The sequence below is a fragment of the Felis catus genome, chromosome C1, assembly GCF_018350175.1.
Source record: "Felis catus isolate Fca126 chromosome C1, F.catus_Fca126_mat1.0, whole genome shotgun sequence".
NCBI lineage: Eukaryota > Metazoa > Chordata > Mammalia > Carnivora > Felidae > Felis > Felis catus.
Window position 1 is genome coordinate 154786555 of NC_058375.1, and position 72089 is coordinate 154858643.

Sequence of the window (72089 nt, forward strand, 5' to 3'; positions counted from 1 at the left end):
TTAGTTTTCCCATTCAATCTTATTTTCTTAGAAATAACAGTTCCCTATATTTTCGGATGGTGTACACAGTATTTATAATTAAACGGCCTATCAACAGTAAGGCCAATTCTCTGGCAATCTAGTGTCTTAAAAATCCATCATTATTGATTGTAGTAATAGGCAAGTTTAGTATATTGCTTATTTTCTCTCGTGGCTAGTCACATCCAGTTGTAAGTCAGCCCACCCAACAGGTTAACCCTGGCAGGTTTGGCAGTATAGAGTTCTTGGGACTTGGTCCTCTGGAAAAAAGGCAGCATGCCAGGTTTTGTAAAGCAACTATACCATTTGCCATGGTCACTTGAAACTGAACCAAAGGTCCACAATTTCACACTTGTGTATATTCAAATCTCTCAGGTAGATGGCAACCAGACTCCATAAATAAATGCTTGTTACCACTGTTTCCAAACTGAGACTTTTAAAAGCAACTACCTCTATCTTGAAGGGTAAATCCCTAATGAAATTAGTTATGTGACACCTGAACAACAGTCTAAGGCTTCCAAATTAGGTAAGAAGGACTCTCCTTTGATGCATTTAATAGAGCCACAATAAAATCAACTAAATAGATTTTGGGTGAGTCTTGACATGACAACACATGACTAATACACAGAGTGCACTCAGATTTTTTTTTTTTTTAATTTCAGATTTGTTTTGTGAGATATAACAAAATAAGAGCAGTATTTCTTACTCTAGAATAACAAATTGAGAAATTGTGCATTTAAGTGGGCATCAGCGTGTATTTCACAACACATATTAGTTGTATTTAGCTACAGTAATAAAAATACCTTTACTTTTTAAAGAAATATCAGATATGAATGGCAAGCTGTCACATCATGAAATATAAGTAACAATGTCACCATGCTATTTCAAAATTATTTGTCTGTCTTTCTGCTCCACAAGATCTAAGCTTAAAGGCAACATAAGACTCATTCTGCCTACCTTAACTTTGGGTACAAAGTTAGATACATGATAAATATTAGTTGAATTGAAATATAAGTTGCCATTGTAATACATTAAAGAATGCAGGTCTTTTAATGTAAGTTCAAAGTTACAATGAGGTGATGGGACCAATAATTTTAAAACATTTTCTTTTGTACAATTGAGGCTCAGTAAGGCTTAAAATACGCAGCCAATCATACTTTACTTCTTAAATAAGAACATAGGAGATCTCTATATAAAATGACTGAAAGGGAAAAAAAAAGTGTTAAATCTCCTAAGCAGGCATCACATTTTTTTTTTAAATTACTCTATCAGATGCTCAAGGAAAGTTATCAGAAATTAGTACAAAATGTTCGAAATATCTAACATAGAATCTTCTCCGTTCCCCATTTTTTATACGATTACCATGAAATATTTGAGTATTCCTTAAAAATATCTGATGGCTCTACGATAGGTAATTAGAAATTAAATATACAAAATTCATGCCCTTCCCCATCCAATATGAATTATATATTTTATCCAAAAGAGGAAAGAAATTTAAATCAAATAATTACAACAGTGATAAGGATTCATTTTATTGTGTTTTCCATATAGACAGAGGTTTTTTTGATGAAGAAAAATCTTTACAAAGATCATCTATAATTGAATCAGCACCAAATAAAATTTAGCTTTTAAATGAGTCAGGTATTCTACATTTGGAATTCAATTTCACAAACATTCAAGGTTAGTGACTTTTGGTAAGAAAAAAAGACTAGCAGAAAGGAAAAAGACACCTTTTCAACAGATAGTAGCATAGTTTTTTTTTTTAATTGCTCTGGGAAAACACAGTATAGTTATTTAAGAAATGTCTTTTAAGCAATATTTAAGTGCTTCAAGTCAAGAGGTCTTCAGACTAAAAAATATTTTAAAATTTGCCAAGATACTGCAGCATCAAAAATATTCTCCTTATTCACTTAATTTCATGTTGAAGGAAACATTTGACAGATAAGTAAACAAAAGGCAAAAAAGTTTACCTGCATTTTTATATAATAAATTTTAGATCTATAAAAATTTCCTGGTTTGTACACAAAGGCCAATGCTTGACCTTCATTGATCCATTTCTATGTAGTTAAAAAAATACAGTATCAAATCTTTCTCCCTCCCCCCAAAAAACTAGAAGAAATATTTTAAATTGTGAGTGTGTGAATGTAGCTATGCATATCTTTAAGTGCACAAAATACACAAATATCACTTTACTTGGAAAATTATTTTCATCATACTGTAAACATCTCTTTCCCTAAATCTGGACATTTCAAAATAGTCTTTGGTATTCTTAGCTATTGTGCTTTGAAATGGAAACTTAAAAGATTTCTGTAGCAGTGCTACATAGACATTTTAAGATATAAATAAGAAAAATGCACTTGGAATAAGTTATAATTAGCTGCTTTTGCATAATTTTCAACAACTACAGTGTATGCTTAGTCACAGTTTTATGAGAAAGAATATCTTCTTTTTCAACTCCTTAATTTTAAGGAACACTTAATCATTTTGGCTAAAAATCCATTTTTGCAGTGGATCTGACGGATTGCATGACACTAAGCTTGGATGCTCTCCATTTGCTGAAAGGCACATTTTTAAGAATGGATTATATAGAAGTTGATCCTACAATAAAAGGAAACACAATAGGCATTAAATTTCAAGACTCATAGCTAACTGATAAATATGGAAACTACATTATGGTCTCATGGAAGCTAAAGGGAGACTCACATACCAAATGTACATTGTTCTTAACTTTTAATCTTCCTCAGATCAACTATGTCATAAAATCTTGTTGGTTTTTGGCATTTTGGCATTTATGCCACTACTGTTCAATTCACAGAAGGTATTACATAAATGAAGAGATGTAGACAGAGTGAGGGCTGAATCAAGTTTTCAACCAAGAAACATTCCATTGGGATATCCGTAAGTGACAAACTCTTTTAAAATATTATGTTATAAAAATCAGTCTCTTATAGTGTTCTGGTAGGGCACAAAACACTTTTTAGGTAAGAACTGCTATGTTCTAGCTAAGCCTTAAAACAAAAACAGAGGGGCACCTGGGTGGCTTAGTCGGTTGAGCATCTGACTTCGGCTCAGATCATGATCTCACAGTTTGTGAGTTCAAGCCCTGCATCAGGCTCTGTGCTGACAGCTCAGAGCCTAGAGGCAGGAGCCTGCTTCGGATTCTGTGTCTCCCTCTCTCTCTGCCCCTCCCCCACTTGTGCTCTGTCTCTCTGCCTCTCAGAAATAAAAATTAAAAAAAAAACAAAACAGAAAAACAGGAAAGATATTTTATATATTCTTTCAATTCTAAATTCATAAAAAAGTTCTAAAACAGGTGAAAAGAATTAATTACTGTAGGTGAGGAAAATATAATGATTTTTTTTCTTTCTGTCAGGATAAAAAAAAATGTGGCTGTTGTCAGAAGCCTTATAAGAAACTCTTAAAAAGACAGATATGGGCAACTATTATTAATAATTCACAAAAGTGTTGATCTGTATAAATCATGCTTTCACTAAGCAACTTTACTATTATTTTGCTTCTAAGAGTATTTAATTCCTAGATATATTCTCTTTATCACATTGGTAGATATACACAATAACAAAGTTAACAAAGAGAAATTCTGATAGATAACATTAATATGCTATGTTTCATTCATTTTCTCAGATAAGCAATTAGAGCTAATCAAAATAATTACTTGGAGAGGTGAATTAATTGCACTCAGTTACCTTTTGGATCTCCCATATCTGTTCTCCACTGGCCACTGTCTTGTGACCTTTGTAGGCACATGCCCTCAGCTGAACAAGACCTTGAGCAGCATGAAGACATAATTCCTTCTGGATGTTATGGCGAATTTCACGTTGAGCCGAGTATTCAAAATACTGTGAAAAGAAGAATGCTATTACTGACTTGTATCCTCAGTTGCAAAATAATGGTCCAATAGTAATAATAATAATAATAATCACTGAATAATGAAGTCATGTGTACTGAACAAAATAATACAATAAAAGTAGGCATTAGAAACATAAGCTGAGCTTTTATGACAGAAGATGCTAAATGCTTTTCCAGCGTATCAGCAATAGGTAGTTACTTAAGAATGTATTGTCTTCCTCTCATGTCAGAAATAGGAGGTTATCAGGTGGGATGGAGGCTAGCTAGGACAGGTACAGCATGGAAAAGGATCTGGAAACTTCTAGCAAGCATATTAATTGCCTCTTCCTCTCTGCAAAGTGTTCCTTTTCTCTTATTCCTCTCAATTAATGGCATTTTCATTTACATTAGGAACAATTCTCCATGTCTCAGTTTCCTTGCCTGTAAAATGGGTAATTTATTTATATTTTTTCTTTTTTCGTTTTGAGAGAGAGAGAGAGAGAGAGAGAGAGAGAGAGAGAGAGAGAGAGAGAGAGAGAGAATCCCAAGCAGGCTTCACACTCAGCATGGAGCCTGACACAGGGCTCAATCTCACGATTCTGAGATCATCACCTGAACCCAAATCAAGAGTCGGACGCCTAGCTGACTGAGCCACCCAGGCACCCCTAAAATGGGTAATTTAATAGTTCCTACCCTACAGTGTTATGAGGATAAAAGGGATAATAAGTGTAAAACACTCAGAACAATAACTGGTACATGGTAAGCTTTTAATTCATTTTAGCTATTGATGTTTCTCTCTCCCCATATGTCCAGTTACATAGCTTCTTAGCTTTACCAAATTTCCTTCTCAGACGTCACCATCCCACTTTCCTTGGTACATCACTTCTCTTATTCAGGCACTCAAAATCTTTACTGTAATACCTCCAGAGACCTGCAGTCTCTGCCCCCATAATCCAATTCACCCTGCTGCCAGTCTTTCATAAGACTGATTCAATCTCCTACCTCCCTTACTTGAGTGAGTCACTAATGCTGCTAAGAGAAGTCTACACTCCTTAACTGGTACGTGAATTCTTCCGTTTTCAATCTTATGTCAACCAATGCCTAAACTGTATGCTATATTCTTTCCGCACAATTCTACCAACACAGAGCATATGCATCCATAACTCTAAGACTGCTTTACTGTGCTGTGCCTGAAATATCCTTCTGGATCCTTCTCTGCCTAGCTAATTCCTTTTTAGCCTCAAAAAGCCAATTCAGATGTTACTTTGCTTCTTTAGTTTCCCTGAACTTGTCCTACTGAACAAAATTACACCCGTTTCAGGGTTCCCGTGGCATATCAGAAATAACTTTTATTGCACGCTATCGGAATTGTGTGTGTAGCTAGCTGGCTTCACAGACCAAAGTCAGGCAGTGTATCTAATAATAACATCCATTACAAATCAAATATTTCACAATGTTGACATTCCAAAGATAAAATAAGTGAACATAATGGATTTTTAATAATGAAGTGATTAGTCTTAGCACTAATATTTATTGAGCCTTTATTATGTGCTAAGCAGGGGCTGTTTTAAACCCTTTATGTGTATTAGACTAGGCACTTCACAAACATTAGCTGAATTAACCTTGAGTTCCCCTGATCTTGGCCTCATGCTTAATTTAGCTCCTTCCATAAATATATCCATCATTTTTATAACTGATAGTTCTTCAGATGGAGACACTGAAAGAATAGGAGTATAGATCATGAAAATAGTACTTTGGCTAACATTCCTCAAGAAAGATTAATCTTAGAATTTCAAAGATGGTGTGAAAAGTTGGTCCAGTATCTTAGTTTACCCATGTTATATATTTTTTAATCATTAAAAGGTACTTATAAAGAATAGGAAAGAGTTGAAGATACTTAAGCAACCAAAAGAATGTATAATTAGCTAGCTGGGGATAGTGGAGAGACATAACCTGGAACCAGGACAAATGCCCTGGAGTAGACAGTAGCAGCAGCAAAGCATTATGTGTTACAAAGCCATAATGACTTACACGGCATTATTGCACCAGTATATTTGATCAATATAGTCACATTATCAAATTACTTATTTAAAAAAATTTTTTTTGAATGTTTATTTATTTTTGAGAGAGAGAGAGACAGAGCATGAGTGGAACAGGGGCAGAGAGAGAGGGAGACACAGAATCCTTAGCAGGCTCCAGGCTCTGAGCTGTCAGCACAGAATCCAACGTGGGGCTTGAACCCACGAGCTGTAAGATCATGACCTGAGCCAAAGTTGGACGCTCAACCGACTGAGCTACCCAATCGCCCCTCAAACTACTTATTTTTACTTGGCATACACAAATACTGTTATAATGGAGTTTTTATGTTATAAAATTGTCATTATCTGGTCAAAATAGTAGAAGGGAGCATGAAGAAATGATTAAGTTGGATGACAGATCAAAAACACTTAGCACTAAAGGAACTAAAATTTGCAATGTAGTTTAAATGCAATGCTTGACTTAAAATAAAATTTAAAGGAAAGAAACCAAAATAAAATCGACCATGGTGTTACAGTGCTAGAAATCAGAGTCATCTTCTTTATATTTAAACCAGGACCCACACCTGGGTGGCTCAGCCGGTTGAGCATCCAACTTTGGCTCAGGTCATGATCTCACAGTTTGTGAGCTCATGAGGCTCACTGCTGTCAGCACAGAGCCAGGTTAGATCCTCTGTCCCCCTCTTTGCCCCTCCCCCACTTGCATGTTTTTCTCTCTCTCTCTCTCTCTCTCTCTCTCACACACACACACACACAAATAAACATTTAAGAAAATGAAACCAGGAAATATTATTCTCCTTCTCAAAACTCTCAGATGGCCTCTGTCATATTCAGAACTAAATCCAAGTTCCTAGGGGAGGTCTGCAAAACCTTCAATGACCAGGCCCTTTATCGATGTCTCTGACCTCATTTCCTACCCTGTCTTCCTGGACCACTCTGCTGCAGCCACACTGACTTGCTGAACGCTCCATTTACCTGCCACTGGCTTCTAGCCTTGCACCCCTTCTGCCAGGATGCCCCCTTCCTGGAACACGGTTCCTCTCCAATTCCTTTAGGCCTCTGCTCCAACATCACCTTTTCAAAGAGGTCTTCCTGAACCTCTGAAAACAAATCCCCCCTCCACCCTGCTCCTCACATTCAAATCACCCATCTACCTCACTTCATTTTTCTTTATGCCCAAAATTACGTATGTTTATTTCTTCTCCTTCAAGAACACAAGATCCACAAGGTAGGATTTTTCAATACAACAGTGCTAGTTACATTACAGGCTCTAAACAAACATTTATTGAAAGAACATGTGAACTACTTCTCCATCCCCCAAGTTTTATTATTTTTTTAATTTATTTTTATTTTGTTAAGATTATTTATTTTGAGAGACAGAGACAGTATGAGTGGGGGAGGGGCAGAGAGAGGGACAGAGAGAAACCCAAATAGGCTCTGTGCTGCCAGTGCAGAGCCCAATGTGAGGCTCAACTTGGGAAACTGTGAGATCATGGCCAAGAGTCTTATGCTTAACCAACTGAGCCACCCAGGCACCATGCCTTCCATCTACATTTTTAAAATACATCTATACTGTATTTATAATTTACAAGTTATTTCAGAGAAAAGACTATAAAAACATCTTTATGGCAAGGACAAGAGAAAAACAGATAAACAATGTATAAGATATTTTCAACTCTTATGATAAAATAAATGTAATGGTAGAGGAAGCTTAGGAAAATTTGTAAGTATTTACATTTAGTGATAAGGTTTTTACAAATGACTAAATACTTATTGTCCAAAAACTTAATTTTAACTAGCATGGTCCAGTATTATTTCCAAAAAAAAAATACAATTATTTATTTTTCTTCTAATATATAGAAGGCAATGTTATTTTAAAATGTGTGTGTATGTGTATTATATATATATATATATATATATATATATATATATATGCATGCACATATGTAGATATATGTGTGTATAGGTATATATGCATGTGTCTATACCTGTGTATATGTGTGTATGTGAATCTCCATCACATTCTATAATTATACCTCAATCACTAGCTATGGCTTCTGGGCTTCTGTGTTCTCTACCCTCAGTAGATTAGTTGGTTTGATGAGAAGGGATTAGAACTAGAGTAAGCTGAGGTTAATGACTAGGAAGAAACATGGAAGAGGATGGACCAGGAGATAAACTGATACTTTCTTAAAGCTGACATCACCAAAGTTCCATCCGCTTAAAATAAGACATCGTGAGTATTTAATAGTACGAAAATCCTCCACACACATCTTAAACTCTACACCAAAATACCTGCAATTCACAGAAGAAAGACATACCAGCTCTCCTCCTTAGAACCCCCCTTCACATTCCTCCCATCCTGTTCTCACTCCCACCAGCCATCTCATAACTCCTATGTACCTTTCAAAAAATGTTTTCAAATGTCATCTTTCCAAGGAAAATGTATGGGCACCCAGTCTAATTCATTCAGATGCCCTCCCCCATACTCTGGAAGCACTCTGAATGCTTTATCCCAGACCTTATCATGCTGACGTAACCATTGGTTTTGAAATATAGATTTCTTGAGGGAGACAGAATCTAAATTTCTTGAACCCAGCAGAATACCTGGCATGGAGGGGTCACTCAGTGAATTTGTTGAATGAACAAATGAGAAGAGTTCAATGCTTCCAGGAGTTAACTTGTAAAAGGCAAGGCAAAGAAGCTAAATGCTAAAATTGTATGTTAATAAGTTCTCTACCCATAGTAGGCCAAACAGTGACACTTGACATTTGTCTTAATTGCTAAAACAGTCAAAGCGTGGTAACAAGCAGATAAATCATCAGTCAAGGATAATCAAGAACATGCCTTTTTTTATTTAAAAAAAAATTTTTTTTTAATGTTTTTTTGTAATTTATTTTTGAAGGAGAGAGAGACAGAGCATGAGCAGGGGAGGAGCAGAGAGAGAGGGAGACAAAGAATTTGAAGCAGGCTCCAGGCTCTAAGCTGTCAGCACAGAGCCCGATGTGGGGTTTGAACTCACGAACTGTGAGATCATGCCCTGAGCCGAAGTCGGACGCTTAACCGACTGAGCCACCCAGGTGCCCCATAACATACCTTTTTGTAAAGAACATATTGAAATAATATCACGATCCACAAAAATAACTTATAATACTGCTCTTCTGGTATCACATTTAATTTGCTATCAAATGCAGTTAAATATAGCCTTTATGTATAATTTTGCAAAAGCACCTTGCCAATAGTCCCAAAACATCAAAGACCCACATACAAGATCCTGGTTTTTTTTTGTTTTTTTTAATTTCAGATGGCATGACTCTATTATTTTCTCATTTGCCTTTCTACTGAATGGGTAGGCAACTTCAAATTGTTTTCCGAGTCAGGATGAAAGTCAAAACAAAGTATGCAGCAACTTTAATATTAATTGCCAAACATTATTAACCTAAAAGCATTTTAAATACCAATTTATACCAAAATATAAAGTTGATTTGGGACTTCTGACAACTTATTTGTAAGAGCCAGCAAAAAGGGAGGATTTTTAGCGCAGTGCTCACCTGGTTTCCCCCAAGTCCATGGCATGTATACAAAATTAATGGTTTGCCTCCTTGATTATTTTCTCCAACATCCAGACACAAAGGCTGACCAATGCTTTTAATCTAAAGGGAAATTTTCAAGTTATAAGAATTTTTTTTAATCTATGTGGTTTATATATTTTTTCAGTTAATTCCAGGAAGTAGTATTAATAAATAGTAATGTAAAATCTCAAAAGCAATAAACCGGGAAGTATTTCAGCAATTTTCACTGAACCACATAAATGTTTGTGGCAAGGCATAAACCAAGTAAAAAGGAGGAGGAAAACACTCACATATCCAGATATAACAGGATTAAGGTCTGGCACATATGCTTCTGGATAAATAGTGTTCAGATACCACGTAAAATTTTTACATTGAAGGCGGTGCTTTATTTCAAATCTTTTTGAAAGATCACCAAATGATTTCTGGAGAAAGAGAAGAAGTAAAAAGAATGCTTAATCAAAACAGCACTGATAAAGTAGTTTAAATGCTACTATTTGTGTTTACATTTGGATCTTAAAGAAAAAAATGCTGGGCCAAAATGCAAGATGCAATTTAAAGTATCCACCATTTATTCAGGCAACAAGTATGCCTGCCTGCTTGTCTCTGCCTTCAAAGAGAGTCACGTTACCACTGTGGTGCTGACGTAATACTATTTTATTCTTTCTTTGTGGTACCAGACGTCCCCCATGGGCAAAAGGTCTCTAGAGAAATGCTGTGGGCCAAGAAATGGTAGTGGGGGCATCCAAAATGGATCTTAATTTTATGCCCAAAAATGATCTGTAAAGTGAGGTGTGAGGAAGCAGGTATAAAGAAACAGTTGCCAATACAATGTAATTTATATCTCTTCTCTAGTCAAGACTACAAAAAACAACACAGTTGGGAATATATTTTTTTTCTAGTTTTAAATGGGTTACTTACTCCTAACAAAATCTTAAACATAATAATGTATTAGTAGAAAAAGGCAAGTTTTTAATAACTGCATTTTATTTTCCTTTATCGTGAAAGGACTAGGAAAAGAATTTTAAAGAACACTATTAAACTGAAAAGGTATTTGGTCTATAGGCAAAATTTTAAAGGAAAATTATATTTGGTACCTATTATATAGAAAGTTTAAATACTCAAGCTTATCATTTCAGTTAAGAAAATATTTTCTCTGCCAACTTTAATGTCTTGACCAGGGATTTTAGCAAAAAATATAAACTCTAAAGGACTTCTGACTAGCTTATTCATTTTATCACGAGATCTGTTTGCCTTGTGGTAAAAATAGGGGTTTACTGGCTCCCCTGCCCTACTGTGGGAGATAAGCAGTTAGCACCCACTTGCCTGCTTAGCCAAGTACACAATCTGCCCAATCTGTCCTGGTGGCCTTAGATAAAAAGATAGCCATCTAACCCAGTAGTGCTCTGACTTTGCATGCCACTGGCATGTTACAGGAAGTTACTGGAGACCACAGAAAAGCTGGAAAGAGGTAACCAGACCTTTCTTTATGACAGTCAAAATGTTGACGCCCTTTAATCTCAGTATACAACCTCTGCAAATCAGCACTGTTTCTTAAAAAGGGGGTTGGATGCCATTCACTGAAGCGTGTTCGTAAAATGTTGAGCTTGTGAACCACGCCCAATATTGAACCTGTTGGAGCTCGGTTCTAATGTCTTAAGCATTACAATTCTGCACAGCTTTTACTATGACGGGTCAGTAACAATAGTGCCATACATTTGTGAGCACTTACTTCTTTATTTCATAGCTACTCTGGGAGACAAAAAAGTGTTTCATCTCTGAAAACAGGGAAGCAGAGAGAAGCTTGGCTGAGCACACACCTCATGTTGGGCCAACTCTCAACCACCTTATGAAGTGTCATCCCATTTTACAGACTCAGAAGGCCTTTGCAAAGGTAACCCCTCCAGTGAGCAGTGGAACCAGAATTTGAAATAAAAAAGCCTTGATACTTCTGGTTTATTCTCCTACCACACTCTGACATTGTCTCCATCTCCAGTTCAAAGAGCCACTTAGCACCTTTATTTAGGTGTCAATCACATCACCTAAAACCAGTTAAAAGTGGTTCCACTTAACCATATTCTTTGGGTAAAATACTACACCAAAGCAGTTACAAAAACTAAATACCTTCCATACTTAAAGAGTAACATCAAGTGGAATGCCTAAATTTTTAAAAAGGCATTTTACTTGATTTTTCCTCAAGAAAAAAAAACATTGGCATCAATCAGTTATGTGTGTGTGTATACACACACACATACACACAAATATATATAATATATATAAATATTATATATAAATATAAATTATTAATAATATATATATTTAATAAATATATAATATTTAATAAATATAATATATTATATTATAATATATAAATAAATATTATAATAATATTAAATAATATTAAATAAATAAATATTATAAATAAATATAATATTTAATAAATAAATAATAAATATATAATATTTATATATAATATTTACATATAATATTTATATATTTAATAAATATTTAATAAATATATATAATATTTATATATAATATATAATATATGTATATAATATATATAGTATAAGATACTAATATATATATATATTAGTATATATATATATATAGTATAAGATACTAATATAGTACTAAGTACTATAAGTACTATAAGCACTATAAGTACTATAAGTACTATAAGCACTATAAGCACTATAAGTACTATAAGTACTATACGTACTATACGTACTATAAGTACTATACGTACTATACGTACTATAAGTACTATAAGTACTATACGTACTATAAATACTATAAGTACTATAAGTACTATAAGTACTATTAGTACTATAGTGCTAAGTACTAAGTACTAATATAGTACTAAGATACTAATATATATATATAATATATATAATAATAATATATATTATATATTATATATTATATATTATATATTATATATTATATATTATATATATAATAATATATAATATATAATATATAATGTGTAATATATAATATATAATATATATATAATATATATATAATATATATATTATATATATATATTTGAGAGAAAGAGCACGTGCGTGTGCACACGAGGGAAAGGGGCAGAGGGAGAGAGATGACCTGAGCCAAAATCAAGAGTCAGACACTCAACTGACTGAGCCACCAGGTGCTCCAATAAGTTATATATTCTGAGTTAAAAAACTCAATTTCAAAATTAACTTTTAAAAATGTTTTGCACTTGAACTGACACAAATAAGTAAAAGAATATGTGAACTTGATGTGGATTTTTATTGTAATTTAATGATTTAGCTCTAACTTACTTGTTTAACAATTTTTGCTGCATCTGTGTTTCTCCTATAAAATATTTCCTTGTATTCATCCATCCAGACTTCTGCAAGGCGAACTTGGTTGCGAGCAATCACCTGAGTGCCTTTTGGAAAGGTATGAGGGCTTTTGCTGCGAAAGACATGTCCAACAACAGAGCAAGGCATAATCTCCAACTGCCCACCACATTGCCATACCTGATAATTAATGATATTTGTTTAAATTCACAGTATTTTTAAAATATAAAAGTGTTGCTTTTAAATTCACCTTTAAGATACTAATAAAAACGAAACAGAAAAGATTTATAATAACTTCACAAATAGTCTCTGTCCTCTGCCAGTTCAACTTAAATTCTTAAATATAAAAAAACAACTTTATGAAATAGTACAAATACTAAAGACAACATAAGTATACTTTCAGGAAATATTTCAACAAAATAGTGATTTCAGATCTCTCATAAAAATAAAGCCCCACATTTTTTTTTTTTGCAAACAATTATGCAAGCTCTTTAATATATACAAAAGACCAAAGACTCTTCTGTATTTGAATTCTATCTTCTTATACAAGTTATATGGCCACTTCACTTGAACCAGATTCTCTCTTCTCTGGCATGAACTAGCAGTCTTGGAGTAAGTGGACCCAGACTCTATTTACTCCTTGCATATTCAATTTTCTAATTTAGAAAACAATTCCAGATAATACCAAAGTACAATCTTTTAAGCTTGTGAAGTAGTTGGTCATTATTAAAGACTCATACCTATTTAGAGATAGAGGGACAAAAAAACTTATTTGCATTATCTCTAAATAAAATGAAAAATTATTAAATCAATACTTGCTCATTTAAAAATCTTAGCAATCAGTTCTGCCATAAACAGTCACTAAGCAAAAAAAAAAAAAACAGTCACTAAGCAAGAAAATGAAGACATGCTTAATAATCTGTGCTACCATTAGGGCAAGAGATCATATTCTCTCTCTCTCTCTCTTTTGTTTTTAAACAAATGAGAAAACTCGGTGGTATTTTTAATTCAACAAATTGTGCCTGAGATCTAACACGAGCTAGGGGTTGGGAATACTTAAATGGATATAATAAGACCCCTCCCTTGAGCAGTTCAAATTTGGCTAAGATCATCATTGCCATTATGTAATGGAGCCAGAGCTAAAACTTAAATCTTCTAACTACTAGTTCAGTTCTTTTCCCAGTACCTTCCAGTCTAAAGGATGAAAGATGAATGATAGAGTCATTGCAGAAAATGAATCATGAAATGAAATAAGTGTATGTGGAGACCATCCAAAGTTTTTGTTTTGTTTCTCATATTAACTTTTAATATGTATAGGGGGAAAAAAAAGGTCATTTAATCCAAAGAGTTAAGGTCTTTTTAAAATTATACATAAATGTTTTTCCATTCTGACTCCCTTGATAATCAACTCATTTCCTGAAGCACTAGACTGAATTATATTTATCTTGGCTGGAATTCAGTTGCTACAAGTGCATTAATTGGTGCTATTGGCTGGACACAGGAGTTTAACTGATTCCTCTTGTTACACTGGCCGCAACGAGTAAATATATTAAGTTAACATTTTGAAAAGAAATACCCGTATTCTAAAAGTTCTAGCAATTGAATTTTAGAAGCACAAAAAGTAGAGACCGCACACATCTAGGATAATCATATCAGCCAATTAGAACAAAATGTGTATTTTATTGTCTAATATGCGTTATATTTATAAACTTACTCTGAAAGACATTTCTATATTTTCACCTCCCCAGATTTCCATTTCTTCATCATAAGTTCCAATATATTCAAAATATTCTTTTGATATGGAAAAAAGGCCTCCTGCAAAAGTGGGTGTTCTGAAAAATAATCCATTGTCAAATTTTGTTATAAAAATAAAATAAGGAAAAACAAGTTATTTAAAGAGTGACTAAATCAAATCACAAACAAATTAGATCACAATTTCAAGAAGTTTTATATTGGTTAATAGAAACTAAAAATGCTACCTTCAGAGTCAAGTTTTATGGGGAAGCGGGGAGGGAAGTACTTTGGGGAAGCGGGGAGGGAAGTACTTTAAATATATTTTCCCAGAGAAACAAAATTACTAAGTGTCTTCTAACCAACTCTAAAGATTCTTTACTAATGATTATGAGAAGACAAAAGGCCTCACTGATTCTACTTCCTATTCGGTAACATCATGTGTAAGTATATACATAAATGGCTTCTCTATTCCCAACATAGGATGTGTGTGTGTTTCTTTATTTCATTAGTGTGAATTACCTTGGAGGCAAAAACTGTAAAAAGCAAAGTGTGAATACATATTCAAATAACTGAAACTGCATATAAGACTTTGGGAGCAATCGTCTTACTTAATTGGGTAGGTTTCATCTTTCCTTCTTTGCCTCTCGTGATCAGGAAGCGATTCCCAGCCAAAGGAAAGGCTCCAGTCAAAGTTTCCACGGTTGTGATTGCTTCCATAAGGAGAGGGTTTGTTGAATTCAAATGTGTTCAGATCTATGGATGCAATATCCGGACTCACCACGGCAGTGTAATTCTCAGCTATCCTGGCCAACAAAGGTTCTAACCAACCATAGAAACACTCACCTGGAAGGGAACACAATTCTAATTAACCCAACGAAAACACTGAGGGTTTTCTCTTTTGTGGTTTGAAGATGATTTAGAGAAACAAGAATAACAGCCATTCGTGTTTTGAACACTTACATAGGGGAGATTTCTTAAAGGTTTCTGGTGATAAGATGAGGGTTGGATGAAAAAGGTAAGGCACAATTCAGCATAGTTAGGAAAATTTATCTACAGAGGATGATTTTTTTTTTTTTTAACGTTAGAGAGGAAATAAAATGATACTGGTGTATTTAAATTTCAGATGATGTGTTTTCCTCTAAAATGGCCTTGGATCAAAGGTAAGTTTTTGCTGATCCATGCCACCTAGCCCCAAAAGTGTTCTGATTTATATAAACTTGTCTCCCTCAGTAAGGTATAGTAACAAAATCTTCATTTCTCTGAGTCTTAGGAGAAAATAAGCCAACGAGTCAGAATAGTCTGATGTCAGCAGTTGGAGAAGGACCAGCCCTAATGGAAAGTGGGGGCAAAGGAATGCCATACAAAGTCTGGGTCCTGGCTGGGGGCCAGGCTCACTTAATACACAGAGTTCAGGAGACTCAGTCCTACCCACGTCTCCCCATCAGGCAGAATTTGGCAGTTATTAGGAGGACCACTTGGCATCAAGGAGGATCATCAGATACATTTGCCTCAGAGGAAGAATGCCCAGTGTGACATAATTGGAATTTTGGACCAGGAGAGGAAATATTGGAGAATGAACCATTTCCTTTTCAAAACACTTCCCTTGGATTACCTATAGACCTCTCTTCATTTGAGGGCCAGGTATTAAGGGAGTACTGGATATGAAAACTCTAAAGAGACTCAAACAAATCCAAAAGTCCTCCTAGAAAAATTAGCATATGACCAAAACCATTTGCTGGGTCAAACATAATCTAAGGGTTAGTCAGTTCAATTCAAAACAAAACAGTCATACAAAGAGTATAATCCACTAAATCTAAAACTGAAGGACTAAGGGACATTTTGGTGATCCCTAACATGCCCATTAAAATTTACTCTATGGGGCGCCTGGGTGGCGCAGTCGGTTAAGCGTCCGACTTCAGCCAGAGCACGATCTCGCGGTTCGTGAGTTCGAGCCCCGCGTCAGGCTCTGGGCTGATGGCTCGGAGCCTGGAGCCTGTTTCTGATTCTGTGACTCCCTCTCTCTCTGCCCCTCCCCCGTTCATGCTCTGTCTCTCTCTGTCCCAAAAATAAATAAACGTTGAAAAAAAAATTAAAAAAAAAATAAAATAAAATTTACTCTAAAAATACTTTCTAAATACTTTAAAATCATTGACACTAGAGAACAAGACCATTAAAAATAAAGGGCAAAAAAAAAAAAAAAAAAAGACAGTAGCAACAAAAACAAAAATTGATACAATTCGTAGAAAAGATACCAGAAAAAGTTGGAAGGGGACACCTCTAACTTAGCACAAGAGGAGTGTGCAAATCTTTGAAAAAAGAATGGAAATATAGAAATTGAAAAATATCAGTACCAGGACAAAGTTTAAAGATAAAATTGCTTACACTTAAAACTTTCATTCATTTTAAACTATAAGAATCAATAATAATAAGGAAAAACATTTGGGGGGGGGGGGTGGACACAATGAGTATCTGAAAAAAATCCCAAGCAAGGATAACTCGCTGGGAAAGCTGGTCGCTGAAGGAAAGATACTGAAGTTAAGGAGCCTAACTCCATGTAAGTGAAAGGAGGCTCCTACCCAGAGGTACAACCTGCTTAGGCTTTCATTGCTATAAGCATCAGCTGAAAATGATGTTAGAGAAAATACAATTAGTTATTTAAAGAAAAGCCTTCTTCACTTTTTAAGTTAGAGGGAAGCAGAGGGGAAAATGTTACAACTACGTCTATACATATATACTTACAGTGAGCATCTAAAAATGTGAGGGTTTCAGCTGTTGCAACTGTTGCTCCTAGCAACCTGGCAGTGATCAGACCTTTTCTCTCTCTTTGTCTAACTATTTTTACTATAGAAAATTGTTTTATATATTCCTCTAGTTTATCATGTAAGTACTCTGTAAGAAAAAAAAAATATCAGGATTAACTCTTCCTAAATTTATTTTCATATATGAACACATGAAAGCAAATGAAGAAACCACAGGGCAATGATATCTCCACATTCGTCATCTTAACAGTTGCACACATCCTTCCATTAAGATGAAATTGTATCTTTAACTCTTTAAAGAAAAACAATAGCTATATATGCAAGTCTTAACTTCTGAACAACTATAACACATACTGTGGTAACACTAACTTATCCTGTACATGCAATATCAATAAATATATTTTGTGGGGAAGGGAGAGACTTCAAATGGAGTAGACCCAGGAGTTAAGAAGGCTCATTTAGGGGTCTGAGAAAACTAGCTAACGGAGTGAAGGAAACTGAATTTGGCCAAAAAGATATTTGACACATTTTAAAATTGGAATTTAAGTCTGGAAATTCAAAGAAAAATGCCAAGTATCAAAAGGATTCTCTGATACTTAGGCAGTGATCATAATAATTTAAAACAAAAATGATGAGGAAAATGGCAAATAGGAAAGCCCAAGGCTACAGCAGTTTAGGAATATTTTTACAAACAGTCAGCATAAAATTTTTGAAAGCTTTGGAGTCTGCTGACACAGAATTTTTTCCAGTAAAAATATGAAAGAAGAAAGGAGCATGTAGGTCAGGAATGGAGCTAAAAACAGGCTAAATTTTATTAATGGGTATATAATTTAAGATATTCAACATTCCAATTTAGATGAGACATGATAAGCAAGAGTTAAAACAGTAGGTAAAAGAAAACACATTAATCATGTCAGTCAAGTATTGCTCATATTTTGAAACAACTTCTTAAGTCTGCTTTTTTCACCAATAAATTCTTGATTCTTTGTTGAGTATACAATGTGTTTCCTCAGGTGGCCTTCTTGGCCCATAGCACAGCCTCAAAAAGATCTGGGAATGCTGAGAACATCAGTAAATGTCCTAGGGTAGATGTTTGCTTCTGCCTGATTCCAGAAGCAAACATAGATGACTTTATCTATGATTGTATATATTTTTTCAGTTCTCCAGTGGTACAGATAAAAGAGTTGCTTATTCAAAGTTTAAACATTCATAAAGGAAGTGAGAGTTCAGGAACAACTTCTGTGGACAATAAATCTAAGCATTGCTGCCTCAAAATAATAGGCTAACTTTTTCATACCTTCTAAGAACCTCAGAATTCTCTGAAAGACAAGCAGGATTGTAACTTGTCTTAAAATATAAATCATGGATATTTCTGCCTTAATCGTAGATTTATAAAATAGAAACTTGTATAAAAACATTTCAAAGGCTTTAATGGGGATTGAATCTTTTTTAATGGAGTCACTATAGATTCCTTCAATAAACTGTCCCCTGTTTGAGTCATTAAAGAATTTTTTATTGACCCACAACTTCCAAACTTCCTATAAATTTTTATCTGCCCCTTAAATTCAAGCCCCATCCATACCTGTATTTTTGCAAGGTTAAGGGCACAAAGCCGTGAAATCAGACCTCTTGGGTTTATTTATTTATAGCACCATTACTTTCAGCTGAGTGACTTTTGGTAAGTTATTTTATTTTACTTGGACCTCAGTGCATCTATAAGATGGGGATAACAGCATGTACCCTTACAAGGGATTGCTGAGAGTATAAAAATGAAAGATTGCTGTGCATTTAAGACAAGGCTTACCACATGGCCCATGCTCTGAAAACGTTGACTGTCTTGTTTTGCTGTCACTAGGACTTAACTATCTCTTTGTCACTTGATTATCCACATATTATGCTGCTCTTTCCTAAACCAATTGAAACCAGGGACTATAGTTTCTACATCACATGCTCCTTGACAACAACTAGGAACACGTTTTCTATAGCGGGTACTCATTAAATCTTTGATTCAATAAGACAAATTAATTACATTAGGATGCAAAAAGATTCCTCACCAAGAAAACTGTTGCAAATTCATTGCCAATGCTATAAAGAATTAAAATATTCAGACCCTTTGACCAAGCAGTCTAACTTACCCAAAGATACAATTCAAAAGAATGGATATTCATTACAGTGTGATATATACTAACAGGGTGGGGTGAGTGAAGGGGAATGGTAAAATAAGTAAAATGCATCTAGTCCATCATGGTCATTAAAAATAAAGTTTTGAAGGTAAAAGAAATGGGCTAATAATAATACTATATGAAAATGTCAGATTTCAAAATTGGATTTCTGACATGGATGTAACTAGGTAAACATTCTATGTTTATTTAGACAGCGATCAAGAGGGAAAAAGCGAAATTATAATTAAATAGGAAGATTATGATTGGATATCACTTTTCTTTCTGATTTTCTTTAATTCTATTAATTTTGTTTGAGCAATAATAGAAGTTACCTTCAACTGAAGGCTTATTACAAGTAGCCTTACTGTGACCCTAATTTCTCACTGCTTGAAAAATCAAACAAATAAAAACCATCTGAGAAGGAAGCTCAAAAAACCAAAGAGGGATTATTTTTTTCTTTTCTTTTTACAATATAACATATGAAAGGCATGCAGAACTTAATCAAATGTCACTTAAAACTCTATGGATGCAGGGGTGCCTGGGTGATTCGCTCAGTTAAGCGTCCCACTCTTGATCTCAGCTGAGTTCATGATCTCATCATTCATGAGATTGAGCCCTGCATCGGGCTCTCTGCTGCCAGTGCAGAGCCTGCATGGGATTCTCTTTCTCTCTCGTTTTCTGTCTGCCCCTCTCTTGCTTGTGTTCTCTCTCTCTCTCTCTCTCTCTCTCTCTCAAAACAAATACATAAACATGGGGGGGGGGAACACACCTCTATGGACTACAGACCAAGAATTTAAAAAAAAAAATAAATCATAACATTTCAAATCATAACATCAGTTGGTTACAATTAAGTGGTGTTATAACCTGGGTAAGAGGACCGGAGATTCAAATCTCTGATCCAGCACTGTGTACCCATATGCAGGGAACTTGAATTATAAAACTTCCCCATTTAGTGAATACATTTCACATCCATGTCAAACATCTCTGGAGATAAGCAAACTTATTCCACCTAGATGATACTTAACTTGAAAACAATCTCAATTCACTCATGATATTTTATTTTGAAGTTAAAGACATGTTTAGGATTGTATGTAGAAAATTAAATAAGCCAGGTTAGTAATTTTATGCTTTATTCACTTATTATCATTTCTTAAGTCTGGATACATCTTGTTATTGATGACATGTCACTTAATAAGCAGTATTTTTTTCCTTTTTCATAGCACATAAAGTAATGGTTTATCTTAAAACAGATGTTGCTTTTGGATAGATGAAAGAGTATCACTATCCCCATTTTACAGATGAGGAAACAGCTAGTGAGTATTGGAGTGAGAATTTGACCTTAAAGAATCAGGCTCCAAACTCAACTAATTCAGGAATACATTTTGTGATCATTGAAATAATCTATATCTGTTTGGTATTTAAAATACTCGTAATGTTTGAAAACTTAGCAAATTAGGGCATTTGTCTGATTAGCCTTGCAATTCCAATTTAAAATGTACAATTTAGTAACTGACCGTTGATTTGTAATTTTAAGTAGAAATTCATTAAAGAATTCAGCTAACTTTGTAAACAATATTGAAATACTTAGCAGCCAAAATAAAACAGGATGTAGTGACTTTGTAATAATTTTTAACTACTCATTTATATTATTAATTAATGTATTATTTATATTAACTCATCTAATCTTCAAAACAATCCTAGGAGTTATGTATCATTTATGTATTTCCTCAATTCTAAGCTGCACCATTAGATACTTATTATAATCAATGGCATCTTAGTGTAATTGGTTGTGAGGGTTTTTTATTCTAGCAGTATATAAACTAATGATGAAAAAAAGATAAAAATTAAAAAAATAAACCAATGATGTATTGTGCAATAAATTCGATGAAATATGGCATTTTCCCCATTTTACAGATAAAGAAACTGAGGCATAAAAAGGTTAAGTAATTTGTCCAAGTTACACAGCTGGATAGGACCAGAACTGGGATTCAAACCAAGGCGGCCTGACTCAAGGCTCAAGTCTGTGTTCTTAACCACTATGCCTTACAATAAAAGTCTCACATTGAGGACCACAAAGTTAGAAGTCATGGTACTTCAAACATTTCTGATCTTTAAAATATTTAAATATAGACACCTTTGAATTCTACTCTCATCCATCATACCCATCATCCAAGGTATTATATTCAAGCTGGGGGGGCGGGGGAGGGGTGCATACAGAGAGTACAATACAATCAAATAGACTTTGGACAATATCACATGGATTTACTTGGAAAACAACCTAATTTGCATGTGCTTTCTTACCATCTACACTAGCATCATCCACCAAAATGATTTCCTTCAGCAGTATGGCAGGGGAAGAATAAAGCACACTGTGGACAGTTCTAAGCAGCGTGGACCAGGCTTCATTATGAAAAACTATTATGACACTGGTGGTAGGCAGGGGAGGACAGCGCTTAAATTTTTGTTCAATACATCTAGAAGAAGTCAAAGAAGTAGAACAATTATGAATTTTATTACTTTATTTCAGAGCTATGCCATTACTAAAATTATTATTTAACCATTATCACCATAGAAACAATAGCAGACAATTTTTTTCTATGTAAGTTGATCTTAATGCTATGCAAATGCAAATCAAAACAAAATTTTTTACACAGAGATCATGTCCACTGATACAGATTCCAGGTCAAGGATTAAAACGTGCTATTGTAAGTTTTCTCAACAATATAATTTCAAATACAAATAGCATTTTAAATAGAAAATATAACCTACAAGCAAGATAACCTATAACAATGGCAAACACTTGTAATCGCTCAAATAAAAACCAATTTTTCTCCCCCCCCTTGTAGAAATCATCCATTTTTCTTATTACCTCCAATTTTTTTTAACAGTGCAACTTCAGGGGCACCTGGGTGGCTCAGTCAGTTAAGTGTCCAACTCTTGCTTTCAGCTCATGATCTCGTGGTTTGTGGGATCAAGCTCCGCATTAGGCTCCATGCTGACAGCATGGAACCAGCTTGGGATTCTCTCTCTCCCACTCTCTCTGCCACTCTCTGTGCATGTGTGCACGCACACACTGTAGCTCTCAAAAATAAATAAACTTTAAACAGTGCAACTTTATTAAATGAATATTCATCTTCGTAGAGATTCTTACTTTCCTAAGTATGTAATATTTTTCAAGTTTTTAAATCAATTTATTTAATCTCTACTTGAACCAAAAGGGAAAAAAATGGCTTACTATAAAATCTATTTTTTTATGATGCTCACAATTCAGCAAGACTTACTAAGTTGCTACCATATACCAACCATGCTGTGTTAAAGATTTTGCTCCAGTAACCTGATCTATAGTTTAATTAAATAAGACCTAGCATTTTAAAATACTAAACTTAAAAATTTTACATAAAATCCTAAATCCCTGTTAAAAGTCATGTGATCTTTTTGCCATATGAAACATTGATAGGCACAAGGAGATAGACCCTAAGTCGTTTTTGGCTGATTAATGGTACTAACCATTAGCTAAACACATTAGTTACAAATTGATCTTGAATTTATTTTTATAATAATATCTTCCTCAATGAAAATAATCTTCATAAGAAGCTGTTGGGTATGAGTGGATCTGTACAGTCCCCAGCCTTTGAGACTGAAGCTGACCACAGTCCCTTACCTACTGAGTTGAGGTGAGGATCCAAAGATATAACAGAGTAGAGGGTTTCAAAACACTGTAAAATCAGAGTAACCCTGGGACATAAAATATGTGTGGTCTATGGTAAAAATAAATAATCTTTAAGTTCACTTAAAAATCATAAATGGTTATACAATTTTAGACAGCAGAATATAAAATCCTCCCACTCAAAAGGCACTATAAATACAGCGTGTGAACAATCAAACAGTGCTGTTCAAACCCAAAGATAGGAAGTAAATCATTCACTTATGGAGATAAGAAACTAACACACTTTAAATGCTCTGTGAGGGAAACAGAGCCCCCAGTATGACCCTAGAGGCCTGGGAAAGCCACCCAAAGAAAGATATCCTGTATGTTCTCATTATTCACTTTTATAGCCATACCTCAGTTTGAATGTTTCAGATACTATTCTGAGAGGCTGTCTTTAGGGTGGAATATTAGTAGGGATAAACAAGGAATTAGGTTGAGGATAAAGTATTGATAGAGTGTGTCAACACTGTTGAGTAAGAAAAGGAAGCAAAGGTTATGAGTGAAAGTGATTTTGCTCTCTTTGTGCCTTCATGATTTCAAATATACATGCATAGTCAGAAGCAAATAATGACATTCATCCTCACTGACAGATGAAAGCAAATGATATATTTTAAAGTGAATTTTGGATAAACTACCAATTAGAAGTAAGGTCCAAACACAAACTACCTATTCACAATTAGTCTTGACTCACAATTACACAGAAATGTATGACTAAATATAAGCTTGTATTTTTAAGACATAAAGGTTTGCAAACCAACATAAATTAAAAGTAAAAATTATTTAAAAACTCCATGCTGTTTTTCTTAAAAACAAAACAAAACAAAACCAAAAACCTTATGATTTATTGTCTTAGAAACATTTGTATGGGGTGTTGGGATTAAAAAAAAAAAAAAAAAAAAAACCTCACATACATCTACTTGTCATGTGACTAATATTAATAATTACAAAAAGTTTCAAAATTTTAAATTCAAAAATTCACAAAAATTCACATTAATGAAATGTGATCACTTTAATCTTACAAAGCTTTCCTTAGTTCAAGCTAGGATTTCTTTGCTTAACTGATAACTGCTAACATCAAGTAAAGGTGTCATGTTATAGCATTAATGCAAGTGATACAATTTCACAGTATGATTTCATAAACCTCATTTATTCTGAAACGATAAAAAAAATTAAACTTAGGCTTTAGATATTGTTTTACATGTCACTTAAAGTAGTGAAATTAAATAACTTGCCAAACTGACTGCTTATACTCAAACCATTTGTAAAATTTGGCATATAGATATGTACTTAAATTATCAATCACATGACCATCTGACTTGGAGAGACACTGGATCTGTATTTTCAATGAGCATGGAAATGACCAGCAATTCTTCAGAAAATGTGTTCCTTGCTGATTTAAGTTAAATTTAAAGTAAGAAAGTGTTAAATCTTCACCAATTCTTCACAGTTCTAGGTATCCAATTCTTATCCAAAAAAGGTTCTTTACTTTAAGTACCTCGTTGTTTTTCACTTACAATGATTTCATTATTGAATATTATTGTAGCTCCTCAATGCTATATTGGGGGAAAAAAAAACTTGTCTTGAGCTGACATTGACTGTCATGTCAAAGAATAAAAATTCTGCTTCTTGATTTGTGATGTGGATTGCTTTTCAGTCAAGACCTCTCCCCAAATCAGTCAAATGCAATACTGCATTTTAACTATTAACATAAGAAAAGAACTATTCTGTGCCTTGTTATAAAGGTAGAATATTTTATAGACATTCATTTGTTTCTTCACACATTCACTTAAAAATGATTAGCACCTTAATCTTGAATCACACAGATTACAATAGAGAGACAGAAATCTAATCTACCCAACTTCAATATTAAGGGACTCTTAGTTAGAGCAAGTATTCATGATCATACATCTAGAAAAATAGGAGTGAAGCCATCGACCTAAGTCTATCAAAGTTCTTTTCTTCAGATGCATTTCCAAATGTAAATCTATTATAACCAGGAAGCAAAATATGTAGGCATGGCTTGCTTACGGTTTATCTCATACTTTCAACAAATCAACAAATGGTTTGAAAACTGCTGGAATTTATTTTAGTTATTTGAATTCAAATAGAACACTTGAACACTACCTCAAAGATAACAATGGACAGAGCATAGTTGGAACTGGAGGGAAACTAGAATAAAAATACTGTGTACTTGAGATACCATGTAAACAAAGGGACATAAAAGGCAATGTTGGCCTCTTAGAAGCTAAAGAGAGACAATTCTATACATATGATAACTTATTCAACAAAACTCTAGAAAAAAAAATCATAATTGAATGAGCAATTTAACAATATTGTTCTTTAAAAGAAAGATTACAAAAGGTTACAAGGCATTCTGAAATACAATTACAGTACTGAAAGTAGCCACAAAGTCTGTGACTTAGTTCATAGAAAATTCTTATCTAACAGCTCCAAAATCTCGGCACTTTTTAAACATTTTTATTCTATAGCAACACACAGAGGAACAGAAACAGCTCCTCTGCCTCCCACATCTCCCATAAAATTGCCCAATATTCCCTTCTTAATAAATTAGAAAACTAAAGCATCTAAGAATTAAGAATTTCCTTGTGGTTCTACAGAAATCAGATCTAAAATTTAGTCTCCTAATTTGTAAGGTAACAGCCTTCTACATCTGCAATGCCTCACCAAGCATAGATATGGAAAGCCTCAATAACAATAAGCAAACATAATTAAATTAAACAGCGATTGCTGACATTTTGCTTCAGAGAGTGACTACAGAACAAGCAAATTCCTTAGCTAATGCCCCTCCCCTGCAAACTCTAATGTTAAACAGTAAACAATGAATATTCTTTAACATACTCAGGAGGTCGAGTGTCTGGTCCAAGATCTCGGTGTAGAGAAATCCTGTCACTTGCAAAAGCATTAAAACAGTGTTTTGCTTCTCCACGTTCTTTTTCCTTCTGCTCTTCAATACTTAAATTGGTTGTCTTGAATGCTTTACCAGAAGCACCAGGTGCATTAGAATCCTGAGGTGGGCGGTCAAGAACAGGTTTCAATTCTGCTGCTGTATAATATCCTTGCAAACAGGGTCTCTCACCAGCATCAATGTTTTGCCTGACCGGTGCTCCTATTTGCATTTTTGGCATTGCATCTTTAATATTGTTTACAGCTTCTATCATTAAATCAAACATCTTGTTTTTGTTTTTTATGTTTCTTTCCATCCGTGATTCCTCTTTGGAATATTGAACACTTACTTCTCTTTGCATTAAAATCAAAAATATTATAAAGAAAAAAATTACTGCCCCAAGTTTCCAGAACTTTTTATGATAATGTCTTTTAAGATGTAATTTTACTAGTCGTTTTAGGTGAGCCATTCTGACATTAAAAGCTTCCCACTTGACAAATAACAGTTATAGTTTCCTCTGTTACTTATATTTTTTATCATAGATTTGCTGGCAAGAAGGTTTCATTAAATGGTAATACCTATAAACGGAAATGATAAATGGCATTAGTAGCTAATCATTCCTATAGGCATGGTTCAATTGATTCATTCAACCAACAACACAAGCTACAAATAATTGTACTCTTATGGTTAAGAAAAATATAAAGATATCTTGCCCTCAAGAAATTTACACTTTTGGAAGAACACATTTACTATAATTAGCTATAATCTATTGAGGATATACTAGAGATTTCTCTCCAATAAAAAATACCTTGTAAACTGTGGCTAATATTTATTATATGATATGCATACAATTATTTTTATAAACATATTTAGAGTTTCTTTTAAAAAAAAAAAAAAGGTACCTTAACTCAATGACCAAGGGGCCAAAGGACTTCATTGCATTGATTATAAAGAAAGGGGGAAATCCGTAAGAAAGCGTAGGTATACCGATAGGTACTGTTAGGCATACATCTAAAATAGTGGCTTTTATTTTATGGAGTTTGTCCTCAACTTATGCACCTCTATTCCAACTAAACCAGTTAAGATTATAAGTAGTTTTAACAAGTAAACTGGCACACCCTCAAATTTATTCACCTGATAATACTTGTGAATCCTGACAGAACCACTGAAGAGTAGAAAATTAAGAGTGTCTAAGGTGTTGTTATACCACAGCTATTTTCTATAGTTCACACACATAATAAAATCTAATAACAAAAAGAAGATGGCACTAAGCTTTTTACCTGAAGTGACTCTAAAGAGGCAACAGTGTCTACCCTAAGAACAGACAACATGTTTACTAAACTCTAATATGGGCCACCAGAAGCAAAGGAAAGGAAAAGGAAAAAAGAGAACATCGATGACAGCCTGATTTTCTTCACGATGTTTTAAAAAATATAATATGAAGGGGTTTCAGTATATAATTACATACCATGCACCATTATACTCAAATTTGCAGGCACAAAGGGGAAGGAGAATGCCTATTCTCCCTACATTCTAAACATATTTTAAGGAAAATTTAATTTATAGATGTGAAAACTAACTTTGACACTTTATTCAGTTTTTCTTCCAAAGATACCGCTAAATTTAAAATTAAAAAGCCAAGTTTTAAGATGGATTCTCTGGCCTTTAGTAAAAAATTTTAAGCTAAATAAACAGAAGAGGCAGAATTTGAATAGTTAGTTCTGTATACTACTTCTAATTGGAAAGATACGTATGTATGTATGGAATAGGCACTTTGGTTTCAAAAGATAATTCAATTATAATGTATACTGCCCAGAAAAATGAGATTCTAATACATCTGAGTTTTGGTTGCTTTCAGAGCCTCATGTAAGGATTAAAATGACCTCGTAAACTTTTTACATTATTTGAAGACACAATGTAGTTTCAGAACCATACAATTCTTGCTGTGTATGCATGTAAGCTAGATTAGGCATTTGACAAGGAATGTGCTGGTCTCCTTAGGATGTTTTAATACAACATAAAACAAGAAAGGGTCCAGGGAAAGCATACAGTAAAGGGAGATGACAAAACTAAATATTTCCATAGCAGTGATGGTTTTCCCAAGATACTATATGCCCAAAATCATATTAGAGGGTAGGCTGGGGAATGAGAAAGAAGAATGGAATTCTTCACCAATAGGGCAATAATCCTATCATTGTGTGTGTGTCTATCTGAAGAAGTCACTCAGTTAGCAGGTTTTAGTTTAGGATGTCTCTAATGAGGGAGTCAAAGGAAGCTTATGAAGGACACAAATGACGTCTCCCTTCCTCCTGGTTGTTTTTCTGGCACTCACGATGTCGGTGACCCAGTGAGCACCCAATAAATTTTTTTACCAGGAAAAGGAAAGAAGGACCAAGATTTAATTTATTAGAAATAATAAAATAATAATTTACTTTTGTTAAATACTGATTAGGTCCCCGATACCTTAATATTACACAGGTTCTCATGTAGTCTTCCAATAATCTTGAGAAGTCATTCCCATTTTGCCCACAAACACTGAGCGTCAAATAGATTCAGTGGCTTGGCCAACATGATTCAGTTTAAGTGGAAAAGCAGTACTCTCCCAAATGTGTTCAAACTCAGGTCTGATCTAAAATATTAAGCTTTTTGGGGCGCCTGGGTGGCTCAGTCGGTTGAGCGACCGACTTCGGCTCAGGTCATAATCTCACAGTTTGTGAGTTTGAGCCCCGTGTCGGGCTCTGTGGTGACAGCTCAGAGCCTGGAGCCTGCTTCTGATTCTGTGTCTCCCTCTCTCTCTGCCCTTCCCCCACTCATGCTCTGTCTCTGTCTCAGAAATAAACATTAAAAAAATTTTTTTTTAAATATTAAGTTTTTTACTCCTGAAACCAATATTGCACTGTATGTTAGCTAACTAAAATTTACGTTGAAAACAATACTAAGCTTTTAGTTGAAGTTATCTGAAATAAGATCTTCAAGGGTCAAGAAATGACGCTCTAAATGTAAGGAGATAAGGGGAAACCCTAAGGAAAGAACTACAAATAGCTTCATACCACATAAGGTTTTCTGGACAAATGAGTCAAATAAACACACACACACACACACACACTGGAGCACTGGGGTGGCTCAGTCAATTGAGGGTCCAACTCAATTTTGGCTCAGGTCATGATTCCAGGATCCTGGAATCAAGCCCCATGCCATGCTCCTCACCGAGAATGGAACCTGCTTGAGATTTTCTCTCTCTCTTTCTCTCTCTCTCTCTCTCTCTCTCTCTCTCTCTCTCTCTCTCTCTCCCTCCCTCCCTCCCTCCCTCCCTCCCTCTGCCCCTCTACCCCACTTGTGTGTGCTTTCTCTCTATATAAAATGAAAATAAAAATAAAAAAATAAAAATAAAAACCACACAACTGTTTTCAGAACGTGTTTTTGGAAATAAGGCTGAGGATGAGATTGTAGATTTTAACAATGGAGGATTAAGAGATTGAGACCTTTTAGTGGCAGAGTTTACTAGAGTAGGAACATGACGCTTTGCTCTTTTCAGATTATTTCAGAAGGGAATAGTCTTCTTTTATCAATTGCTGATCACTTGAAGATTCTGAAATGAATCTCCCAGGGATTTTTATATGACTTTTCTGTCCTTTGCTGCTAATGTGCAATATTAGGCTTCCATTAATGATAAATTACACTCAACATTAAGCATCTCTATTAGCGGTCTTCAACTCTGGATACACTTAGCAGAAAGCTCTTTAAAAAGAGTGCTTTAGGCCTCCCCTCTAGAGAGTTTGATATAATTGTTTTAGGGCCAGGGCCCAGGTCCTGCTTTTGTTGTTATTTTAGGCTCTCCAGATAATTCTAAAGGGCGGCAAGGGTTAAGAATCACTGGTGTAGGTCACGACACTTTAGGCAAATCAAAACTAGCACTTGATAGGGAAATGACTGCACCTAACCAAAAGCAATTTGGTTACTCCAAAGACAGGTTTTTCAAAATAGAATGCTGATATAAAATGAGCAAAAGTTATTTTGACATGGAGAGATAAGATGAAATCCAAAGCAAGAATCACCCAAAGTTTCCTGAAAAGGCTCAGAGATTAATGCTGATATAAATGACACACTGGGGTTTTACTACAAATTATGGCGTTGTAAAATTACTTTTAAAATATGTTATTCCCATCACAAAGATGGAAAAACTCAGATTCTGTGCAATAAAATACATAATCCAAAAGCCACACAATAAATGAATGAGTTAAACAAAACCAGGATTCTTAACTCCTATTCCTGGAAATAACATCACGTTCCTAAGCCTCACTACTTACCAAATGTCAAGACCTATGTGAAAACAGCCAATGAAACAGAACAAATTTCTCTTAATTTCAACTTCCAATTAAACTCAGAAGTTTCAAAAATGAAAAAAAAAAAACCAGCACGACAGCAAATTCAGGATATAAAAATGATTAGCAGGTAGAGGTCTTATTGTACTTTCTAAAACCTTTAAACACACCTATCTAAAATGTCATTTGCTAATTATTAAAGGTCAGATTCACAGGAGAGATTAATATCATGAAATAGTTTTTTTAAACTAGAAAAAAATTAATTTAAATTCAAAGATCTATTCAAAGATCTCTAAATTATTATAAATTTCTAAAATTAGAAAAAAGTTAATATTCAGAGGCCTTATCAATCTATATGCTAGAATATATGTAGACATTACAAAAAGGCATTAATAATAAATTAAAACATGCACAAAATAATGATACTTTAAAATGACTAAAACAATATGCATGATTCTAACAGTCTGTGAGATTGGGTTAAAAATCAATGGGTTATTCTCCAGGGTAAAAACATGTTGCTATCTGAACAGAAAAGACTGAGCTATCACAAATCAAAATAACTACAGAGCTGTGGCTTTCAGTTATGTAGACTCTAGTTTCTCAAACTTTAATGTGACAATGAGTCACCTGAGGATGTCGTTTACATGCAGATTCAAACTGGAAATGATCCATCTTTAGTCCAGTTGTCCCTTCCAGGTGGAAAAGGACACATTGCAAAGACATTAGTTAAGTTGTTAGTTTAATTTAAATATTCCAACTGAAGCAATCTTCTAAAGCAGTGAAAAGCAGAACGTTTCATAACCGCATGTGAAAGTAACATTTAATAAAATAAGAGGATAGTAGTTCTTTCCATTTCTTGTTCCTATATTTGTGACAATAAACCTTTACATCTCCAGGGATTTAAGGTCTGGTTCCAGGTGACTTTAACTGGCACAAAGCCTAATTGTATATGAAACTTGCTACAGCATGAATTAAAGCATGCGATAAAAAATTAAGGGTAATCACAAAAAACAAAACATTACAAAATTATATATCCAAAATGTAGCATAGATTGTAGATTAAGAAGAGTACACTACTGTAAATTAATTCATATTTGATCTTTGCCAAACATTACCTAGATCTCCTAATCGAATCAAAACAACAAAACTTGCTCTAATAATAAACCTTATGTGCTTGGGCAGAAACTTTATTAAGCACCTCTCATCTACTAGTTAGGGAATGGAGGGGTGGCAGGAAGTCATTTCTGCTTGTATTTATTGGTAAAACCAAATTTCACGGTGACTTACTATTATGGTTGGCTAGTTTCGGTTATGATTAAATCCATTTCCACACCCTTGCCTGAAATTCTTCTAAGCAGGAAGTGACCTGTGGATGTATGACAAGGGACAAACACTGATACAAAGCAAACTGCCCTGAGATGGCAGTTCCTCACAGGAGGAAGCAGCAGACATATCCCAAATATCCCAGCTGAAAAACAAACTGGGGTTGCTCTGGCTGGCTGGAAAAAGCCACCAGTGAACAACTAACTGCATGTAACTGTCACAGAGTAAGATGACTTTCTGAACAAAAGTCATCTGCAGGTTATGTGACAAAAAGTTTAGTAACAGAGCTGAGCTCCAACAACTCAGAGGCACTGCTTTTATTTAATACTGAAAAGGGTGTGGTCACACATCCAACTTCTCAGCTACACCTGGTCAGATAAGCATCTCTATTGACAATATTATCTTTGAAGGTGAAAGGTTATGAACAGGATCTTAATTTGTAGAGCAGCCAACTCTACACAATTTGGAGCATACAAGTAATTATGGAACTGCACTACCCTTTGCAGGGGAGGGTAATATGGTGGTGAAGGCAAGCTCACGTATTCTCTCTCCTGTGATTGAATCTGCACCTGTGAAAGGTATATACTGATTGGTTATGGCATAATTTTGAGGAGTGAATTGAGTGGTCCCACAGATTACCCACTTAACTAGTACTTCTCCTGGGTAGAAGTACTACCTTTTAAAAGATTTGTCTATTTACTTTGTAAACACAGTTGATGGCTCTTGGATTAGTAAGGAGACAGAAACTACATAGTGATTTGAAAAAGGAAAGTATAATATATTATTCTGAGAGGACTGGAGTAACAGGGAATTGGTTAGTGAGAGTTAAAAATAATTCAAAATAATATAGGAGTAGTAGATATAAGGGGCAATCACTACCTACAAGGCTGAGATGAGAGTCCAAGGAAGAACCTTCCCCTCACCAGCACATAGATCCAGAGATCTCTACAGAAAGAGCAGTGTTGGCTCCTTGACAGTGGAAAAGTTACGGAGGTATCTCACTAGCGAAACTTGCCCAAAATCTGACCTGTGGAGTCTCAGAAGAAGCCATTCATAGGAAGATGTCAAACCCTGGAATTTGTTAGGTGCCAATGCTAACAGCTGGCTGCTGATGGCACCTGGAGTTAAGAAGCTGTGCTCTGCAGGAATGTAGTACACTTTCATGTATAGCCTGGGCCAATATGGTGCAGGTTGGTGCCTAGGATAAGATTTGGGTAGTTGGTGCCTTGGAAACCCAGTTTTGTGGGGTCCCCAATGTGCACATGTATAAGGCTAAACAAAGAGTGTATGGAGCAGTGACCTGGGCTGGGGAACAGGTCCATGATGTCTATGACTCCAGGGTACAACCCTGCTGTCCAAGTCAAGCTCTGGAGAAAGTGCAGGGGGCAGAGGTGTGCCAACTCTAGAGAAAGCTGTGCCATGCAGTTACTTAACACTAGAGAAAACTATGTGGAGGCCTAGAAGTAGAGAAAAAGGTATATGCTCAGTAAGAGCCTAGCCAGAAAGTCACCCTGAAACCAGGAAGGAAAAGTATCTTCTACTTTCAGTATCCCTCCAGTGCCCTCTACTGACAAGGCTTAATTAACATCGTGCCAGCCAGCAAAGGAGAAATATTTACAGATTTACAGCTCCCCCCCCCCCCCGCCCCGCTCCATTATTACAGAGCAGGAGAAGAGAATGAATTTACAGCTGAGAGACAATAAGCAGCATAGTCTACCCTTTTGACTGCTCAGTTTCCATATGCACACTTTCTCGCACATTTGAGCTCCGGTGGAAAAACAAAACAAGCACCTAGCAAGATGCAAGCATCCTCCTTACAAGTGAAGAGGAACCCTGGAATGAGACACAGAATGCCAACAGCCATTGTCTCCAGTGACAATGGGAATTACTTTTCAAATTCTGACACAGTCCCAACGTAATATTCAGTTACCTAAAGACTAAATTGTAAACTTAGTATCTAACGAATTCTATGCAATATTTTGTTAAAAAAAAAAGAAAGAAAGAAAGAAAGAAAATGGGAAGGAGAGAAGAAAATATTGCCTCCAAAACACAAAAAACAAAAACCAAAAAACAAAAGGCCTATTAAGTACAGTGACAACTGAATGCCCAGAAATGTTACTGAGGCGCCCCTAAATTTTTGTGAGTCTGATTACCCGCTGGTTCTCATATGCTTCACTAAGATACCTAAAGTAATTGCTACTTTCTGCTCATCAAATACAATCAGCATAATATTATCAACATAGTAAACCAATGTGATATCTTGTGGGATGTTGGGATACTTAAGATTTCTAGGACAGGAAAACTGACCTGGCCCTGAGACAAGACTGTGAAGATACAATGTTGGCCAAGCTAGATAAGAGTAAATTGCTTTGAGGTGCCTGGGTGGCTCAGTCCGTTGAGCGTCCGACTTCAGCTCAGGTCATGATCTCTCGGTCCGTGAGTTCGAGCCCCGCGTCGGGCTCTGTGCTGACAGCTCAGAGCCTGGAGCCTGTTTCTGATTCTGTGTCTCCCTCTCTCTCTGACCCTCCCCAGTTCATGTTCTGTCTCTGTCTCAAAAATAACCGTTAAGAGAAAAAAAAAATTAAAAAAAAAAAAAGAGTAAATTGCTTTTGGTGGTCCTTGTAAATTGGTACAGAGAAAAAGCAGTTAACCAAGTCGATAGCTACATACCAAATGCCAGAGGTAGTGTTGATTATATCAAGTAAAGACACCACATTCTGTTTCAGCAAGCACATTTGGAATCATCCAATGATTAAGTTTACAATAGTCCATTCATTCTTTAAGATCCATCCAACTTGGGCACAGGACAAATAAGTGAGTTAAATGAGATGTGATAGATAACTCAAGTCTTATTTCAAATCTTTGATGGTGGCACTGAGCTCAACAATTCCCTTCGATACAGTATTCTTTCTGATTTACCATCTTAGAAGGAGGGCAAGTTTTAAGGTCTTCCACTTCTCTTATCACAACGGTGATAAGCTTCTCTTAGCTTCTTAGCTTCTCTTATCACAACGGTCCTCAACCCATGACACTTAGAGAACCAATATAAGGATTTTGCCAGTTATCCAGGATGTCTACTCCAATTATATATTAAGAAAATGGGGAAATAAGCACAGGGTAGGTCTGCTGACCAGCTGGGCCCTCCTGTGAGTCAGACTTTGGCTAAGACTCCACCTATTACCTAAATGCTATAACTCCACACGATGACTAGAGGGCCACAAGTGGTATTTTGGCTCCATAGGAATTGGTACAAAAGGTCTGAGTGTATTTTCTTTTCCCCAAAGCATAGCCTCTCTAATAAATGGCTATAGGTCCCTTTGGGGAAGGCTTTTGAGGAAAATTTGTGGTGTATGCTTGAAGCAATGGTGTAGCCTTCAAGACTGGCCTCAACTTCAATCAAAGGGCTCTGGGCCTGTAAATTGACTTGGGTTTGGAAACTGAGTGAGAAGTAATGATGCTCAACTGTGGCAACTAAAGCCAATGCTTTTTGCCACCAAGCCTAGAGTTTTTTCTGGTATATACAACAAGTGATACTGTAGTACTGCCCATCTATTTCATTCATCACATTTGCAAAACAATGCCTTCTGATTATATCTATGTCCCAGATTTCCATTATGGTAGATACCTACTTTGTCCTTGGTGGTTAAATGCTGCCACTTGTCTTCTGCTACTATGGAATCCCATCATCTCCATTGAAACCAAGGAGCCAATCTTAATGGCCTACAAAGGAGAGCAACCACAGATTTTTTTTTTTTTTCACTAATGCAGGGACTTCTCTCACTAATGTTTTTCTCAATATCTTAGTAAAAGGGAGAGTGTACTGGGCCTTGACATGGAATATAATTGGAGGATGGGCACTCAGGTTGCAAACAATTAAGTCCAGTGAACATTCCTTTTATGAAAGAATCCCAAACCTCATGAGTAGTAGACAATTTCTACTCATTCTCCCTTTTGAGGCCCCAGAATTTAAGGGATAGGTGAATAGGGGAGCAAGTGAGCAATTGCTCAATTGCTATCACTTTGCATTCACCTTTCTACAGGCTTAGCTATAACTCACTGGGTACATACTCATCCTCTACCTCTCAGCTTCCATTCTTCTCTAGAAAAAGTGTCAGCAAACTTTCCATAAAGGGCCAAATAATAAATATGTTTTGCTTTGTGAGCCATATGGTCTCTATTGCAACTACTCTATTTTTGTGGTGCAAAACCAGTCATACACAATACACAAATGAATGGACATAGCTAGTTCCAATAAAATTTTGTTTACAAAAACAGGTGGTGGATAGAATTTGGCCCAAGGTACTGTGCCAATCCCTAGAAATTCAAAATGGCTTCAATCTCAACATTTCTTTATTTCCCTGTGCTTACCTCTTCTCCATTAGCATCCACATTCCCAGATGTAAAAGAACAAAACAGTTCTTCACAAATCCATAACATCATTTAAAAAAAGTAAGGCATAAAAGCAATGTCTGCCTTTACGATTAGGCTATTTTTGCACCTATTTTGAAACATGCAATATCCCTCCACTTATCTAGTCACCATCTGAAATTCCTGCATTCCCCACTCCTCATGGTTAGAGTATGAAAAGATCTTATTAATACATGTTTCAGTTGGAAATAAACGAGTGTCAGACTAAACTTTTATTCTCCTTTCAAAAGCCAACTTCAAATAGGAAAATTTTCCTCATACATAGACAATTACCACACAGTGAGGTCTATGAGAATACTGAATGCCCAGCTCCATATAGGGAAGGAAGGGGTACCTAACTCTGTGGGGTTTGTACTTAGTTCTTCTGGCAAAGGGGAGAAGCCCTAAGAGGTATTAAGCAGGGTGATGACCTAATTACAACTGAAATTAAATTAAATTAAATTTAATTTAATTTAATTTAATTTAATTTAATTTAATTTAATTCTTGGGGCCCTGGGTGGCTCAATCAGTTAAGTCCAGCTTTAGCTCAGGTCATGATCTCACAGTTCGTGAGTTCAAGCCCCATATTGGGCTTTCTCCTGTCAGCACAGAGCCTGGATCCTCTGTCTCTATCTCTCTCTGCCCCTGACTGGCACTGTACACACACTCTTTCTCTCTCTCAAAAGTAAATAAACATTAGGGGTGCCTGGGTGGCTCAGGTGGTTGGGCACCTGACTTCGGCTCAGGTCATGATCTCACAGCTCGTGGGTTTGGGTCCCACGGTCAGGCTCTGTGCTGACAGCTCAGAGCCTAGAGCCTGCTTCAGATTCTGTGTCTCCCTCTCTCTCTGCTCCTCCCCTGTTTGTGCTCTGTCTCTATCTCTCTCAAAAATAAATATTTTTTTAAAAAGTAAACAAACATTAAAAAAATAAGATAAAATAAAATAAAATAAAACAAAACAAAACAAAATAAAATAAAATAAAATAAAATAAAATAAAATAAAATAAAATAAAATGATTATTCTTGAAACTGTTTTTAATATGGATTTGGTGGTGAGGGTGGTGAACCAGAGAGGAGACTGAAGGTGATTAGCAGACTATTAAAATTAATCCAGGTAAGAAATTGAGAAGGGGTGTGGAGGCTTGGGAAGAGATCCAGGAGGTAGAGTTGGCTAAATTCAGCAAATGAATCAATGTGGAGGCTGGAAAGGTTGTTAAATTGTGAATTGTGTAAGGATGGGTTCTTGACTTATTGAAAAAAGACCAGCTAATGAGTGCTCTCTGTTCTGGATTATCTGCAGTGGAAGAGCTGGAGTTAAAATAACAGGGCAAGGGGCTATGAATGCTAAAAGACTAATGACAGAAGGTAAAGGATATAAGGAGACTGAGGTAATAACAGCAACAAGTCTTAACCAGTTCAAAAAGATGGGTCATATCTGAAAGCTCAAATAAAACAACACAAACAATAATTTGCATTAGAAGCCCTCTCTGTACTATGAATTGCCCCTCACAAGGGTCCACTCTGCCATGAGGTATTTACTACCAGGTATTCTTCTGCCCTTTACCCTATCCATCTGACTCAGAATTATCAAACTTGCATGGTCTCACACTACTCGCCTCCAACAAATTATCAAGCAGGTATGAGGATAACTTCTAGAAATGCTACCACAGATATGCTAATATGCAAGTAGAATGATAACCTGTAAGTCTGCACATTAAAGCATCATTTTAACATCAAGACACTAAAACAACCGATAACTCTACCGATAGGGAAATAAATTACAATAAATAAATTATGATACAGTCATATGATGGAATATTATGCCAGATTAAAAACAAAGAAGCTACTTTATATGCTGATATGAGGTTATCTCCACAATAAGTTAAGTGAAAAATGAGATTCATTTGCATTTTTATGTATGCAATTTATATATATAACATATACTTTATTATATATACATATACACACACACATAGACACACACATGTATATATTATACATATATAATATATATATGTAAAAGGAGCATTGTTTGCTCATAGGAAAACCAGGTATTAGAGGGCAACAGTTAAAAGAAGACTTATCATATATACGTCCTTAGTTTTTTTTTAATTTTGGACCATGTGGATAGAGTAACTACTAAAAAAATAAGCAGGGAAAAAATTGAGAGTAGAATAAAAATTTTCGGACAGGTAACATCTCAAATTTATTAATTCCATTCATCATTTCTCAAGAAGCTACTGGGGGATGTGTTCCATCTCCATGAGAAAGTAAACACCAAAATCATCGTATCTAAAAAATAGGGACTCCTTCAAAAATGTCAGCAAAGAAAAATCCCAAACAACTGCCATGAAACAGGCTTAGAAAGCAATAGGCCAAATTGGAACAAGAGAACAGAGAACTCCAGAAGAGACCAATAAATCTGATACGTTTGATTATGTGGAGGAATCATACTGAGAAGATATTGGAGTATATAGAAACAGAAATTGATGCTCAAAAAACTAAGCAATTTTTTTTTCTAAAATGAATTATTAATTCTATGGTTCAAAAATTTTTACTCATACTCATAATACACTTGCTTGGATCAGCAGTAAACAATATGTACACAATAATCATAAGTAAATACCAAAATGCAAACAAAAAATGTGAGAATTATATTCAGAGATGGAGGGAGAGCAAGAGGCATGTGTGCGCACGAGCTAAATATTTATCTACTTTAATGGGAAGTCAGTTGATAATGTCAAACATTGATAAATTGAGGAATAGTAGTATAAGCACATTATTGCAAAAGGCAAATAGGAAGCAACACCTAAAAGAGGTTAAAGCATTCCTAGACGCAGCAGCACTGGGGGAAATGAGAGTTGACTGGATTTTTGTTGCTATCGCTGTTGTAAGGCTTTTAATAATTCTTTTTAGTTTTATTTACATTTAAGTAGGATAGAAGTACAGGACTTGGAATCAGACAGCTTGGATTGGAATATTGGCTCCGACATTTTACTGCCTCGTAGACAGAGGCAAATTACTTTATTTTCCTGTCTCTAAAATAGGGAGAAAAATACCATGCACCTCATTGAGTGGCTTTGAAGATTAAATGTTTAATTCATGAAATTGTTTAAAATATGCCTGGCACATAACTGCTTAATAGTAAAATAGTAAAGAAGGGGTAATACTTATTAAGACAACAAATATTATCTTCTGTTACTTGATAAAAATGTAAAGGCATTAATAACTGAAATCTAATTTTAAATATATGAGCCACATATTAAAGTCTGCTCCCTTTGTCAGGAAACTTTAACTTTTTTAAAGTTAATACTCCCAGGTACTAAGTGGGAATTTGTTTCTTGAGGCTACAGTCTTCAATTTAAATCCATAGGCGGAAGCAGGAGGTCAGGGGGAGGCGAAGACTGGTGAAAAATTCTAGTTAATCCTGGAAAAGGGGAGCTCAAACTGGAATCTGAAGGATGAGTTTTTAGCTAGATGGGCCAAAAGAGGAGGGAAGAGAGTTCCAGGCAGGGATGATGACACTTGCAAAGACCAGAGGCAGGAGGAGCGCATGGTCATAAAAAGGGCCAGTAGAGCTGCAACAGAGTAACATGACACAGGTGTGCAGTAAGCAGACTCTCAATCGTGCCAGGCCTTTAGGCTGAGTGAAGGAGTTCGTCTAATCCTAAGGCAACGAAGGGCTTTAAGCAGTTTTGAATGTTTTGGAAAGATTCCTCTGGGAGCAGCGTAGGGAACTAACCAGAAGGAATTCAGGTAATCAATAGGGAGGCCATTTGTAAAAATCCAGGCAAGAGATGTTGATAGCGACAAGAGTGGAGAAAAGTAGATGGATTAGAAAAATATTTATTTAAGAGGTAAAACTGACAGAATGACTTTTTTTTTGGGGGGGGGGGGGTCTAGTCTGATTAAATTACATTATTTAAGTAAAAGTTGCCCCTCCGGTAATTCCTCACCAATAGCAATATCCTCAGTTGTACAACATTTATAAAGTAAAACTATAAGACATTTCAATCACAAAGTTAACTTTTCACTTGTAAATGGTAAAACCCAGATCTTGGAACAAAACCAAAAGCCACAATAATATGGAATTCAAAGGAAGAACATGGAAATAACAGCAATCTAAATTAAATAGACTAATTAAGCACAGTGAAACAAGTTTCCTAAATCCTCAATTTCTGTGGTCGCTGCCCAATAGGAAAGCAAATATACTGCCTGCCCAATGCCTCTCCCCTCCCTGTGCCACTTTTACTCCAATATTTTTACTCCACAATAGACTTAGAGGAAAGAAAAATATTACACGCTTTGCAAATATCTAAATGGGTGTGTATGTGTACACAGGCACAAAAGCAGACTATATTAAATCACATATGTAAAGTGCATGATAGGAGTATGCATAAGACATCACTCCTAGCCCAGATGTATGTAAAGGGGGGGGGGGGGGATACAGTTTCCTAAGTGAGGTGAGGCCTCAAATGAGTCTTAAGAGCTAAAAAGAGGTATAGAGGTAACATCAATGGGGGATTAAAAAAAAAGTACATAAGAAAAAGCATTGAAATCTGTTGTTGGAACATAAAATTTGATTTATGGAGTAGAAATCCATAGGTAAGCACGGGTCAGATTCTGTGAGACCATTTTAAGGACCATGGGTTCTATCCTGAGTTATGTGAAGTTATTAATAGGTTTAAGCAGAGGAGAGAGACATCCAGGTTTACATTTTTACAGATCATTAGTGGAGGGGTTCTGCTGAGGATGGATTTGAGCACAACACCATCTGCTGAGATATTAGGTAGCAGGTAGCTATGGTACCCCATTTAAGAGTTGATGAGACCCTGAACTGGAGCAGAAGTAGAATTTGTGGGGGAGGGGCAGAGGAAGAAGGGCAAAAAAAGTTAACAGATTCAGTGATATGATAGTTGTGGAGGTTAAGAAAAGAGAGTTAAAAAATGACCTCTGGATTTCTGACATGACACCTGGATAGTGGAACAGATCCATAACCCATTCTCCAAAATACCTGGAGCCAAATATGTTTTAAAATTCAGAACATTTTGGATGTTAGAAAGGAGATATGGTTTACACACCCAATATAACATTGTACCCCCAACAGGGCCTGGAACAGTACCATGTAATTAAACACATTCCACCAAATGGAATAGATGATAAAGAGCTCCCTGACAATAAATTTAGGTTTTGTAGCAAATTGAGTTCAAGTGTTGCTGACAAAAAAGTTATCAAAAACATTTTGGTTTTCCAGGGGTTTTTTTTGTTGTTGTTGTTTTTCTTTGGTTTGGGTTGGCTTTGGAATTGTGGATAAGAAATGATAGATGTACTAACACCTGTAAACAAAACATAGGAAGTAAAACAGGCTGTTTTTGTTTTTGATGGAATGAAGGTTCTGGTTTACTCAGGTATGATCTCAGATAATTATGATATCTTAAAGATGTCTAGGAAGCAATGGGATAAATGAACAAATTAGTTGGGACAGTTTGAAACTAAAACAATTACAAGGAAAATGTACACTCAGGGAAATATTCTCTATTTGGTGCCAAAACTATGAACCCAACTCAGAGAATGACTCAAGGAGACCTCATCTGTCAATAGACACTAATGACCTCGAATTGAGAGTCCTATTTGTCTTTGCTTTACCACATAAGTTAATGCATTTTGGTCTCTTGCCATTGTTGGCATTGATTTGAATTCAATGTTGCTATTAACAGTACATTAATTTTGTTCAAATTACTCAAATTATATAAAAGAATTATTCTGGTATTAACTAGATGCATAATTAGGTGATTGGAAATATGTCCTTCTCAATCAGATTTTCTAACCATAAAAGATTTGTCATAACAAATGCATTTCTACACTTTACGAACCAAAAAACTGACTATGTTCTGAAGACGATTTGGGGGTTGATCATTTCCAAAATATTAAATATACTAATTTTCTTTTAGAGAAAAATTCCTTCTACCAGGAATTAAAATTAAATTTTTCTATGGAAGGCTTAATCATCCCATGAGAGTTTCCAAGCCTACATCCCTACAGATCCTTAGAGACCTAATCTAATCTCTCAATCTCCCAATCTAATCTTTTTAGGGCATAGGGGTCTGATTCCTAGAATTTGTCTCCTGTTTCACAGTAAAAGAAAAATATATACAAAATCTTAACAGACTACAAACCAATAATAAACTGGCTTATGTTTACTCTAATAGTTTTTTAAGCCTCTGTCTAGCACTATTAACATAGCCATAAAATTTAGAATTTGGAATAGAGGTGGGCAGAATTATTATGTTGTTGTTTTTTTTTAACGTTTATTTATTTTTGAGAGACAGAGAGAGCCAGAGCCTGAGCGGGGGAGGGGCAGAGAGAGAGAGAGACAGAGAGAGAGAGAGACAGAGTGACAGAATCCAAAACAGGCTCCAGGCTCTGAGCTGTCAGCACAGACCCTAACGCGGGGCCTGAACCCACAAACTGTGAAATCATGACCTGAGCCAAAGTCAGAGGCTTTAAGCCAGGCACCCCAAATTATTTTTCACTTTCAAACTTTCACTTGATAATTGCTACCATCAAAAATTCTTCAGAAAAACCCTTCCAGTTTTCCCTGTCCCTAAACATACTGCATACACTATGCTGAGGATCCATTTAAAATACAATAATGTACAGTGAGGTTTCATGCAGTTCCTTTTGTTTGAGAAATTTAGTCTAGCACCAGATCCTAGAGTCTAAAGCCCTTCAATAAAAGTTTAATGAAGAATGATGGTATAATTCTACATTTTTAAAATATACAGTTTGTTTTTCTTTCTTTCAAGTATGTGTGTGTATATGACATAGTATGCTGATAGAAAAATCAGCCTTGAAAGTACAAATTCAATAGGATACTGCTATTTGCATTATAGGTTCTAGCCCAACTCTGGTCCTAAAAGTCAACCAGTGTGTTGAGATCAGTATTTTAAAAATAAGATAATAGAGAAAATCCACGTTATGAGCCTAAATATTGTTTTGTGAGCCTTGTTTCATATATATACACAGAGAGTATACTGCATTGAGGCATAGAATTCATTTCTTATTGAGGATTGCAATCCAAAAAGAAGTTTTAAAAATACTAATGTTGAAGAAGTATGCTTGCCAGCCAAAACTCTAGAGTGTTGCCAATGGAGGGATGGCCCTGGGTTACTGCCTTATAAAATATATTTTAAGCCAATACAATAAAAGATCAGAAGACTAAATTGTGTTGTCCATGTTGACTCAAAAAATTAACTGTGGCTCTGAAAAACCAAGAAAGGATTAAAAATCTCAATCCACATGGCATCTTCAATAAACATGTGAGAAGAAGAGTGACATCCTCACTCACTCTCCCTGGAGTCCGGCATCCTCTGGACAAGTAGAAATTAGGGTAAATCAGAGCTGGACAAAGAACAATGGAGTATTCTGTACTTACAAAGGCCTTACAAATTATACAAAAGACAAAAAGATAAACATCTTATGATAAGTGAGAGTGAGGGTGGTGAAAAGCAAAGATAATATGATTCTTGAGTCAAGTCTTTGGAATAATAATAATGCCACTAACTTGCTGGGTGAACTGAAATTAGAATCTCTCCCTCAGCCTTGGTTTATCACGAACTGGATGGATTGACTATCCAAACTGAGAAGAGGATCCTGACATTGGTAGGGGTAGAGGAGATTCCTGATTTAAGGCCTCATTACCTTAATCTAGGGAAGTATATATTTTTTCTATTTTACAGATAATTTAACTGAGGCACACTGTTACTCTAATGCAAACATGTCACATTTCTCCCTTAAGAGTAAAGGTAGTCTAGAAACATCTGGCTCAATAATCGATGAGGTTTAAATTAATACTCTAAACTCAGGGAACAACACCTACACCTAATTTGTAAAGAATATTTAGCATAGGTATTTCTCTGTATGGAGATGAGATTAAGAGGGCAGGCCAGGCTCTTTTGACATAAGCAGAAGGCACTGGTTGAAAATATCATTAATAATCACGTCCTGTTTGTGTGGTTGTCATGTATCTTTAATTGCACCTCTATGAGTTGTTAAGGCATTTTGTTAAGTGTGCAGTTTGAAATACATTTTTAAACCTCAGTGAAGGTAGAAGTAAAATGCAGGCAATGGAATCGCCATTTATTATGAGACACTTCTATGTAAAAATACTAGTTAAAGCGATATAAAAAGAAAGATGCTTGGTACAAATAAACTGTTCAGAATGTTTAGTGCATATGCTAGACTTCAGATATTAAAAGTAAAAGTTAAGTTTAAAGAATTCTAATTGTAGGGTATGACTTTAACCTCATGTGTTTTAACCACAGACTCAAAGAAAACGTACACAGTAAATGAAGCAACACATTCTCCCACAAGCAGAAATTCTCAAATGAAAACGCAGCAACTTTCTTATTTTTCCACAACAGTATTTGAACGCAAGTGTCTTCATTACATGTATTATAACTTTTATAACAAGTTACGTTGGCTTCACAACATATTCTAAAAATCAGAAAAGCTGTTAACCTATGGGGTTCTAAAAACAGAAAATAGTTATTTGAAGAGTTTGAAGTGAAGTGTTTTTGAGGAGTTTTGAGGGAGAAGGAAGCAAAAGGCTATAAGGTAAGCACCAGTTTCACCCTCAATTCTGAAGCTTTAGAAAAGCCTAATTAGGCAGGGAAAGGAATTTGGGCCTGGCACACCCAGGTTCAGACGTGGCAGGATCCTGAAACAAAGTTTTTCTGACCCTTTGAGTCATATGCCACAGGCAAACCAGAGCCGCGATATGCAGGTCGTTAAGTCAACAGGTCCTTTAACGAGATGGTGTGCGGTTGGTGAGTGGCAGTTGGATTTCTTCCTGCCACGAAGAAAATAGCTCTACTCGATCAAACCGGAAAGTGGGCGCAGCTCTGGCTTAGGGAGTGCACCCGGAAAAGTGCAGAGAGAGAGAAACAGACAGAGACAGAGGGATGTCCGCGTCCCGACCACAGAGCGCTTTCCAAACCACTCGGAAACCATTTAAATGGCTCGGGCGGCCGCGGTTTCCAGCCTAGGACTGTCTGGGGTCCGGCTGGGAAAATTGCCTGGCAAAGCCATGCCCTTTCCCGTCGCGGGTTTGCTCCCCCCACCCGGCACGGGGGCGAGAGGAGACCAGCAACCTGTTAGCCCGCGTGCAAACGCGGCCACCTCGCGCCTGGCCCGGCCCCTCCGACCCCGCACTCCGGGAGACTCTCCCAGGGTCAAGCTGCGGGCCACCAGGACTCGGGCCCCGGTCCGGATCCTCTGGAGCCTCCCTACAGAGACTGTCAGGGGCGACAGGGCTACCCCCGGAGCGCTACCTGCCCCGGCCTCGGGCGCCCCTTTCGGCCCCTCCGGAGGGGCAACTGAAACACCGCTCTCGAGACCACCCCCAACCGGCCACCGGGACCGTATCCCTCTCCCCACCACGTGAACCTCGGCGTCCGTCTGCCCAGGGTCTCCCGGCCCCCTCCCCCGGCCCCAGCGCCGGCCCGCCCGCTTACCTGGCGGGTGGGCACAGCAGGGCGGCGGGAAGCAGCGGCCGGGCGGGCGCTGGACGTGGGCCGGGCGCCAGGTGCAGGTGGCGGCGGCGGCGGCGCCTCCGGTTGCTGTCGCTACTGTTGCCGCTCAGTCCAGCTCCTCCTCCGCCGCCGCCGCCTCCTGCCTTCCCGCTGGGCCTCCTGCGTTGCCAGGAGAGGCCGAACCGAGGCTCCGCTTCCTCTTGGAGTCTCCCAGGTGAGCTCCAGCCTGCGACGTCGGCAGGGGCGAGGCCCCCGTCCCGCGCCTGCGCGCCAGCCTCCTGCCCCGCCCAAGCCCTACCTGAGCGCTCCAGGTGAGGACCGAGCACCGCGCGCGCAGGGTGAGGGCGCCGTCCGGGCGGAGCGCAGCCGCCGCGCGGCTTCCCTCTCCGCAGACGGCGAGGCTGGTTCTCCTAGAGGGGCGCGTGCCTCCGCCCGTCTACATTTGAGGAGTCCCGCGCCGACCTGGTGCCAGTGGGCACCTTGTAACCAGAACACGGTCTGGGTCCTTGGGGAACCAGAGGGTCTAGATTGCCCTCACACACGTCTTCCCTTCTCTAAGGTTCGCCAAATGAAGGGGTGCACCGCCCGGAGACCGGGGGGTGGGGGGGCCAGTGCCCCCCGAGAGCCACCTCATGACGGCTGCAACTGTTGTCTCGTATGGTTTCCTCAAGCAAGGTTCAGCAGCTTCTGTCACCAGTTAGGTTCGTGAGCTATTGGGTGAGCTTCCTTCCCATGTACTAGTCTTGATTTCATCACTTGACTCACTTCAGCGCAGCTAGTGGTTTCCGTTTCTGTAAGCGCGCGCTCTGGTAGGGGCGCCTCCCGTCCAAAGGAGGAGCCTCCCTCTTCCAAAGAAGAGCCTCTGGTATTTGGCAGAGCCTTGCTAACTTGGGGCGCACCACCCCTTCCTGGGCTGCTATAGAAAGGCAAACCGATTCCCAGATGGGAGAGCGAGCAGCGACAGTACAGAGAAACCTGCTGTCCTTGTTTGCAAAGACACGGGTTTCCTGGAAAGGTTTTGCTTCTCCTGGAGGTTTGCTTGAAAGCTCATCTACTGGGAGGGTGACGATGCAGACTCTAGGGAGATAGGTGATTTTGCCGTTGTTTTTAAAGACATCTTTTTTTTTTAGACGGTTTTTTTTTTCCCTTTTATGATATTTACAACTTTGTTTCAGCCTGCCTTCTGTTATGACAAACATTGACACACCCAAAACCAGGACTCAAAAATGACCCCTAGGGGCACCTGGGTGGCTCAGTCGGTTAGGCCTCAGACTTCGGCTCAGGTCATGAACTCACAGTTTGTGGGTTCGAGCCCGGCATCGGGCTCTGTGCTGACAGCTCAGAGCCTGGAGCCTGCTTCAGATGCTGTGTCTCCCTCTCTCTGCCTCTCCCCTGTTCGCCTGTTCGCACTCTGCCTCTCTCTCTCTCTCTCTCAATCAGGGAAAAATATTAAAAAAAACACACACACACAAAACTTTAAAAAATGACCTCTATACCTTCTTATAAACTCATCCAGTATTTGGCTCTATCTTCAATGTACATAGGAATAGAAATAGAAATAGCCGAAAATGTTTTAGTGGCATGCTTAATTACATGGTGGCAGGTTTTTGTGTAGTTTAGTTCTGGCCTTCCTCCTGTATTTTGACACATACACTTATGGTTTCTATTTATTGACATATTAGTGTTACATATGACCTAAAATTAAAATTTAGAAATACTGGTTAGTATACTATCAGTAGGTGTAACTTTAGAACGTGGCTAGTCTGACACTGGGCTTAGCATCCATGGTACTATTTTATACCACAGCTATGAATCTGATTTAACACTTTAGTTTTTTTGTCTTGTATATTGTAGTTATTTTGCAAGCATCAAGGAACCTTTCTGTGTTTGTGATATTTTAATATCAGTACCTGCAAGCAGTTTTTAAGCTTTCCCTCTCTCCCCCGCAAAACATTCAGGAACTGTTTATGTGTATTACCATATTAACTTGATAATATTTGTCTTTAGATCCAGAGCTGAAAATACTACCTACCCAAATCCGCCCTACCTCCCCCCCCGCTTTTTTTGAGGTTCTGCCGTTTTCTTTGTTGTTTGCTTCTAGATGGAGATTAAAGTCTCAGTCTTTGGGAAATTTGGGAGAAATCCTAAATGTATAACCACGGAGTCTGTATCTCTTGTCTTGCACCACCCATCTCTGAATGAGGGAGGAGCCAAAGACTATGAGAGTTTCGGTGTCCCACCAGGCAAAGAGCAACTTTTTTCACCAACAAGAGCAGAACGGAGCAAATGGATATAGAAAAGCAATTTGGAATCCAAGGACTGAGATTCATGGACAGCAAGACTAGTACAGTCAAATAATAACTGTAGAGAGAAGCTAGAGCAGATCTACAAAAAGAGAGAGCAAGCAAATGGGACCAAAATACTGCATGAGGGGTAAAAAAAGAACAGAACAAATATAAAAATCAGGAGTTCCTAAAAATTGACTGCCAGCTTTACAATGGAGACAGATAAGTTAAACAAGGAAAGCCGTGTTGTTTGGGTCTGGCATATCTACTAGCATTGCACATAGTATTGCATTTCATTCCGAAAGCAAAGTCTTAAAACTAATAAAAGTTTTTTACTTTACAATAAAATTCAAATGCTGCAGGCCCAGAAAAGAAAGCATGATGCTGCAACGTTTAATGCCCTAAATCCAGTGAGATGAAGGGTTTTTGAAAGTACCATCCCATTTAAAGATTATGAAATAAAGAATTTGTTTTATAAAGGAGAAATTAGTATTTCTTTATAAAATAAAACCCAGGAAACTTAGTGTAGACATGCTTCTCAGAAACAAGGTTGTTGTAATTCTACATGTTTGGCATGTAATGGCAGCTAAAATAGAAAATTAAGATGATTCATACAGGAAAGAGAAACATTTCTCTCTCTCTCCACACACACACACACACACACACACACACACACACGGAGAATTAGCTGTAAAATTCTTATGTAAATAGATTTAAAATAATATTGTTTAATAATTTTTGTCAACATTTAAATTAATGCCAAGACTGGTATGTAACACTTAGTAGGTTACAAATAAATATTTGTTAAATTAATAAATTGATCCATTAAATACCATGAAAAACCCATTATGCCTAATGTCTTACACAGAGTACAAGTCCAAAGAATGGTTTAACCAAACAGTATGGAGAAATAATCTAGGGCAAGTAAGAATGATAGACTAAGAATTTGAGGGACAGCATCTAGTAACAATACCTATCAGTTATCATTTATCATCCTTTCAAAAGGCACTACACAAAGCAACTTATAAAGTACAAGTTACTTTACTTCTGGGCTTAGATTTTCTCTTTCTCAAAATGGTACAAGGTGATCACCAAGTGCCTTTACACACTGATGCGTGTAAATTCCATGATAATTGTCATGCAAAAAAATCCTCTGGATATAGGAATAACAATTAATGGAAAACAAAGATGAAAGAATGGGAATCACTTAACTGAGAAATTTTAATTCATAAAATTAGTTATAATATACAGTGTAGTATTAAGATTCACTAAGTCCAACTTTAAATGTTTTTAGTTTGTTAATTGTTTAATTGTTGGTTACCCTGGGCTTAGCAACTTGAGCTTGAAACATATTGCCTGCCTGATTTAGCCTTTAAAAACAATTTTGCCTTATGTGGAAACTGGAGTCTCCAGTCAGGATCTCAAAGTCAAATTGAGAGTTTTGGCTCAAAGACTAAACAGATTGAAATAATTTCTACTAAAAGAATTGAAAGGCTATTGATTTAAAAGGAGAATAGTGTTGGTATCATAGTGAAGAGCCACAAATATGTGGGTTTTTTTTTTTATAACTGTTCAGCATAATTCTGCATTGAGTTTAAAATAAGAGTTAAAACAGTAAAAACATGAAGAGATTATTTTTAGTACGAACTTTTTGAGACAGTATCTTGTATGAAGATGACCTATGAGGGTCCCCCCGCCTCAAGAATAGCAACAGAACAACCATCTGGGACTTTCGAAGAGGTACACATTTCTGTGAGTGTGCTTATTGACTTAAATTGCAACAGAACTATGTCTTGTTAATCTTGTATCCTTAATGCTTGGCACATAGTAGGTGCTCAATAAATATTTGATGAAATGGATTGGGCAGAGTGCAGAGTTTCAAGCTTTTAAGCATTAGCATAAGAGCAAAAAGAAATACCATGCTGAGTCAGGCTAATATTCAATCTAGCTAGCTCAAATTCTGACAGTGGCATCAAAGGATTTTTTCTGGGAAAAGATAGTGATAGTCCTGCATGATGTTGACCTTAGATATGTACTCCAGGTGTCCCTGACTCACTCTTTCCTAATTGATCCTTTTCTGTAAAATGACTTTTTAAATTATAAATCAATTCATATTTATTTTAGAAAAATGAGAAAATACAGATAAACTAAAAGGAGCCAGTTGGAAACATCCCCAAATTCCTCCCATGTAGATGAATCAGTGCTAACTGCCAGACCCTTTTTTTTTTCTTCTGTTTATCTCTCCAGATACTTTTTGAAAAACTAGGGAGAGTGGAATGGAAGATATAGGGGGAGACAGAAACATGTTTTTAAAATAAAAACTAGGTCATATTGGGATCTTGTTTGGTAGACAGTTTTCTACTTAACTTATCTTTCCATGTCAATAAATTCATCTTTTACAACATGGTTTCTTTTTGTATGAATGTATTTATTCAGTCACTTATTGGATGATGAAGATTGTTTTCTAATTTTGCTATTGCAAACCATGCTGTGATGATCACATTCTTTAGTGTTCTCTCTCTTCATCTGTTGAAACATTTACAATGATATTCTTCTGGCTCTATTAAACTACTTTGTATCAGCCATCCAAGATCCTAAACAATGATGATAACAGAAGAATCTTATCACAAAGACAAATCATAGGAAATATATTAATGATTTAACATTTCCTATTTGTAAAAATATTAATCCTTGTTACCAAAACTTTATGTAAAGCGTGCTTATTTTGATTAAAATCTTGACACTTTAGAAATAGGGAAGTAGAATGTGCCCTTACTATGGAAAAGTCAGATCTCTTACCTTCTCCTGATGATACCACATTCTCCTGATGATACCACATTCAGATTCCCACTTCTGAAAATCTGTGTGTCTCACTTCACTTCTCCAAATCCCATCCAGCCCAGCTGAAGGCCCTAGCCTCCCATGGAACCTCCTAAATCAGCCCAGATAACCTTGATATTTCTTAATTCCAGTGCACTGTCATAAAATAAACTTCCCTCCTCCCTTGGTCCTTGCCCCCCTCCTTACTCCAATATTGTGAAGAGAGAACTATGGAGAGACACTACCTGCACATGATATCATTTGTTGCCCAATAAGTTATGATAAACTGTTAAATAACTTATATCATAGAAGCTAGGGATGTTCTTGTAGCATAATAGGTCTAAAGCATTAGACCAAAAGAAATAGCATCATTGTAATTACAGAGAAATGTTGATTTTTCATACATATTAGAAGGGGAATTTTGAAGGAAATTATGTTTTTTCAGTGTCTTTGATTTTTAATTTATTAACAGAAAACTAATTTGCTACCCGAGATAGGATCTCATCAACATACCTCCTTCTCTACATCTAGTCACAAAATCAGAATGTACCTGTTCTCCATTCCCAACAGTTTCAGCAGACTCTAAGACCACATCACACTTTGTGCCTCTGCAAAGTTTTAGGGACAGGGGTTCCTGATATGTAACGACATTTGGGGTTGACACAAAAAAATCACTGCTAGAAAAAAAAATCACTGCTAGGGAAGGAAGTTTGTTTATTTCAATTGGAATGGTGAATAAAAGAGAAAAGGGGAATGGGAATGGAGATAACATAGAAAGAGGTTAAAGGGCTTAGAAATGACAGAGAAGGAGAAGAGTAGAGGACAGAGGAATCCCCTGTGTGGAACATCTTCTCAAGGATTAAGGAGAATCTTTGGGGACACATCCCCCCAAGGTCTGGTAATGTGGCTTCACTTCTGAGAGTGAAAAGGGAGAGGAGGTAAACCAGGAACAACATCCAAATTCTTTCCCTTTCCCCTTCTCCCCACCTCCCCCCCACCCCTGAGCCCCATTGAAAACTCTGTACAGCTTTGGAATGATTAGCTAACTTCTGTGATAAAGATTTTAGCATTCATTGAGATACGGCATATATTTGATTCACAGTAAGATCATATCCAACAGGACCTCTCTTAGCAGCCTAAACAGTATTTTGTGTAAATTAGAAAATTTCATCCACGGGCAGGAAGAGTCCACAGGTACCTGGGTTGGCAAGTGGATGACCCCTTCCTCATAGTAGATGCAAATCTACTTCAGAGCATCCATGAGCTGAATGGATCCCAGTCTGCATTTCAGATCTACTTGTCCTTTGGCAGGATACTTTTATGCAGGGCACAGCATTCACAACCTGGTGTCCAATCAGGTGAAATCTGTTTTCTGAAGTATCTGGGGTAACTGTGCCACTTGTATTGACCGATACAATATAGTGGAAGTAATGTTATGTCCCTTCCAAGGCTATGCTTCTTCTGTGAAGAAGCCTGGAGTGAAAGACCATGTAGAAAGAGACACCTAGCTGTCCCAGATGGTCAGCTGTCCCAGATGGTCCACAGACCCCAGCCAACAACCAGCTAAATGCAACTTTATGACTGATCCTAGGTCAATACCAGCAGAAGGGCCACCTGGTCAACCAACAAAACCACTAGAAATATTAATTCATTGTTGTTTTAAGCCACTAAGTTAAGGGGAAGTTTATTTATTTATTTATTTAACTATTTCCTCTAAACTTGGGGTCTCAACAAGAGCAAGGACATAAGCACCTTTTACATTTGTGCACCCTCTGTATTCTCCCTGTTCATACAGAGAAAGCTTTGAGATGCAAAAGCTTGGATTTATTGGAATTTTGCAAGTCTAAGCCTTGAATGATTCTGCACAAAGCACGTATTATTAACTATATATTTTAAAGAATATGTGCTCAGTCTGAATCCATTTTCTATCCCCACCCCAAATCTTGATAAAATTTGTGCAGAATGGGGAAAAAGAAGAAGAGTCAGGGTGGATTAGAGACAGGGGCATTGGCAGCATGCCTGAGCCAGAAGCCCTATAACCTCACCATGCAGGAATGCTATATTGCACAACTACTTGGTCTACCATTCATAGAAGAAGAGGTACAGGAAGGCAAACCTGATCCTAAAAAACAGGCTATGAAGGGACTCTGAGAGCAAAAAACAAAAAAAAACTCCCCTGGAGAGCAGTAAGACCCCAGGGTTATTTCTTGTCCAATGTTGAAGAATGGTAAGAATAGAAAACATTTCTAAGTGGGGTATTGAACAGCTCCATAGCCCTCTTGTGCCCCAGGAAGATTTAGACAGTCCCCAAAATGTTTTCCAATGCAGGAGAGAATGATTTCGATCTGGATGTTTTTATAAATAATTTTATTGGAAGAGAGGCATTCCCATTCTTTTACCTATTGTCTATGACTGCTTTGATGCTACAAGGCAGAGTTGAGTAGCTGTGTCAGAAACTGCATGATCTGCAAAGCCTAAGGTACTTATTATCTGGCTTTTTATAGAAAAAAAAAAGCCAATCCTTATTTTAGATGAAGCACAGAGAACTGGGAAAACCTAAATTTTGTGGGATAATGCAGACCAAAAATGAAATGTGTAGACCATGACTAAAAGGTGCATTAGAACCAGGACGTAGTATCAGTAGGTCACAGCCTGGATACCTATGATGGCCTAACGCCAATTGTCTCGCACAAATACATTTCCCAACTCCCATCCCGTACTTGGAACCTCCTAGGAAGGACCTATGGAATGCAGCGTGTTCCTCATGAAACAGGGGAAATCCCAGACTTACTGATAATTATTACTACCTGGTGGAATAGATACTTGAAAGAAAATAAGCTTAGGTATAAACATAAAAAATAATTTTACATTGAGTTTCTTATATATCTGATTCTGTCTTCAAAAACTAGCACCCTCTACAAAGGCTTCCATAGTTATAAGCATAAAATGGATGCAAAAGAAATCTATGTTGAATGTTTAGCCTCAGTGGGGTTTCCTTTGGTCTCTTACCTTATAAAACTGCATGATGGCACTGCCTTTTCATATAGGAAGTATGTATTCACAACTCATGTCTTATATAAGCTTTCTCTGACGGTGATGATGTACATTCCTTTTTAGTTCCATTGCTTCCCTCCATTGTAAGTTTTTGTTTTTTAATGTTTTTATTCCGAGACAACCATTCTCTTGTTCCAAAAGTAAAAGAGAATAGTGGTTGGCAATCATGTATGAAGTGAGTAGGAGGAGACGGTGGGGCGGGGATCCTGAGGTCTGTGGTTTATGTTACAAAAAAGACTGGTAAGATCTTTGGATGAAAAGGAAGTTGCTTATAATCTGTTGCGATCACTTTATGTTCCTGCACTGAGAAAATGTTACTTCCTGCTTTGAGCTGGGATGTGGAGCAGGGAGAACATTTACTGAGTACTAACTTCATCCCAGCAATTATTCCTACATTATCTCATTTAGTCTCCACAAAACTCCTGTATAATCTTTCGGGTGAGGAGCTCAAAGATGTACAGCTAATAGAGTTGGACTGGGCAAACAGGTCTGTCAGACCCCAAACCCATGCTCTGTCAACTACATCATGTCACAGAAGTTTTAAGATTGTTTTATCCTGAATCTAAGGGTAAACGATTTTGTATCTTCAGCTTGTCTTGAAGGCATTCATTGACAATTTCTATTTTCACAGTTTCTATTTCACTCGTAAATGATAACATATGGAAAAGTTAAGCAATATATGTTTTTTTCTTCTACATATAAATCTTACATCTTCAAGTATATTAAAACCAAAGTTGTTAATTTTGTTTCATATAAAGATTCCCTTAAATATAAGATGCTATGAAACCAAAACGCAAACACACTGATTTCTACAATCAAAACATTGAGGATCATGGGAATCCCTAGACAACAAAAGAGGATAAAAGAGAGCATGAAGCTATTTTAATACAGTTCTCCTTTTTAACAATAGATACAAGAATTGTTCATTTAGACACTTTATGTACAACTTTCAGTGTAACAAAGATTCCCCCCAAAATGGTTAAAATTATGCTATAATTGTATAACAACTTGTAATGTTATATTTAAAACTGTAAAATCCTCCAAGTAGTAATGCTTTGTACTATTTAATAGTATAATTTTGTCCATTTAGTTATAACTAGAAAAATGTAAATAAAATATCTCCAAATTGGTATTTTGACGTAAAAAATAAGAGTCTCTGTTTCTTTCATGTAATACACAAACTTCTATTGAAAGTGAAATACTTGTGGGGCGCCTGGGGGGCTCAGTCGGTTGAGCATCCAACTTTGGCTCAGGTCATGATCTTGCCGTTTGTGAGTTCGAGCCCCACGTCGGGTCTGTGCTGACTGCTCAGAGCCTGGAGCCTGCTTCGGATTCTGTGTCCCCCCCTCTCTGCCCCTCCCCGACTCACACTCTGTCTCTCTCTCCTTCAAAAATAAAAAACATTAAAAAAAAATTTTTTAAAGAAGAAAGTGAAATACTTGTGAAGAATTTTGGGACCAATAGTTCTTAATTAAATCAATCCCTTGACAGAAGCAAAACTGTGAATTGAGAAGATACAACAAAACTCACTAATATAAAAAATGGAATTATGAGTTTTGTAGTTGTATTGTATTGTAATTTTGTAATTGTATTGTATCGGAGGCCATCGAAACACACTAGATAGATGTATGGAATTGCAGTGCGTGGGCTGTATTTAAGAAATCATACTAGGGCGCCTGGGTGGCCTGTTAGGCATCTGACTTCGGTCCAGGTCATGATCTCACAGTTTATGAGCTCAAGCCCCGCTTCAGGTGAGACAATCTCTCCCTCTCTCCCCCTCGCTCACTTGCACCCTCTTTCTCTCTCCGAGAGAGAGAGATCATTCTAGAGGTACATAATATAAAGATATTCAGTAAAAAGGTAGACCAAAATAAGAATCATCATGTATGAATAATGTTTTACAACATCTGAGTGAGAGAGTTTTCAAAATAACTCTTCATTTCTATAGATCGTCAAATACATAAGACTTGAGAGAAGCTGTCAATTTGTTATGGAATTTGACCTTTGGTAGCATCACTGACCCTAATGAACTGGACTGACCAGTTTTGCCATATTTTTCCTAACAGCAGTTAAACACTACCATAATCTCACAGAAATCAGGAAATGATGTCCCAGACCACACACAAGTAGCTGAGTTTTAAAGGACTGAAAGATTATGTTTTTAAAATATTTTGCTTAAACACAATAATGGCAATGATTGTGTAGTAGTCTATGCTTTTTACTGGTTTTACCAAATACTGAGGAGTTTCAAAAGAACATTTATTGAATATATACTATATATAAAGAATGATTATGCCAGAAACAGCTGTGTACCTACCACCTATTAAAGAGAAACAATATTATTCTGATGCCTTCTGTGGGACCCTCTCGGATCCAACTTTTCCTAACCTTGAATTTTGTATTCATCATACCTTTGCTTTTCTTTAGAGTTTGCCACACACATTTGTATGCCTAAATAAAATACTGGCTAATTTTATACATTTTTTTCCCTCAGGTCAGTTCCTTTTTTTTAAATTGAATTATAGTTAACATTCAGTATTACATTTGTTTCAGATACACAGTAATTCAACAGTTCTTTTTTTTTTAACGTTTATTTATTTTTGGGACAGAGAGAGACAGAGCATGAAATGGGGGGGGGGGGGGCAGAGAGAGAGGGAGACACAGAATTGGAAGCAGGCTCCAGGCTCTGAGCCATCAGCCCAGAGCCTGACACGGGGCTCGAACTCACGGACTGTGAGATCGTGACCTGAGCTAAAGTTGGACGCTTAACCGACTGAACCACCCGGGCGCCCCAATAATTCAACAGTTCGATACATTACATTGTCCTCATCACAATAAATGTGCTTAGTCCCCTCTATTTCATCCATCTCCCCACCCCCCTCCTTTCATACATTTTTACATTTTATATATGATAAAAATATATGTATAATATTCTGCTACTTGATTTTTTTTTTGCTCACGATATAGATGAGATTTATACATGTTTTCTCATGTAGCCGTTACTAATTAATTTCACACTATATTGACTTTATCCATTCTGCTCTTGATCAACATTTGAAAAATCTCCAGGTGCACGTATGAGAGAGAAAGACATCACAAACAATATTGCTAAGAATGTTCTTATACTTGCCTCTGGTACATGTGAAAGAGGTTTTCTTGGATAAATATCTAGGAGTGAAATTGCTAGGTTATAGCAAATTTACCAGATAATGCCCAGTTATTTTCCAGAGTGGTTATGTAACACATCCTTATGGTTTTGATGGCATGCTCATTTACTGAACTGTAGAATATATGTGTATAGATGTACACATAGATCTGTACATGCATATAATTATATATGTATTACTCTTTTTGATATAATTTTCTGAAAATAATTTTATATACTAGAAATCTAAGTCATAGTATTAGTGCTGCCTTTTCAAAAGAACCAAGAATTGTAAAAGATGTGGTTGATTGGGAATTTTTGTTATTTGTTGCCAGGAAACAAAATATTAAGGAAAAAATGGGAAGAATGTTTTAGTTATGTCTTAACAGATGAAAAAACAAATGTATTTATCTTTCACTTGCCTTCCATTGCACTACTGATGTCTTCATTTCTAGGACTGAAATAGGCATTCACTCCATTCTCAATCTTGGTCTTTGGTCTTCTAAAGAAGTTCAAGGGCTGATTGCTGACATTCGAAATAATGTGTTATGCAAGAAACCAGTTTCAGGGATGGAAGGAAAACTATGCTTCTTTAGCTAGAACTCCTAAAAATCATCAGAATGGGAGTACTGAAAAGGATTTCAATGTTTTTTTGTCTCCTCCATAATTTTTTTTTTGGACTTTTTTTTCTTCTTGTAACAATCCTCCACTTTAAGTTGAAGAGGGTTCATTAACTGCCCAACTGGGTATATTTCAAATATTCTAAAAGTTTAGACTTTACTTAACTAAAATCCTCTGGGTACAATACCACCAGAAGCACATGCTTCCCATTTATATCTAATAAGATTTCTTTAATCAGTGCAGGCCTATAAAAACATGCTGTTCTTTGGAAGAAACATATTGTAAAATGTCCCAAAAAAAGGTGTTGTTTTTTTTTTTAACTCCGTTTGTGTAAACACTACTTTTCAAAGCTTCCTAATGTTATAAGAATTCCAAATTATTTAAATTAGAATCAAACAAATGATAATATTATCTTGAAAACTCCTTGAGTGGTATCTCCCAGCTCTTGTGTTCAACTGATTAATGTTTGTGCCCTGATGATCTCTTGCACTAGGACCAGAAACCTATAAAACCCTATCTTGCAATTAAGGTTCAGTTGCTTATATATTTCATAATGTGTCCATTCCAGTGGGGTAGTGGACTCCCTAATATACTTTATAAATACTAAATGAGTAGCCTGAGTTATTTATAAGAAATCATTACTATGAACCTAGTGAGAAATTTATTGAAATTTCTGCTAAAGATTAAATGGAGAACTGCAGAAATTTTCTAAGATTTCCAAACAAAATATATATGGGCCCTAAATGATTTGGTCATTCTTCTAGCTTTGTTGATGGAGAGCTATTCAGTGCTGAGATGCTTTCTCATCTACAATCCAATATTGCAAAGCAAATTAATGTATTGGTCACTGAAAAAATCTAACATAAGGGGCACCTGAGTGGCTCAGTTGGTTAGGCATCTGATTCTTGATCTCAGCTTAGGCCATGATCTCACAGTTCATGAGATCAAGCCCCACATCAGGCTCTGTGCTGACAGCGTGGAGCCTGCTTTGGATTCTCTCTTTCCCTCCTGCTTGTGCTCTCTCTCTCTCTCTCAAAATAAATAAACTTAAAAAAAATCAAACATCTTAAGCTCAAGTAACAATGATATTAAGAGTGAATATTAATGAATGCTTATTACGTGTACTAAGCATTTTACATAACTTATTTCATTTAATTTCCACAAAAGCTCTATGAGGTATGTCATAGTATTACCACGTTAAAGATGAGGAAAGTGAGACTTCAAAGATAATGTAAATTACTCCAGTCTAGAAAGCTACTAAACAGCCAAGTGAGGATTCAGCCCATGTGGGTGGATATAGAAGCTTGTGTCCTTAATCATACTGTGCAATTCTAGATAATAGTATGAGTTTCCTATTGGTAGCTTCCTTCTCTCTTCTAAGAATTCTGATGGTTCAGGGGTGCCTGGATGGCTCAGGTCATGATCTCACGGTCTGTGAGTTCAAGCCCCATGTCGGGCTCTGTGCTGACAGCTCAGAGCCTGGAGCCTGCTTTGGATTCTGTGTGTGTGTGTGTGTGTCTCTCTCTGCCCCTCCCCAGCTCATGCTCTGTCTCTCTCTCTGTCAAAAATAAATAAACAGTAAAAAATTAAAAAAAAAAAAAAAGAATTCTGATGGTTCAAAAAGTATATATATATATATATATATATATACACACACACACACTTATGTGTGAATGAAATGACTACTGTGTACATTGTGCTGTGCGGAGTAATACAAGGACCCATTCACAGTCCCTCCCCATAAGAAGATTACAGTATAGATGGGGGGATAAAACATAAACACGAATACATATAATCAAAAGCAAAATATGACACGTGCCATATGAGACATACTGTGGTGATGCCCAAAGAAAAGAAGTCCTGGAGCGCCTCAGTGGCTCAGTCAGTTAAGCAGTGGACTTCAGCTCAGGGCATGATCTCAAGGCTCATGACTTAGAGACCCGTGTCAGGCTCTGTGCTGACAGCTCAGAGCCTGGAGACTGCTTCGGATTCTGTCTTCCTCTCTCTGTCTCTCCCCTGCTCACTCTCTGTCTCTCAAAAATAAATACACATTAACAAAATAAAAAAAAGAAATCTTTTTGGCTAGAGGGGCATGAAGAGTCTTTGTAAAGCGGGTGATAGGAATCTTTTGAGGAGGGTGAAAGGGGAAGTCAGGATTTTGCACAAAGCATGCCCTGCAACCAAAGCTTAAAGCACGTTGTAGGCCAACCTGGTTGAGCTAGGACAGCTTATGTATAAAGAAAACCTAGATGCTGGGATGAAGATTTTGTGTGAAACTATTAGACAGAGGGGAGCCACTGAGGGTTTTGAAGTAGGGAGTGACCGCTTTCAGTATGAAGCATCAGCGCATGTGCTAGATGCAGGGGTGAACAAGGCCAGGTCATTCCCTGCCCTCATTGCTCTTACAGGCTGATGGCAGAGAAAGAGGCCAATTTTCATCACCGCTAACAGAGTGATGATTATGCACAGAACAAGGGCAGAGACTGAGTAGAAAAGCACTTCGATGTTTTGGTTTATTTCCTCTGAATACCTTTTTTTTTTTTTTTTTAAGAAATAAACATTTTGTTTTAAAATAATTTGAATTCTATTGAAATTTATTTTAAGATAGTATTAAATGATGTTTTTCTATATAAAAAAAGTACATAGAGTCTGAACTTTACTGATTACATTTACAGATACACAAAACATTTTCTTTTGCTTAAGAGCAGTTTCTAGCACAGGTAATTTACAAAATTCATCTCAATCACTATTAAAATGGACATTTGAGGGGCGCCTGGGTGGCGCAGTCGGTTAAGCGTCCGACTTCAGCCAGGTCACGATCTCGCGGTCCGTGAGTTCGAGCCCCGCGTCGGGCTCTGGGCTGATGGCTTGGAGCCTGGAGCCTGTTTCCGATTCTGTGTCTCCCTCTCTCTCTGCCCCTCCCCCGTTCATGCTCTGTCTCTCTCTGTCCCAAAAATAAATAAAAAACGTTAAAAAAAATTAAAAAAAAATGGACATTTGATCATTTAAGGAATATCATTTGATATTAGAACTCTGTGGGGTAAGTCTCAGAAAGACTAAGGCTACTTTCACAGATTGGTTACTTGCACAATACAAATTACTGCTGCAACTAGATATACATGTTGAAGGGATGTCTTTGGAACTTCTGAATTTGACTCGAATCTCTCTAAATATAGCAAATCACAAGGTTCTCTCTGAGTCGGAAAATTTTGTAATGACCAATTACAAATATAGGAAAGCCAACTTAAAAAGAGGTCAATAGGAAAGGTATATAAACTGTCCAACTATAATCTATCACCTTTATGAAAAAAAATTTTTGTGATAAGACCTGCTTGTATTAGAAGTTTTTATAGGCTTAGAAAACATAAAACTCAGAGATTTTTGAAAATGAAAAACTAAAGAAAATTACTGAATTTATTCTAAGATACTAATGTCTCAGTAGAAAATAGCAGTAAGGTAAGCCCTCCACAACAGTCTAATTTAAACTGATAATTGGTGGTGGTGGTGGTGGTGGTGAGGGAGGATTAGTTAGGAGTAAAAAATCAGATTGTAGCCAAACTTTAAAAAGAATTTAAATATACTGATATTTCATTTCCTTTGAACAGCTCAATACCTGATACTGACAAATGTGGATACAGGTGATAAAACTGTGTGTGTTATTGTCAACACCACATAACTAACGTTTACTAAAAACAAAACAAAACAAAATGCAAAAACAAAAAAACCCACTTTCTTCCAAATAATTTGTTTTCATCATCAGATATCCATATACATTTAGTATTTTTTTATTTATGCTCTGAAATGTATGCGTATTATATTTTTCTTTCTCTTTTCAGGGTTAAAAAATAAAGTTTTATGCTTTCTACTATACTTTAAAAATATTCTAAATATTGAAGATTTTATTTGCTCAAATAAATTGTATTCTTATGACAGAAAGGGCTCCTCATTGTTTCCATACCAGTGATATTTCACTCCAATGTTTACTTGCTCTGAAATTTCATAGCAGCAGAAATTCTACTATATATTGTATTTTTATCTGGTATCTATTAAGAATGTGTTTGGCTGCAGTTGACGGGGGAAAAAATCTAACTAATAGTGACTTAACAAATACAAGTTTATTTTCTCACATAACAAGTCTAGAGGTAGGTGGTTTCTGCCTTTGGTTTGGTTACTCAGTAATATAATCAATAACATTTATTTTTCTGCCCCACTGTTGTCAACATGTTGGTTTTCCTTTCCCCTGGTTACCATCTCAGGGCCACAAAATGACTGTCACTGGCCAGCAATACATGCATGCTCAAGTTAGGACAGGATGGATGGTTGGGCTCCCAGCTACTTCTGTCTCTTTTCGTCAGGAAGACAAAAGCTTTCCCAGGAGCCCCCTTAGCAACCTCTTACAGCTTAAGGACCCCACAAATTTCAAAAGAAGCTGGGAAAGCAGGAAACAAGGTTCCCATGATTGAGTTAGATTATTTTGAGACAGAGGCACCTCGGTGGCTCAGTTGGTTAAGTGGCTGACTTTTGCTCAGGGCGTGTGCTGACAGCTCAGAGCCTGGAGCCTGGTTAGGAATCTGTGTCTCCCCCTCTCTCTACCCCTGTCCTGCTCATGCTCTGTCTCTCTCTCTCCTTTAAAAACAAACAAACATTAAAAAGATTATTGTGGAATACTGCCCAGAGATGGCTATATTGACATTTCAAACAAAGCCATAAATTCTCAGGGAAGAAGGTGAAAGGATGGGTATTTGATAAGGAGCATAAAAGGGTCTGTCTAAATGCCCTAATTACTTGGAATGTAAAATTCTTAAATATGGGAATTGTGTCCAGTCCTTCCCTTACGTATAGGACTTAGGTCATAACGAAAGTTGTTGATGGTACAAATCCTGTATCAGGTATAGGTATTAGAGTATATTCTATATATTAAGGCAATTATCACTAAATTTTACTCAGTTGTACCAATGGGAGAGGTACTACACAAAACTAGAGGGTTATATATATATATATATATATATATATATATATACACATATATACATATATATAAAATCTTATATATGTATATAATATATATAATCTTAGCTCAGACTGCTAAATACCATGCACTGGGTAGCTTAAATAGCAGACATTTACTTCTCACAGTTCTGGAGGTGAGAAGTCCAAGCCCAGGATGCTACCAGATTCAATTTCTGATGAAAGCATATATTCTGGTTCGCAGATAGCCTTGTGCCTTCTTGCCGTGTCCTCATATGATGGAAAGAGAGTGCTTTTCTTCTAAAAATACTATTTCCAATGAAGCCCAATTTCATAACCTCATCTAAACCTAATTACCTCTTTAGGGCCCTGCTTCCAAATACCATCATATTCGGAGTTAGAGCTCAATGTGGGGGTTTGGGGAGGGACAAAAATATACAAGCCATAGCATATATATGTAATATGCCATATTACATATATAAATATATAATAACACACATATATGTAGATTTTTATTCTAAGTCTTCAAGTATTTATTATACATTCCTATGACCAAAAAATTGTAGACACTGAAAAATACTAACAGCAAAGAGTTCCAGCTTTTAAAACGTTAAAGGTAAGATATTGAAGCAATAAATACAGATCCAAGCTGAACTAAAATGTTATATAATCAATATAACAGTATCAGCCTTTTACTTGATGGCTATTATGTATTAGTGATATAAGTATTTTATTTTATCAGAATTTCCCAACAATGCTGCTAGGTAGTCATTGACCTCATCTTGAGGATTAGGAAACTAACGGGCACCTGGCTGGCTCAGTCGGTAGAGCATGTAACTCTTGGTCTTAGGGTTGTGAGTTTGAGCCCCATATTGGGTGTAGAGATTACTTAATTAAAAAAAAAAAAAACTTTAAAAAAAAACCTAAAAACAAACAAAAAAAAAGGATTAGAAAACCGAGAACACTGAGAGTTTAAGCACTTGTTCCTGATCACCCAAGTCTAAGCAATGGATCTGAAGTTCGGAATGGTTCTCTTTTTTCCCAACGCTATGTCTACACATAGAGCACACACCACCACAGGCTGCTTACTTCATTTTGTGAATAGAAGCTTCCCTCATAATGTTGCTTTGTTTTACCCTTTTTTCTTTTCTAAAATTGTGTTTTTTATTTATTTTAAGAAAGAGAGAGAGCATTCATGAGCAGGGAAGAGGCAGAGAGAGGGAAGAGGGGGAGAGAGAGAATCCCAAGCAGGCTCTGCGCTGTCAGAGCAGAGCTCGATGCAGGATTCAATCTCACAGTGAGATCATGACCTGAGCTGAGATCAAGAGCCACACCCTTAACCAAGTGGGCCACCTGGCACCCCTTACCCTTTTTCATTCCTAGCTTTCTCATGGGTGACTTAGGTAAATGGGCAGATGGAAAGAAGATCAGATTATGGAGATGATAACGTGATGAGAGATGAGATTATAAAGAGAGAAAATGTGAAGAGTGAGAGGTGAACGAAACAGGGGAAGAAGAGCCAAGTTAAACCCTTGGGATTCTGAAGGGAGCAAACAGGAAAGGGGAGAGAAGGGAATGAATACCGACGAGGTATTTCTCCAGGCTGTGGGTCAGCGGAATGGCAGTATCCCACTCCGTGTCCCTGCTCTCTCTGATCTCGGGCCATGCATGTGGCTTGGCATTGTACCTCTAACAGTAGGATTCTGGGAGAGGCTTGTGGTAGTTACTGAATTACACTTTCCCTAGCTATTCTTGTGTTCCAATTCTCCCTTTAAGGTCTTTTATGGTTAATCTCAAACCACATAAATATTTAACTCTCCTTTTAGTTACATTCCAGAAGCCTGTTCTCAAACAAGCATAAGTTAATACTCTAAATTTCAGTAACCACAAGCTGAGATTAATCTGCCTTAATGTCACTGTGTTCCTCCTCTTCAAGTGAGTGTAAAGAATGATGTGCAAAAAGCCTTGACCAATTTGCAACTCCTTTTGCTTCACTATTAATGTAGCACAGAATCTCATATATGGAAAGGAGCTTAAGGTCCTAACCACTCAGCCAACATTTCAATCTACCTACCCTGTTTAAAATCCTCCAAAGTGGTCTTTTAGCCTTATTTGATGCTTCCAATTCAGGGAGTTCAGCGCTTCTGCAGGTAGTCCTTTCCATCTTTGGACAACTCTTTTAGAGAGAGCTTTTTTTTTTTGTTTGCCAATTGGAATAACAGATATTCCACAATAACAAAGGCCATGAAATGTCAATGACTTTTTAACAGCAGAGACTCATTTCTTGCTTACGTTACATGCCTACCACAGGTCAGCTTGGCCCTGCCCCACATTGACTTCTCTCTGGGGAAGGAGGAAAAGAGGAAAAGAGTTCATGGCAAATCCCATGCTGTACTTTAAGTATCTACATTTCATTAGCCAACAGAAGTCACACAAAATCCTAACCCTGGGTGGGACAAGAGGAGAAATATCTCAGAGAAAAAAATATTTTGAATAATAATACAATCTACCATGTGTTTATTGAGTCAAAATCCTTTTCCAACTATCATCCCACCCGTGGTCCTTCCTCATCACCTTTGCTCTCTACCAGTTCTACAAGAGTTAGAAAATTGCGGTTCTTTGAGCTGTCTCCTTTCTAGTCTAATCTGCTCCAATTCTTTCATCGGCCTGATCTCTATATTTAGTGCTCTCACCTAACATCACTTTTAGAGCCTGTTCAGCCATCTTAGATCCCCAGGTGAGAAAATCGTTGGTTTATTCTCTAGAGGAGGGCATCCCTGACACACTCCCCTTTGGGATGATGGGTTTTGGCTGATGCTGAGTGTACAAGACAAAAAAAAAAAAAAAAAAACAACCTTTCCTTAAATAATACCTTATCTAATAGTCCCCATATTTTTTCATCAGCTCAGACCCTTAAGTTTTTTGTTTTGTTTTTTTATTGGAAATTTATCCATTCATTTTTGACAGAGTCACACAAGAGTGTGACTGGGGGAGGGGCGGAAAGAGAGGGAGACAGAGAATCCCAAGCAGGCTCTGCACTATCAGCATGAGTCTCACAGGGGGCTCAAACTCAGGTCATGACCTGAGCCAAAATCAAGATTGGATGCTTAACTGACTGAGCTGCCCAGGGACCCCAACCGTTAAGCCTTTCACAAACTTCCAGGTCCCTTAGCTATTACACCTCAGAATGTAGACTTCTTTGAGCACTTTTTTTTTTAATGTTTATTTATTTTTGAGAGAGAGAGAGACAGAGTATGAGCAGGGGAAGGTTACAGAGAGGGGGAGACACAGAATCCAGAGCAGGCTCCAGGCTCTGAGTTGTCAACACAGAACCCAACACGGGGCTCCAACCCACAAACCATGAGATCATAACCTGAGTCGAAGTTGGATGCTCAACCAACTGAGCCACCCAGGTGCCCCATCTTTGAGCGCTTCTGAAAACAGATGTCATATCCCTGACTATAGTTAATTTAACAATTTGAAAAAGGATGTGAATGGAAAAAAGCAGTTGTATTGGCAAAATTGCCCAAACCTCCGCTTGTTGTATAGGACTGGTTCACAGTGTGGACTTGGGAAACAATTGGTCTTAGTTAAAACGTGACTCCACTAAATACTACCTATGTGACCTTGGGCAAGTTACTTAACCCTGAGCTTTTATTTCCTCATCTAGTGAGATACTTTATGTGGTTTTTGAGGGCACTAGAAGACACAGCAATAGAGCTCAATGAATGTATTCTCTTGCTACCATATTGGGGTCCTAACACTCAAACCTATCTCTGCTGTCATTTAACAGGTCCTCTAGCATCTCATATGCTCTCCATAGCTATGCACACCTTCTCTCCCCAAGATGTCTTTCTAGCCTTATGAAATCTTTCATTCCCAATTTTAAAAAGAAAAAAATGATAGGCCAAGATAGAGACTTACCCCCTGGACAGTAGACCAAGACTTAATTGCAGTTTTAACCTCTCCAGGAATGGAATTTTAAGACAACCAATCTCAAGTTTTCTGGTTAGAACCAATGAGATAATCTATCACATCAGCCTCTCCACCTCCCAAAGGAAGATAAGGTAATCCACCTAATAAGACCACCTGTCCTTCCCTGGCAAAATTCTTTTGCTTTTGCTATTAACTTCCTTGCCTCACCTTTGTTCCTTCCATTTTGAACAATTCCTCAGAGCCTCTTCCATTTGTTAGATGGGATGCTGCCTGACTCATGAAATGTTTAATAAAGGCAATTAGATCTTCAAATTTACTCAGCTGCATTTTTTGTTCTTTAGCACCAAGATGGCATTATCCAAGCTCAACCAGTATCTCTCAAAGTGTTGTCTGAGAACAAGCTTCATTGAAAACACCTGGTGGCTCACTTGGACCTATTTCAGACTTACTGACCAAATATAGAACTGGTTAGTCTGCAATGCAACAGGCTCTCCGGGTAGGGTTGCCAGATAAAATACAGGACTAGCAGTCAAATTTGAATTTTACATAAAATGTACTTTTAGTATATGTATGAGCCATGCAATATTTGTGACATACTTATACTAAAAAATAATTTGTTATTTATCTTGAAATTTAAATTTAACTGTGTGATACGTATTTTTTTATTTGAAGTATAGTTAGCGCATTGCATCCTGCATTTTTTTATTTTTATTTTTTTTTTAATTTTTTGAGAGAGAGAGAGTAAAAGCTTGAGAGAGGGAGGAGCAGAGAGAGAGGGAAGAGAAAGAGAAGATCCCAAGTAGGCCCTTCACCCAGTACAGAGCCTGAGTTGGTGCTCAAACCCATGAACCATGGGCTGAAGTCAAGAGTCGGATGCTTACAACAGATGTTGGCGAGGATGCGGAGAAAGAGGATCTCTTTTGCACTGCTGGTGGGAATGCAAGCTGGTGTAGCCACTCTGGAAAACAGTATGGAGGTTCCTCAAAACATTAAAAATAGAACTACTCTACGACCCAGCAATTGCACTACTAGGTATTTATCCAAGGGATACAGGTGTGCTGTTTCGAAGGGGCACATGCACCCCAATGTTTGTAGCAGCACTATCAACAATAGCCAAAGTATGGAAAGAGTCCAGATGTCCATCGATGGATGAATGGATAAAGAAGATGTGATATACATATATACAATGGAGTATTACTTGGAAATCAAAAAGAATGAAATCTTGCCATCTGCAACTATGTGGATGGAACTAGAGGGTATTATGCTAAGCAAAATTAGTCAGAGAGAGACAAATATCACACGACTTCACTCATATGAGGACTTTAAGAGACAAAACAGATGAACATAAGGGAAGGGAAGCAAAAATAATATAAAAACAGGGAGGGGACAAAACAGAAGAGACTCATAAATATGAAGAACAGACAGAGGGTTATTGGAGGGGTTGTGGAGGGGGGATGGACTCAATGGGGAAGGGGCATTAAGGCATCTACTCCTGAAATCAATGTAGCAATATATGCTAACTTGGATGTAAATTTAAAAAAATGAACTAAAAAACAAACAAAAAAGAGTCAGATGCTTAATGAGCTACCAAAGCACCCCACCTCCTGCATTTTTAAGTGTGAAATGTGGCAAACCTATCCCAGGGATTCTCATGCTTACTAAATTCGAGAAACTCTGGTGTAAGAGATTTGGCAAAAATGTCAAATTCAACTTCATGAATTCCCTCACAAGGGGGAAAAAAAAAGGAAAACAACAAGCTACAGAAATAACCTACATACCTCATGAGGTACCTACATACCAAAACAACTATGCAGAAGAGCAAGGGTGCAGTTTTCTCTTTTCAGAATAGGTTAGCTTTTGTTCCAGCAGCCACAACAGCAACAGTAAACAAGCCAGTGGCCAGAGAAGAATCCATGTCCTTATTTCTCTCTTACTAGTTGTGTATAACTTTGGCTTGGGCTTTAGCCAAGGTGCCTTTCTTTTTTTTCCTTCCTTCCTTCCCTCCTTCCTTCTTTTCTTCCTTCCTTCCTCTCTCTCTCTCTTTTTTTTTTTTCACTTTTATCACAGAACTTCCTCAAATTATACATGAGCAAAGAGACAAGTACAATGAACCCTCACATACCTATCACCCAGTTTCTACAGTTATTCACTTTTGCCCATCTTTTTCATTTATAACCTACTGGGTTTGCTAGCCTTCCTTTGGGGTCATAGTATTTTTAAAGGCCTTGCTTTTTTTTTTAAAGTTTTTATTTAAATTCTAGTTAGTTAATATACATATAATATTAGTGTCAGGTGTACAATTTAGTGAATAACACATACAATACCCGGTGCTCATCACAACAACTGCACACCTTAATCCCCATCATCTGTTTTACCCATCCCCCTACCCTCCTCCCCTCTGGTAACCATCAGCATGTTCCCTAGAGTTAAGAATCTGTTTCTTGGTTTGCCTCTCTCTCTTTTCCCCTTATGATTTTGTTTCTTAAATCCCGCATATGAGTGAACACATATGGTATTTGCCTTTCTCTGACTAATTTCTTTCTTTCTTTCTTTCTTTCTTTCTTTCTTTCTTTCTTTCTTTCTTTCTTCTTTCTTTCTTTCTCTATTCCTCTCTCTTTCTTCTCTCTCTCTCTCTTCCTCTTTCTTTCTTTCTTTCTTCTCTTTCTTTCTCTCCCTCTCTCTTCCTCTCTCTCTCTTTCTTTCTCTCTCTCTCTTCCTCACTCTTTCTTTCTTTCTTTTCTTTCTTTCTCACTCTCTCTCTTCTTCTTTCTTTCTTTCTTTCTTTCTTTCAAGCAGAATTTTTTCTTTTGGTCTAACATCCCTAAGCTGGTCAACCTCTACTCACCTTCCATTTGGCACTTCCTGTTTTCCTCTCCCAGAAAGCATGTTGGGTGTGTCTTCCTCTGTCTGCTCCAACTTCCCGAATATCAGAATACTTTGCCACAGAGCCATGCTTCTCCTAATATGCAGCCTGGTCTCCTGCAATTTCGGTCCTTTGCTGAGGACTTCCTAACTCACAACCCTTCGCTTTATGTATAATATAGTAATGAATTGTTTCTATGGTTTGTGTGCACTTACAGAGTCCTTAAAATAAACATTATCTTAGTTGATTTTCACAATAACTCCATAACCTAAGCAGTTAAAGCACTGAGGCTCAGAACATTTAAAAGATGGTGGGACTTTAGTCTAAGGTGTTTTATTCCTACACAGATCTTTTTCACTCAGCTCTTGCTTCCTCTCGGGTTATTACACTTATGTTGATCATCTGTCATTTAGGAATAGTAATTAAAACACAGCTTGGGGGGGTGCGTGGTTGACTCAGTCAGTTAAGCATCTGGCTCTTGATCTCAGCTCAGGTCATGATCTCATGGTTCATGAGTTCTAGCCTGGAGTCGGACTCTGTGCTGACAGTGTGGAGCCTGCTTGGGATTCTCTCTCCCTCTCTCTTGCTTGCACAAACATGAACTCTCTCAAAATAAACTTAAACACACACACACACACACACACACACACACACAGAGCTGTGTGACCGTAGGCAAGTTTTTGTTTTGTTTTGTTCTGTTTTGGGTTTTTTCGGTTTGTTGTTTTGTTCTGTTTTTAACCTTCGTAAGCTTCTATTTCCTCATTTGTAAACTTAGGTTAACAGCAGTACCTACATCCTGAGATAGTGGATTTAATGAGACAATCCAGGTCTCAGTGACTTGCACGATGTGAGCACTTAGGAAATTTTAGCCATTATTAGAACAATCCTATAGGCTACTTAATCTTCAGGCCCAGCTCTTCTCAGTGCTGTCTTTCTGTAAATAAAGACAAAAAATGGGAAATCTAGACCAAAACTAGCAAAATGAGAAGTATGCATGGCTGCACAAGGAGGTAATGGTAATCTATGCTAATTTTTCACTTAGCAAACACTTCCTCTTTCATATCATCCCCCCTCCCTGAATTCCCACAATTTTATTTCTCTGTACAGTAAAATATAGTGCTCCTAGACTAGACTCAATAGTCTGGAGAATAACTGACTGACATAGTAGGGTCTTTAGTCAAAAGCAGGAACTAGAGTGCGGTACCAATTATTTGCATCTTGTCTAACCTCTACATTTATACTAACTTCTTTCACTTTTCCTTTTCCAAGTGCCAGCTGTTTGGAACAACAATATTACCACTATGTTCATCTTCTTTTCCCATTAGAGTCTTTATATGATAATATAAAAGACAATATAATATGATGAGATGATACGATATGATACATTATGATAATATAAAAGACCATTAGGGTCTTTATATGATGATAGGCAGTGTGATAGCATGATATCCCCATAGGATGAGATAGAGTGCCCCATACATGGATGACCTCAATGCACTCTTTTGCGTTACATCTATTAAGGATATTTTCTTCAGAAAATACTAGGGGCAATGGCTCTGTGGGTAATGGGAAACAAATGGGTTTTCACAAGGCAAATGAATGTCAAACTACTGAATAAAGAAAGAGACCAGTAAGTTTCAGGTTAGGGTCACTATGCGGAACCAGAGAAGATGTAAGCAGAATTCTTTTTCTATGGCTGGGTCAGCACTTGCCATCACTATTGCCTTTCTTCTTAGACACGGCATACCACTATCCCAAAGAAAAGCTAAATATATGTTTGGGACACAGCAGATCAGACTCCTCCAAAAATTTCTTTGAAAGGAATGTGATATTTGATCCTTTTTAAAAAGCCTAAAAGTGATCATCAGTGGAGAGAAAATGGAATTTTAGAGGACTTTGTTATGTTTAGTTTTGGTTTAGAGTTTGTGGGCTCGAGTCCTTTTTTTTTTTTTTGGAACTATACTTTTGGAAAGGTGGAATAGGGTAGACATTTTAATTGTTTTTATTGCTAGAAACTCTAAATGTCTTAATCAAATTTAGACTAATACTGTGTAGGGATTGCTTGCCTTTTGCTATTAAGATAGGTATCATAATCCCTTTACTCTTTCTGGAAAATGCTGATTTGTTTTTCCTCTAAGATGTGAGATGCGGAACTGTTGCTCCTTTATATCTAAAAGGTTGGGTTATGCTCAGGTGTTCCACATGGGTCCTCCCATGAAAACTGAACCAGAAACCTTCAATGACTCAAATACTCTGTCCTTGAATGCTATGAGGCAGTAGAATATACCTGGGCATATACTTGACCTTTCTTTGCCTACTGAGATTCTAAAACTTGGCTGAGGTCCATTTTAGTTGCTATCTTATTCAACTAACTGGACTATTGTCCAGTCCCACAAATATTGAGTGAGCAAGTATCATGTGCAAGATATTCATTCAATAAATACTTTCAACTTCAACTATGTATCATGAATGAGAGATCCACCTATAAGAAAAAAGAAGCGAAAGAGATGAAGAAGAAAAGGAAGAGAATGAGGAGAAACTATTTCTGCTGTCAAGGAACTTCAAAGCTTCCTGGGGAGAAGACATAAACATAATGGCATTACAATGCATGTGTTGCCTCAATGGACTGAGAGTGAGAGGGGGTAGATCCCTGAAGAAATAACAGGGTGTTAGTAGAAAAAGGGGAAATGGATGCTGGGTAGACAAAACTACTGCTGAAAAGGACAGACTTGAGTCGTGCCTT

General features: G+C 37.0%; 1 protein-coding gene across 4 annotated transcripts; it reads right to left on the bottom strand.

Moving 5' to 3' along the window:
- Window positions 1-1525: 1525 nt before the first annotated feature.
- Window positions 1526-45772, bottom strand: GALNT3 (polypeptide N-acetylgalactosaminyltransferase 3). Of its 4 annotated transcripts, none has more exons than XM_023259417.2 (12): window positions 45637-45772; window positions 35344-35434; window positions 26025-26648; window positions 21758-21930; window positions 17275-17424; window positions 15144-15378; window positions 14516-14633; window positions 12781-12981; window positions 9763-9894; window positions 9452-9553; window positions 3723-3875; window positions 1526-2616 (listed from the first exon to the last, which is right to left on the bottom strand). In XM_023259417.2, exons 3-12 carry the CDS (start codon window positions 26537-26539, stop codon window positions 2494-2496), a joined length of 1902 nt encoding a protein of 633 aa, XP_023115185.1. In that variant the 5' UTR covers window positions 26540-26648; window positions 35344-35434; window positions 45637-45772; the 3' UTR covers window positions 1526-2493. The 4 variants fall into 4 exon arrangements, with proteins under 4 accessions (XP_023115185.1, XP_023115186.1, XP_023115184.1 ...); XM_023259418.2 differs by lacking the exon at window positions 35344-35434 and adding an exon at window positions 31679-31757 and having other exon boundaries at window positions 45637-45770; XM_023259416.2 differs by lacking the exon at window positions 35344-35434 and having other exon boundaries at window positions 45637-45771.
- Window positions 45773-72089: the final 26317 nt, after the last annotated feature.

Excerpts from the sequence above, each read along its gene's own strand:
- GALNT3 (XM_023259417.2), bottom strand. The coding sequence starts at position 26,539 with ATGGCTCACCTAAAACGACTAGTAAAATTACATCTTAAAAGACATTAT. Across the intron at positions 14,634-15,143 it reads GATGAAACCTACCCAATTAA|AACACCCACTTTTGCAGGAG; the intron begins GTAAGACGATTG and ends ATTATTTTTCAG. Across the intron at positions 9,554-9,762 it reads ATCCTGTTATATCTGGATAT|ATTAAAAGCATTGGTCAGCC; the intron begins GTGAGTGTTTTC and ends ATTTCCCTTTAG.